This window comes from Triticum aestivum, chromosome 1D (assembly GCF_018294505.1).
Source record: "Triticum aestivum cultivar Chinese Spring chromosome 1D, IWGSC CS RefSeq v2.1, whole genome shotgun sequence".
Classification (NCBI taxonomy): Eukaryota; Viridiplantae; Streptophyta; class Magnoliopsida; order Poales; family Poaceae; genus Triticum; species Triticum aestivum.
The window spans coordinates 267,580,770-267,652,858 of record NC_057796.1 but is presented as its reverse complement, the minus strand read 5'-3'; the positions used below and the strand labels follow the sequence as shown (position 1 = coordinate 267,652,858).

The 72,089-nt window shown below is 45.3% G+C and overlaps 1 pseudogene; it reads right to left on the bottom strand.

Annotated features, from left to right (window-relative positions):
* Window positions 1-37,861: 37,861 nt before the first annotated feature.
* On the bottom strand, window positions 37,862-41,464 carry LOC123168269 (replication protein A 70 kDa DNA-binding subunit B-like; annotated as a pseudogene).
* Between the last annotated feature and the right edge of the window lie 30,625 nt (window positions 41,465-72,089).

Sequence of the window (72,089 nt, the reverse complement as noted above, 5' to 3'; positions counted from 1 at the left end):
TTCATCATGATGATATTGCAAAAAAAAATTGAAGACAAAATTTTGATTGACTCAGATGTGATGATCTAAGTTGTTCTTTCGGTGGATTTTGCAGGCTTTGTGGTGTCGCATTTCATCGGAGTGACCGTTGTCCGACGCGTTGGTCCCCCTGAGCATCCCTCTGCTATTCGACTACTTCCTCTACAGCCGAGGGTGAGCTACAAGTCCATCTCCTCCCTTTTTTCATATCACTAGATTTCATTCTCAAGTCACCTGGCGTAACCTAGGTCTCCCGTCCGAAAGGGTTGCATCGATAAATATGCATTCAATTGCATATTTATCACCGCAGCTCTTTCGGATTGTCCAGCGTTTTCCACGGACAGCCCGAGGATGTGTAGATTGATTATGTTCTCCATGTTCTACCCTGTTTCGAGACAGGATTTCGGCGGCGCCTCCCCATTGTTCTCCGGAGCACATTCTCTCGGCTATTTGCCGAGACGTGTATCTGGAGAACAGCGTGGAGGTGCTGCCGAAATTTTGTCTCGGAACGGGGTAGAATGGAGAACGTACTCAATCTACACATCCTCGGGTGGGATTAGGACCCATCTTTACCTATTAGAGCTGTAGGTGGATTCAACGTGGTAGAAACTGAAATTTTGATGTGATTAATTTAAGTGAATCCTTAATTATGTTGTGTGGCTTGCAAAAAAGCAGAGGATGGCAGATAATCAGTGGATGTACAGTGGTTTTATCCGTCGGAATTGAGTAACATCAGAGTGGATCGCGAAAACCGATGTGTATTTGAAGGAGATATTTTGTCGTCCAATGAGAATTATCCCACCATGCCCCTGTGCGAGATGTGCCAGACGTCACCGTAGAAATCAGACGGACATGAGTGAGCACCTTCGCACGCACGGATACATGCCAAACTTTGACATGCCGCCGATAAACATAGCCGAGCAGAACCATGGTAGAGAGGAGGTGATGCGACAACGCATCGATGGATATGAGGACGACGGGGTTAGGGACATGCTAGATGATGTCATTGTTGCAGAAACGGGAAATGCGACACCTTCAGAGAATGAACCGGAGGAGCCGGAGGCAACCGCAAAGGCCTTCTTGGAGGTCTTGGCCTCGTCGAAGAAACCTCTTTATGCGGGTGCGAAAATATCTCAGCTGGATGCCATCTCGCAACTGATTGTAGTCAAGGCTGAGTACGGCTGTAGCCAGAAATGCTTCGAAGCATTCTTGGGAGTATGGGCTAACAGCCTCCCTGAGGGTCATGAACTGTCGAAAAGCATGTACAATACAAAGAAAATCATGAAGGCACTCTCTATGGATTATGAGAAAATAGATGTTTGCCCGAAGAATTGCCTTTTGTTTAGGCACGAGTATGCGGATGACAAGTACTGTAGGCAGTGCGGTTCGTCTCGGTACATTGTGGTGGTCGGTGAGGATGGTGAGAAAAAGCAGCTAACCATCCCCATTAAGGTCCTTTGGTATCTTGATTTTATAAAAAGACTGCAGCGCCTTTTCATCACGGAGTCTGCCAAAATGATGAAGTGGCACAAGGAATGTATAAGGTACAATCCAAAAAAAATCGTACATCCATCGGAAGGGGAAGCATGGAAGTCGTTCAATGAAGAATACCCCGAGGAAGCGGCCGAGGCTGGGAATGTCAGAATAGCCATATCAGGTGATGGGTTGAATCCATATGGTATGTCGTTCAATCCATACAGCTGCTGGCCCGTGTTTGTAATTCCGCTCAATCTTCCTCCCGGTGCCCTAATGCAATGCAAGACCATGTTCTTGTCGCTCATCATTCCGGGGCCTGATTATCCGGGGAAGCAATTGGGTGTGTTTATGCAGCCGCTGGTGGATGCTTTGCACCATTCTTGGTACTTTCCGACGTTGACATACGACCGGGATCTATAGAGAAATTTCTTGATGAAAGTTTGGTTGCACTATTGCATGCATGACTTTCCCGGCTATGCTCTATTCTGCGGATGGTGTACAAGTGGGAAGATGCCATGCCCAGTGTGCATGCAGGCTCTGAGAATGATTTGGCTGAGTAAGGGTGGCAAGTATGTAGCCTTTGACCTGCATCGACAGTTCCTCCCTCCAGACCATCCAGACAAGGAAGACAAGAAGAACTTCACGAAAGGCCGGGTTGTTCATGAAGTAACCGAGATTCCAACATTTTCGGGGGCAGATGTTTTTGCTCAGCTAAAAGCTCTCTAGCCTAAAGTCAATGGCAAAGGCAAAGCCAAAGCCAAAGGCTTCAAGGGATATGGTGAGACGCACAACTGGACTCACATTACCCCCTTCTCACAGCTTCCCTATTTCAAGGACCTCAAACTTCCTTACAATATCGATGTGATGCACACCGAAAAGAATGTGGCAGAGTCCCTTTTCCACACGATCCTCAATATTCCTGATAAGACGAAGGATAACATTAAAGCTAGAGCCGATCAACAGAGAATTTGTGATAGACCACGTCTAAACATGAAGCCTCCCATAGGCGGTCGAAAAAACTGGTTCAAGCCAGATGCTGAATTTGTCCTTAAACCGCCAAAAAAAGGAAGTACTTATCTGGCTGAAACACATTTTGAAGTTCACCGATGGTTATGCATCGAATATAAGTAAGGGAGTCAATCTTTCAACGGGCAAAGTGACCGGCCTGAAGAGTCATGACTACCATGTATGGATTGAGCGGATAATGCCGGTGATGGTTCGAGGCTATGTCCCCGAGCATGTCTGGTGAGTGCTTGCCGAGCTAAGCCATTTCTTCCGCACGCTCTGTGCTAAAGAAGTAAGTAAAGACATGATTGAAAAATTGCATAAGAAGGCACCGGAGTTGAGAGTCAAGCTAGAGAAGATCTTTCCGCCAGGCTTCTTTACACCGATGACACATCTCATTCTGCACCTCGCGAACGAGGTATTGTTGGGGGGGCCTGTGCAGAATCGCTGGCAGTACGGCCCTGAGAGACAGAACAAGCATCTCTGACAGAAATGTGGAAACAAAGCTAAGATTGAAGCTTCCATAGCTGAGGCAGTTATCCTAGAGGAGGTGTCAGACCTCAGGACATCATACTATCCAGACCACGTTCCCCATCTGCATAACAAGGTGCCTCGATACAATATAGAAGAGCCGAAGTATCAACCCAAGCTCCATCTATTCAACGCGCAAGGTGGGAGGGCTGGGGCCTCGAAACCTTATAACATGCCACGACAAGAGTGGGAGGACCTCATGTTCTATATCTTGCACAACATCAGGGAAGTTGAGGAAGTGTGGATGAGGTAATACCACTACACCATTCCTTTATGTCTTCCACATCATCATGTTTTATGTTCACTTAGTCCTGGTCTAACACCGGTTTTCTTTTTTTAGTGATTTCGTTCAAGAGGAATGGACGGGAATGTAGGCCACTCTTTCACTGTGAGGATCTTCTTTTAGTCTGTAGCCACCCCTTGCCCTACTAAGGCGGAGGCACTTACTCTTCTTCGTCATGGAAACCCTGGACGTAAAAATTTTGTTGCTTGGTTCATGGAGAAAGTAATTTTCCACACTCCCCTATTAAATACCTAGTTCAACATTTATTAGTTAACTAATGCATGCAACAATTTCAATTATACTTGTAGGGAAAAGATCCGAACATATCTATGGATGATGAATTGAGATGGGTTTCCATGGGTTTTGACCCTGCCGTCATGACATGTAAAAAGTATGATGTGAATGGGTATCGCTTCCATACAGAGGAGCACCAGGCCGGCCTGATCCCAAAACTATAAATACCGGAGTGTACACCCCTGGTCAAAATTCAGTAGACTACTACGGAAGGGTACAAAATATATACGAGATTAAATTCCACCAGGGGCGCGAGACCCTAAGTCTGCCTGTGTTCAAATGTCGATGGTTCGATCCGCGGGAGGGGGTAAAACACACGCCTTCCATTGGTTTGGTCGAAGTTAAACCATCAACCGTCTATGCCGGAGCCGATCTCTTCATTGCGGCTACCCAAGCTACACAAGTATATTATCTGCCTTACCCATGCCAGAAAGAGTACCTAAAGGGTTGGGAAGTTGTGTTCAAGGTGTCGCCACATGGTAAGCTACCGAACCCGAATGAAGGCGATTACTACAACATTAACCCCATGACATACGAGGGAGTGTTCTATCAAGAGCAACCTGATGATGATGATGTGGTTAGAAACGATGACGCTAGACCATTGGGTGATGATGATGTGGATCCAAACGACGACGAAGCACGGAATGATGGTGAGACCATTGTCAATGAAAATGACATACTTATGCTAGAAAAGTTAAACGAAGACGCTGACGACGAGGAAGAGCCTCCACCTCCGTCAGACAACGAAGATGATATGATTGATAGTGATGATGAGACGGGCCGAGAAAGAGGTTACAACAGTGATGATTCATATGGTTTCTAGTAGATGTACGTGTCAAGTCTTTTTTTCTATAGTTTAGGAATATGCCTTTTATGCATTTTTATTAATGTGTTTATTATCATGCCTTTTCCTTCATTTCATTAATTTACTAATTGCTCATTCTCTTTTCAATGCAGGTTCGTGGAACATGGGCAAGGGGAAGGCCGACGGCGTGGGTTTCCTACGCAAGGTCGTTGGCCTGCCTAGTCGGAGTGGTCGAGCACGTAATCCTCCCCCCGGCTACTTGACGATGACTCCTCACAGGGAGGTCGAGGGAGAGGTGCCCCTACAGGAGGAGGGGCGGGGGGAGAGCCCCTAGAGGGCGAGGTGGTGGGGGAGAGCCACTACAGGGGGTCGCGGCCAGAAAGAGCGCACCCTCACCGACTTAGGGGTGTTGTCTTCGAGGCCATCCTCTAGTGAGGTACCCTCCTCTAGTGAGGTACCCTCCTCTAGTGAGGTACCCTCCTCTGGTGAGGAGGAGGAGGAGGATGAGGCAGGCGAGGAGGAGGAGGTTCGGGATGGGGCCGAGGAGGAGGTGGAGGAGGAGGACGAGGAGGAGGAGGATGAGGAGGAGGAGGTTGGGGAGGGGGAGGCAGGCGAGGAGGAGGGTGATGGCGGGGATGATGGTGCTGGCGGGGAGGGGGTTGACAACAAGGGGTGGCTGCGTGGTAACGCAAAGCTACCAAAGCAAGTTCCTGCTACTGAGGAGCAGAAGTGGCTCATTGAGCCCACGGGGAAAGAGTAAGTGCCACTTTATAATAATTTCATTATTTTGCTTGTCACATGCTCATTCCGGTTGTTATTTATTTTGCTTGTCACATGCTAATAGTTCATTCTTTTGCAGCAACTGGATATATTCTAAAGGGGTCCGTATTACCAACGGCCTCATCACTGTCTTGCTGAAGTTACACTGGCCGGGATTGTACTGTCCGGATCCAGTCAGGCACATGAACCATCGGGTCTTGGCCACGAGCTGGGAGCACTGGGAAGCGGCCCTCCACGCGGACCATGGGACCCATGCCAAGGCCATGATCACCACTTTCTGGGTGAGTTCTCTTCAGAAGCACAAGTCCATTCTAGTTTCATGAATGATTTAACTCATGGCTTCTTCCATTCTTGTTTCGTGCATGATTGTAGAAATTCTATCGAGTTCTCCCGGAGCATAGGGCCAGAGCGGACCAGGTCGTGTTGCGCCAATGCAAGAAGAAGGCCCGCCAAATGCAATACGAGGTGCGATATGTGGCCATCTCAACATACCATCACGACTATCTTGGTGTGAAGATGACCAAGGAAGACGCGCGGAGGATGGGCATTACCTTGGAGAGGGACGAGTTCTTGAAGGTAAGTATAAAAGATTTTTCATTATGCTTTCATTACCTTGTGGTACATTTCACCGTTTCGTGTTGACATGCCATTATGCTTTCATTATGTAGGTGTTACCAAATTGGTGTTATGGAAAAGACGAGTCCTGGGCGGCATTGGTGGATCTTTGGTGTGATGAGGCTGGAGCCTGGGCGGCTATGAGAGTCAAAAACAAGGCTAACCGAGGGAAGGAGGGAGTACATGCTCAGGGAAACCGAAACCACTATCTCCACAAGGCAGTTAATGTATGACTAACCCCATTAAACATTCTTCTTCTTCTATTTACCATTACTTTCTTATGTATGACTAACCTCTGTTTGGTGGTGCAGGAGGAGAAACTGAAGCGGCCGCTCTCACACATGCAGGCGTGGGAGATCGCCCATACGCGGAAGGACCCCAAGCCTGGCGAGCCCAAGTACTACGGCAAGAAGACCGCGCATAGGAAGAAGGCCTACTCCGATGGGTATCTGGCGTTACATCCTGACACACCTGACCCCATTGCGGCGGATCTGGACGAAAGGGTGGTGGTGGGCATGGGGCCGAAGGAGCACGGTCGGGAGGCGGTTCTCGATGCTGTGATCACTCCTACTATCTCCTACACACAGCTCCGTCGGATCGACCCGACCCTGAGCCAGCGCACGAGCACGCCCATGAGCAGTGCACCGTCACTGTCCCTCTTTCAGGAGCAGCAAACTGTAAGTATTTTCCCTTTTATCTTCATTGCTCCCTTTATTTTCCGCATTTAGTAGTTTTATGAGTTTCATCATGTCATACTGTAGGCCTACATGGAGTACACACGCCAGGAGACCATGGCGTGGCACGACCGCCTTCATGCATACCATCAGCAGAGGGATCGCCAGATGCAGCACGCTTTTCAGGAAATGGCGGCCGGCAGGTGTCCTCAATGGCCATCAGCAGAGGGTCCTCGAGCACAACCAACGTTGCTGACCTTTGAGGAGTTTGTGGCACAGAACGCTGGCCCCTCGCCGGTTAGTTCATCCCCAATCTATTCACTCAAAGCATATCATGCCTTTCAACACAGTCATATATCCCGTTAATATGTCTTTTCAACATCCAGGGAACCGGTGGATCAACCGTTGGCGGTGGTCTTCGCAGCACTCCCGAGTCACGGAGCCCGACCACTCCGATCCATGGAGGCGGAGGCGGAGGTGGAGGCGGTCTTGGCGGTAGCGCTGCCGCTAGCACTGACGACCTGGGCTTATGCGGTCTTGGCGGTGACGACCTCCGCGGTGCTCGACGTCCTGGCGCTTAAGCCTTTTGGTTACTTGTGTGCTTATGCTTATGTATCTTTAGATGACTTGTGTGTGGTGATGATGAGAAACTTGTGGTCTTTGATGGTCCTTTAGATGACTTGCGTGCTTCTTTATATGCTTATGCTTATCTTTATGTTGATTATGATGATGCTTATGCATATATTGTTGTGATGGTGACGGATGATACTTAGATGTGTTCCATATGTCTATTTCCATCATATATATCTGCTGATATGTGCATGTATATCTGAATTGAATTGATTTGAAAACAAACAGAAAAAAGAAAAAAAATCAAATACAAACTATGCCGACGGCTAGGCCGTCGGCATAGGGTTGGCCTGAGCGCCCAGTTGCTGACGCGTGGCATCTATGCCGTCGGCCTAGCCGTCGGCATAGATTTAAACTAAGCCGACGGCTAGGCCGTCGGCATAGATGCCACGTGTCAGCAACTGGGAGCTCCTCGGGCAAGTCTATGCCGACGGCCTGGCCGTCGGCATAGATTTAAACTAAGCCGACGGCCAGGCCGTCAGCATAGCCTTGCCCCAGGAGAGCCCAGTTGCTGCCATGTGGCAGGCCTATGCCGACGGCCTGGCCGTCGGCTTAGTTTAAATCTATGCCGACGGCTATAGGCTTGCCACGTGGCGAGCAGGCGTTGGTCAGCACTTGACGGCGGCCGTCGTCAGGAGGTAACGTTGCCGATGGCCAGGGCCGTCGGCATAGATGTACGGACACCGTCGGGATAGGGCCTATACCGACGGCCTTTCTATGCCGACGGCCTCCCGGGCTACGCCGACGGATATGTTGCCGACGGCCCTATGCCGACGGGGGCCGTCGGCATAGGCCTGTCCCGACGGCCAATCAGGGCTATGCCGACGGCCAGGGCCGTCGGCATTGGGTGCGATTCCGGTAGTGATTCCCTAATCCCTGAGTTTCTTAATTGATCTTTGATCATTGATATCTAATGTCGTCATATTTTTTTGATTCTATAAAAGATCTCAAGCAGGAATGCATAGCATGATTTAGATGGAACCATTTTGAGGCTTCAATTCCTATTACATGTGTGGTGGAGGTTCTAACCTATTACGGTTTACATTGTCAGAATTCTTCAAGACCCTCTGTCAATCCTCACTATCTTTGAAGCAATCTGATTTCCGTGTCATTGCTAAACATATTTATATATTTGGTGTGCTGGATTTTCTGATGGAGATGCTATATAAGAGGAAGCTATACGACAATCCTGCTCAAATTGGTACGGATAAGATCGATTTTATTTAGTAAATATTTATGCTTGACAGATACAAGCCTCCCTCTTCGGCCTTTCTTTTATCCATCCTCCGCAGGTCGCCAGCACTGGTCAATCGTTGCTGCCTTGACTTGCCGCCGACGTCACCAGTTGGGCCGAAGGGTACAATTTCATCATGTGGCCCGATGCATGGGCACCGAGTATGCTTGATTACCATGTCGAAGGCGATGATCCAAGAGCTTGCTGGCATGTGTGTATGTTGTTTTTTCTCCCGTTGCAATGCACCGATCGAGTTAGTCATGCATTCATTGATTTACTCTGATTTTTTTCAGTCGTCAAACATTTACTAGATTGGTTCGTGGATATGCAGTGTGACAAGGGTGTGAGATGAAGGTGGTGAACTGTCTCAATGTGAAACCAAGTATGTGGTGGATTTGCCATGGTTGATGGTAGACCGGTAAGGGTAAAAGTTTGAGCTATCAAATTTTGTATGATCAATCTCCTGGATGGTCAAACCTGAAAAGTTCAGTGAAGATTCAGATTACATACGGATGCCTTTTCTGCCTACAATGCTATAATCATGCCAATTATGCGTATGGAGTACCACATATGATACAAAAATTGCTTGCAGATAGGTAGCTGGGTGCATGCAGAGCCGTCGAGGCCGAAGCCAGCGCTATTCTGGATGTACTAAAGGAATTGTTTAACGTATTCCGAGGTTCCCTCGTGGTTGAGATCGACTTTGAAGTGGGGAAAGGGGTACAGGCTGATTCTGTAAGTAGATCATTTTCATACCCAATTATAGTTGATATTAAATCTGCGCTGAGAATGTTTAGGCATATCAGGACAGTCAGAAGGACAAACAATGTTTATACATGGACATGCATGTTGTAGGTCTGTTGATTTTAATTTTGGAATACTGAGATTTGTACAGATGCTTTCCTTACTATTATGTCTAAAAAATCCAGCAGATAGTGACTGAAGTTTGTTGGTTTTACTCAACTTGGTGGTGCTTGATGGGTACTAAATCAAGATAAGGGTGACATGATAGCTGGTGTTGAGTATAGGTATATTAATTGAATTTTCCATTGTGCCAAATTTAACACATTGGATTCTTTCAATTTGCTGCTACCATTTTTCAAAGAACACGATGATGCAAATGAATCTCACTATGTAGACATATGTAATCTTAATTTTTTACTATGTAAACTATGACAGGAGTAGGACACATATAAATGTGTATCCATTTTTGCTTTCTATTGATCTTTATGACAAAGGGGATGTGCTGGACTGAGTGGTCGTTCTGTTGAAACAAAGGGGTGAAACTTGCAATATCTGAATCAATAGAGGTTATCTTTCATATGGATTTTATTATTAGGTACTTGCAGACTTGTGTCACTTCCTTAGATCATGTTTGATCTTAAAATTTTAGATGTTTCATATATAACCATCAATCATATTTATGCAACTGGCAGTCCCTATACATTCTTCTTTTTTATCTGCTCTAAAGCATATTCCGGTTCATAAGTATCATACATGGCAGTATATAAGTAATATTATGAGTTGATCCAGTGCTGAAAACACATCAGTTGAACATGTTTGTTCTACTCCCACCGTTCCAAAATAGCTGACCCAACTTTGTACTAACTTTAGTACAAAGTTAGTACAAAGTTGGGTTGTCTATTTTGGAACAGAGGGAGTAGCAGTTTTAGGCAACAATTCATGTGTGTATGAAGTATTAGTTGAGAAATGGCTGGGACATCTATTGTTGTTTGTATAATCTTACATTCTAAAATAGAAAGCATGTTAAGCAGGGCGCAAGTTTTGTTTATACGTAATTTCAGAAGTACTATTAATTTTTTGGCTGATTTCTCGAACTAAATAATGGCTAAAGTTTTTTGAACAAATTATTTGTGAGCTATGGAGGAGAACAAATATGATCCACGGTATATTGTAATTATAAGAAAGAAGAGTGATTTAACATGTTAAAAAATAACATGATGAGTTCCACCACTACAATATCTATGTCACTAAGCCTGATTCTCGCACCTTGGATCCTCCCGTTGCAACGCACGGGCATTTTTGCTAGTAATTTATATAAATATAAAATCCAAATAATTGTCCACGCATAAAAATCGATGGAATTTAAAATCTTGTAATGAAAAAAATTGAAACTAATTCCAGGTTTGATGTGTTATAAAAATGTACAGCCCATTTCTGGGCAAACCGAATGAAACTCTCCTCGTCTTTAAAGATTTGCAGCCCAGCAGGGCCAATAAAGCAAGTAGGCCTCATTTGGGTATTTCTTAAAAAAAAGAACTGGGCTAGCCATTTTCAGCAAGAAAAAAACACAACTGGGCTCATGATGTGGTAAACATAAATAAAACCCTGGCTAGACGGGCCACAACCCCCGCACAGCCCCGTTGTTACCCTGATCCGTCGCTAAAACTACTATAAATAACAACTACTTGTTCCTCCAAAAAAATGCGCGACCTGTTGTGTCCCTGGTGTCAGCCGCTCGTAGTGTAATTCTCTCGTTTATTGACTACGTTGACAATGGCGTGAGCCCCAGATGTCCAACCATTAGGAGGAACCATTTTTTGGGCTTGTAATAACAAGTAACTTGCTTGCGTACTGCCATGATGCTGGTGGGTCCCTACTGTCATCCTCTCCACGTATAGTCATCTCCTTGTTCCTCTCGGTTGTTGACGATGTTGACAACGCAAGAGGGCAGCGCACCGCGCACGGCGAGCGAACCAAGACGGAGGACGACGGCGAGGCCTCGGACGGAACGAACAGGAGCCGTGGAAGATGCGCCAGTCCAGTCACAGGCGGAGAGGAGTACGAGGGTTCACTGGTTCGGGTGCGGGTGCGTGTTGGGGATGACGCCGCCAGAGAATAACAGGACGTGTGGGGGAATAGAGGGAGGGACTAGCCAACGTTGGAGGGTACGGTAGGGCGGCGGAGGTGCAGCCAGCCATGGGAGGTGGGAGCAGGCGGAGCCGACGGGGTGGTTTGGTTTGGGCGGCTGGAGGAAGAAGAAGACAAGAGATAGAAGATACACGACAGACGTTGGATGTTGATCCAACGGCTAGTAGGCAGAATCGTTTGTTGACTGGCTAGTAAGTCGAGACCACCTTGGATAGGCTATTTCCTCGCGGGTCCCAAATGTCAGAATTCAAATCTGTCATGGTCATGCAGCCTTTCCTATGAAAATTTACAGCCCATTTGATGTGCTAGTTCGAAATAAGTTTGTGGGTGCTTGTGGGGGTTAATCACTTGGCTTGTGTAATGCACAATGAGATCAAGCAGCCGGCGAGAGTGATGTTATTTCCCTTGGTTGGGATTTGTTACAATATTTCACTCTAAATTAAACAAATGGCAAGCCATTTGCCTTGTTTCAAAGAAAATATGACAGTCACAGCCGAGTTGAAAAGGGCAAGAATATCTAACTCCAGCTTACAAACTGTACAAAAGCACGAGGGTTAATTGTTTATCAAGTTTACACAAAACCCAGGTTGAAAAGGGCAACAACATCTAACTCCAGCACTGTTTTCGGCAGTCACAGCCAAATGGGTCGGTCAGGTCCATAGAATGATCATCCCGGGTCGTAAAATTTACTGGATTATGACCACAATATGTTGTAAATAGAAGCCCGACACGTTCAGAAGCTCTTTTGACCACCTGAAACTCCTTTTTTGCTCTTCGACATACCCATCCGTCAAAACCATGATGCTGATAAACTTAAGCCTGATGGACAATAGTAACCTCGCATTCAGCAGGAAGAATGTGACAAATCTGGTGTTTGCACGGTTGGCTACATATCGTTCTAGCGTTATTGTCTTCAATCGAATCTCATGAGAAGTGAGAAAATCTCGGTGCTTACGAATCCACCGATTGGTTATAACTTTCTTACCCCGTCCTGTTGCCTAAATAGACATGAAGATTGAAAACAGTTAAGGTCTAAAAAAAGAGTGTCGAAAGAGCAACAGCTGAACGGTTAATTCTAGTACACTATATGCGGACTTCCAATGTGCGTGAAATTATCACCTTTATATACAACTTCTCCAGACATGGAAAGCATTGCAGCAAGCCAATAATCTTGTTCAGATCAAAACTATTCATTTGGATATATAAGATCTTGACAGAATCCAGCACCATTGATAGGCCATCCATGGAGAAACTCTTCACTGAGCATAGAACATAATATTAGTACAAAATGTGTACTCCAAGATGATATATAACTTATGCGCAGAAATTTAAAATGCAGCTTATGGTTACAAGTGTAGATGATAATATAAAGTACCTGAAGCACTGTGGAGCCAAACACCATATTGAAATGAGCACAGAGATCATGTATTACACCCAAGGTCTCCAGTTTAGGCGCAGAGAGCACGGTTATTTGCAACGGTGAATAACTAGAATCAAGGATCAACCTTTGAAGTGAAGGGGCATCTTGGATGATGAGCTGCCTTCCGTCAAAAGAAATTCCAATTCTTACAAGGTTAGAGCATCTCCAGCCGTTCAGCCCCCCAGGGCGCCGAAAAATAGCGGCCTGGGGGCGAACCGGCGCTAGATTGGCCCCTGGGGGCGACCTAGCTCCCAGCCACTCCCCCAGGCGCCGCCCCCCAGCCGCGGCAAATTTAAACATAGTCTCATTCCCGCTCACAAAATAGATGCCACAAATCCGGTGACCGTTCGGTGATCGAATGAAAAGTTCGGCGTACAAAAAACAGAAAGGACGCGTGTGCGCATCAGACGGCGAGGTCGGCCTCCGGTGTCGGCGGAGTCGGCGTGCGCGGGCTTGGCGGGGTCTCTGTGCTGGGCAGCGTCGACGTGGCTTCTGTGCTGCGTGGAGTCTTGGCGGCATCATCGCTCGGGCTTGGCGGCGGCCTCGGCGTGGGCGGCTTCGTCGAGGGAAGGTGGTTCAGGATGAGGCCACGCTCCGCCAAGTACCACGCCTTGACCGCCTCGTCATTGCTCTGGAGCATGTCCGCCCCGCCCAGCAGGAAATCCAGGTCGGTGTTTCTCTTCTTCACGGCGACGTTCGTCCGGAGTAGGTCGAGCTTGACGGCGCTGCTCGACATCAACGCCGACCACCGCGCCTCGGTCTTCTCTTCACGAAGGACGGCCCGGGCCTGTGCGTCGGCGAGGCAGTGCTCGATGGACTCCTGCACTCGAGCGGTGGCCGCGTCGGCGTGTTTCCCCTTCTTGGCACCTTTGTTGTCGTCCGGCCGCCCTTTTGACGCGCCCGGAGTCGGCGTGTCCGGCTTGTAGGTCTCCTTGGCCTTGTCGAGGGTGTGCCGGACTTCCGCCCACTTCTCGCACTTGTCAATGCGCTTGTAAATGTGGAGGTACTTGAATTCGGCGTCGCTGTTGCCTTGTCGATACATGGCGAACATGCGCAGCAACTGCGCGGAGGAACAAATAGTTGGCGGGCACACACGGCGAAGAGAGGCGGGAGACCGGCGTGCCATACCTGATCCTCAACGCTGGCGCCGCTCTCCGGGCGAGCCGCGACCTCCTCGACGATCCCATGCCATTTGTTGCACGACCCCTGGATACGCCCCCAATGGTTCGCCATCACCTTCGCCCCGCGCTGCATGTAGACGCCTTTAAAGTAGGGGTCGCCGAGCTTGCGCTCATTGAACTCGGCCTTGATGTGCTCCCAGTACTTCTCGATGCTCTGGTTCATGCCGGTGGTCGGGTCGAGGCAGACGACTTTCCATGCTTTGGCGAGGCATTCCTCCTCCTTGGACGCCCACTTAACGCGCGGCTCGCTGGACCTGGCCACCCGCTTCTTCTTCTTGCGCCTCCTCGCCGGAACAGACATCGGCTCCTCCTCCTCCTCCTCTTCGTCCTCCTCCGCCTGCTCCTCCTGCTCCTCCTCGCCATAGACGTAGCCGAGCTCGTCGTCCATGCCGCCGCTGAGATCCACCGTGCCGTCCGGGGTGACGAACCCGGGAGACGCGGCAGCCGCGCACGAGCCTGTTGCAATGATGTCGTCCATGTCGGCCTCGGTCTCGTCAGTGTCGCCGAGGTGCGAGAAGGGCAGCGCGCCACGGCGGAGTGGGGGCGCGGGGAGGACGCGTAGGCGGGCAGCGAGTAGTTGTATGGAGGGTACTGCACGCCGGCGAAGGCGGGCGAGGGCGTGCGCTGGGTCGGGTGTCCATGGGGGAAGGTGACGTTGGGATTGAAACCACCGTGCGCATCCCCGTCGGCGACTTTATTTGGAGACAACCGATTCTAACTGTGACAACAAGCACCAAGCACTCCAGGGCAGGGCAATTGGAGTGGATGATGCTGTGCAACGAGGCCTCCGATATATGAACCCGCACAAGTGAAAGTTTCTTGAGAAATGGGAGTCGAACGTTTAGTACCAGATTGTCTGGTAGGTAGCACGGCGCAAACGTGGCGGTGTGGAGAGAGGAGGAAAACCGCGAGATGGACATCGGTGCTGAGGGCACAAGTACATGGCGTTCGGTATGTGGTAGGTGATTTCCAGGGCAATAGTAGAACTCAAGTAGCTGTATTTCTGTGAATTTAGGGGATTGTAGCGAGGCGTCCACCGTGCAGGGCATGGTATGCTTGCTCAGGTAGCATGACAAGATGCAGAGGCTTTGAACGGAGCCCTGGTGGGAGGAGATGATGGCTCTAGGGATTTCAAAATCATTGAAGAGAGATAGCCGATGACAGTCGAGATTAAGGGGCACGGCGCACCATATAGGGCGCCACCGAATTGAGAGGACTTGGGTGTGGCAGCAATCCTTGGTGGGGAGAAGCGAGATGATCTCCCCAAGGACGGCGTCTGGGAGATCGCTGATGCGGTCCACCCAAGATTCTATGGGTTCCTGGGATCCGGTTGGGGCGGGGTCGCCGCTTCTCCCCGCGCTGCTGGGTGTGGGATCTACAACAGGCGTCGCCGCTGGCGGGAGCCTCATCTTCTTGGCGCTGGGGTCAGCCGACTCCATTTTCCTCGAGGGCGCCGTGTCGCGCTCACGGATTTGAGCAGAGTAATGAATGACGAGCCTAGTTGTAGTGCGAGTGAAGAAGAAGGGGAGCTGGGGTTTTTCTGTAGTAGTGAGGAAGAAGGGGAGCTGGGGTTTTCTGTAGGAGTGAGGTGAGGAATTTGGGGGTACGAGTGGAGCGAGCTGACGTGAGGTGGGTGGGAGTGAGGAGGAAGAAGAGCACCCAGGTTTTTTTGGGGGGTGGTGTGCTGGGTGTGGGTAGAGCCTCTCATTCAGTAAATATATGGGATTTTGAATTGATTTTACTATTTACTAGGGTGGATGGGCTATTTTGTCTTGGGCCCAGAGAAACAATTACTACTAGTACATTGGAGACACTCTACAGCTACCCAGAAAATAATTACTACTAGGATACTGGATACACCACCGCTTCTGGCTCCTCCTAGGTCATCGAAACGTCTCCCTCTACTGAATGCCGTTATACTTTTGTTCACCAACATGCGGGCCATGCAGCACGCGGGCCCAAATGCCATCCACCAAATTATAAGGCATTATGCAGGCGGAGAGTCACCCCGGTCATAGCGTGACAGTAACGAGCCGTCGTATCACAAAACCCCACCTCCCCGCAGTCTAAGTTTGACGGACGAAGCAACCATCATTTCACTCTTCGTTGAATCCCCTTCTCCCTCACCTTCTTCAACAAAGGCAACACTCGCATCTGCCACTGTTCTTCTCTCCCAACGAAGGGAAGGTAAGCGGATCCGTGATGTTGGTATATTTTCGTTCAGAGAAAAAAAGAACTTTTGCAAAGCAGTAACCGATCCTCACTCTCTTTTTTGTTTCATTGTCATTGCGATTGTGTTTTCCTTTCAATGGTCTCCTAGTATTCGTCAGTTTCATGATGGACCAAGGAGAACCAGGCAAAGATCTGCCGATATTGGAACAGACGCAGGAGGCTGATCCCCACGAGAAAGAGAGCTCCAAGAAGATGGAGGCAGCCACCGAGCCGACCCCAGATACGCTCACGGCCACTACTGAGATGGTCAATGCCCCATTTGAGGTTACAGCCCCCGTGGCACTGCAGGAGCAATTTTCCCCCTTCGAGGATGTGCCCCCCCCTGTTGAGTTGCCCAAAGTGATTTTCTTCTTTGCCGATCTCAATTGTGGTTTTTTATCTAAGTATGTGGTGATGAATAATGCAAAATTTTATTAGCTTCGATGCCATGCTATACATAGTGGTTTAAATAACTTGTGTTTCTTATACTGGAAAATAATTCAGAATTTAATTCTGTCTCAATTAGAGCCCTGATCCAGACAAGGATTGTGTGGTTGTACATGTCACTCTCTATGAGGCGGATGACCTGAATATACGCACTGAGAAAACAGAGTTCTTAGGATGTTGGATCCTGGAAGCCATTTGCGCTTATACCAATGTCGAGTTGTATTCCAGCCTCACTGTTGTCAGGCGTGTTGTCTAGGGTGTACTGAAGCACAAGAAGTTCAAAGCTACTCCTTCGTTTGTGAGGCATACTGTTCTTGTCAAGCTTACGCAGGAAGATGACGTGGCATGCCTCCACAAACAAGTTTATGAGTGGCAAGGCCACAAGGTTGTCTTCATGAAGGTTCACAGGATTCAGCTGCTGCCGGACGTCCTCGATGATGTTCATGGCAAGGTCTATCTTGTGTCCAGCCCAAATTAGATTGAGGCATGAAATAGTTGCCCCAGCTAGTGTTTAATAGTAGTTTGGATTGTGTCTAATTATCCGAACCTTGCCTGTTATCGAGCCCTTTGGGGCTAGTACTTTGTTTCAATCTGTCTATGGGAACTGCTGCTACTTTTGTGTGCCCGTGAATCATGTGAGAACCATCGTAATTGTTGCCGAAACAGATGCGTCCTTGCTAGTTTTTTCATGAATATGGCATGGTAAGACATAAGTTGTCACGATTTATCATACGAGCAGTGTGTGTTTGATGAAATAGAGTACTCGTTCTAGAATTGTGCGCCGACTTATACATACGTACTTGTAAACACTGTTGGTGCTACCCCACTTGTAAGAAGTTGTGCAAAACACGGCACATTGGCTCAGCTCGCTTCAACACTAGGCTATCGACCAACTAACAATCAACAATCTGTTGTCTGACATATAAGCAACTATTTATCTTGTTACAGTGGTTCATGCAGTTAACTGAGGCCACAATGTAAATTCCAAACGTTCACACGCTAGTCCAGCGTTCATGTGGAACACTCACATTAAACTCGGCTTCATAAAAAACTTGAAAAGCACAAGTTAAGCAATTTTATACATCTCAATGATTCATAGAACATAACAAACATATACTAGTTCACAGCAAAAGACAAAGTTGTGAGAAGGTTTACAAATCAGGAAAAAACAAGCAAGGCTTCTCTAAGCAAAGGGCCTCCCGGCAGGCTTAAATTTCCTAGAGTTCACTCTGGTTTTTTCTTGTTGCCACCATCCAGGGTTAGGTTCTCTCATTCCCGAATAACCAATTATAATTGTGGTCTCAGCTGGAATGCGGAACTAAACCATGCAATGTACTAACCAGCTGAAATTCTTGTGCATTCCACTAAATTTAAGCACCGCTATTTGCAGAAATAAGCAGACCACAATGCCTCTTGTCCGTGCACCTGTCCAAAAAGCCGCCGTGCAGCCGTGCCAGCTAGTCCTCGGTCCATGGATGAATAGGTAGAAAGTGCATTCCGGACTAGGATGCGGTTGTTTTCGCTCGTCCCTGCACTGCAATCAGGAAGTAAGATGTATGAATCAGCTTCTTATAGATTGCGTTGGTCATTCTACCGAGTTACTACCAATGTAGGAATACCTGGAACACTGGTGGTTAGAGGACGACAGCTAGGAATAGCCATCTCATTTTGTGGAGTTGTACTAAAACTGAGGTGTGTACTTTTGATTGCGCATATAAGAAACGATATGGAGACAGACATCCCAGTTTGCGCAATTACGAAATACGGTTATTTAAACAATGACAGATATTTGTAGTGGCGTATGATTAACAACAGCATCTATTGTGTTATAATTGGCACTAGATTGACATTAGGAAAGTGCCCTTAAGTAAGTAGCATCACATCACATCAACACTGCCACTAGATTAACATGCAGAACAATAGCATTAGTATTATTGTCATGAGAGTAGCACATGGTCAGTAAATGTGCAATCAAATTTGTGCAGTTCCACTGGGATGAAGCAATGTTAGCGGTGTGAGATTTAAGTGTAACTGCAAAAACACAATTCATGGGAAATAAGGCAAGACGGAAGCACTTCATAAAATGGTGGTGGCATTGGTTCAATTTATTGACAGCACTAGACCATTACTTATAGTGACATTAGGTGGAGCCTTTTGCCGTCCACTCCCAGGAAGCACAGTTGGCTGCCACGTGGCTTCTTTGCCGTCCGCGGCAGATGGCAAAGAGGCCGTTGCCGTCTGTGGCAGACGGCAAAGAGCCTGCATATTGGGTTTTTTTTCTGTTTTTTATTAAATCCCACAATTTTCACAGAAAATATATATGACATATAGATATATTTCACAGGCATTCATAAGCAAGTCCATAAGCAAGTTCATGTATTTCACAGGCATTCATAAGCAAGTCCATAAGCAAGTTCCATCCGTACATATTACATAAGCAAGTTCCATCCATCATTTCATACATAAACAAGTTCCATCCATACATAAACAAGCACTCCATAGCTAAGGTGACTAGAATGAGAAGACAAGAACAAGAAGAGTAGAACAAGCACTCCATCCAGCACATAATGAAATCTGCAAAATGGCAAAATAAGAAAGTTAGAAATGGATCGTTTTTAGCTCACTTAGGTGAAATGGATCGTTTTTGAGGTAACTAAGGTGAAATGGATCGTTTTTTAGCTCACTTAGGTCAAATGGATCGTTTTTTAGCTAACTTAGTTGAAATGGATCTTTTTGAGCTAACTTTGTTGAAATGGATCATTTTTGAGCTAATTTAGTTGAAATGGATCGTTTTTTAGCTAACTTAGGTGAAATGGATCATTTATGAGCTAATTTAGTTGAAATGGATCTTTTTGAGCTAACTTAGGTGAAATGGATCATTTAAGAGCTAATTTAGGTGAAATGGATCGTTTTTAGCTCACTTAGGTCAAATGGATCGTTTATGAGCTAAATTAGTTGAAATGGATCGTTTATGAGATAACCTAGGTAAGATGGGTCGTTTTGGAGTTAACCTAGGTGAAATGGGCCATTTTAAAGCTAACGTAGGTAAAATGGATCATTTAGGAGCTAATCTAGGTAAAATGGGTCATTTTTGAGCTAACTTGGATGAACTGCATCATTTATAAGCTAACCTAGGTAAAATGGGTCATTTTGGAGGAAAAGAAGCTAACTCTAGGTCATTATGGTAAGCATATTGGAGGAAATAAAGCTAAGTCTAGGTCTTTATGCATTTGTTAAGCAAAACACTAGAGAAACTTACCGTGATCAGGGAGGTGTAGGAGCGGGGTGGCTAGTGCCGCTACCTGGAGAAGGATCGTGCGATGCGTTTCTGGAGTTAAGCTGCACCAAAGATCATTTCCAATGTCTCGTTAGCATTACGACACTCAAATGTTAAGACTAGCCGGAGTTAAGCTGCACCAAAGATCATTTCCAACTGTGCTTCAATTTACCGTAGCCTTCTTTGCCGGAGCCTTTTGCCATCCGCGGCTGACGGCAAAGGTCTTTGCCGTCCGCCGTTCGAGCCTTTGCCGTCCGCCGTGGCAGACGGCAAAGTAGCTGTTTCCTGTAGTGCGTACAGTACTAGTAAGCATGCTTCACCTCATCATGCGAGCCACCGCGCCCGTGGGCAGGGGAGACGGCGTACTAAGCAAGCTTCTCCTCGTTCTGCGAGTTGACGGGACACATCAAAAGTACTCAAGTGTATAGAGCATTGCCTCTAAGGTAGGTCCCACATGGTTTGCCTCTTTTTTAACATAACGCGTCAAGTCGCAATTTGTTTGTTCACCCGTGGTAGAAGATACTCCCTCCATCAAGTGGACAACTAGTACACGTGTCAAATTACCACGTGGGCTGCCTATTCGTACAGAAATGAGCTCCACCGTGTACCCGCGCAGGTGTGGTTGGGAAAGAGACGGGAGTACATGCGTCGTGCGTGCACCTCTTCTCTTCGTGCATGTCCCCCACCTATGTGGGTGTGTGTGAGAGAGATACAAACCTAGACATAATGCGCCGTCCATCCCCATGCCTCCGCCCAGTCCGACCACCAGTCACCACCATGCCCCACTCCTCCTCACCTTGTCTCTCATCTTTCTCCCTTCATTTTTATATACAAGGCCACTATCAAAATTACAATTTGCAGATATACCAGGCCACTAACACTAATCGATGCAATATTAATGGTTTTTTCCTCATAGTACTAGCAAAGGAGGACATTAATTATCCCTTGCATGCATGCGGGAGTGTGAGCATTGGCTTGATGTGCATGAAAGAGAAGAATAAACATTAATTTACACGGCAAACAAGGAAACAAGGTGGCTTGCAACATTGACTTAGAAGACATTAATTTTTGCCTTGGTACCTGTAATATGGGTTTGTGGCCTTGTATACAAAAATGGAGTCCGATAAAATTCTCGAGATACCATTTTTCCGATAAAATTCTCGACATATCATTAGTTTTTACAAATGGGATTACTCCTGCATGGGTCAATCACAACTGGTGTTTTGTAAAAAATGCATCTTGATGTTCCGTGCAATGCACGGGCATCTTGCTAGTCCATGAAAACAACACATGGCAAAATTCCACGGCGAACGAGGGATTTGAATCTCCTGGGAGGGGCTATTTGGATCTTGCCCTGGGTAGCCAAAATATTGGCGACCCTTTTGTCCACCGGTGCCTTTGTCACCGATGAACGAGGAATGGCTCGGGTGCTGATGCATCCTCCAGCCACACACATTGTGACAGCAACTCAACCAACCGGAAGAAATTCATGCAAACACAGCGATATTTCATATAAACAATGACGGAAATCATATAATATACCGGATTTTCATACAAACATGACGGATTTCATTACATTCAAATGAACTACGCGGTGCTAGTTCTGGACAGCATAGGTATATAATACCTGGCCAAAATGGTCGCCCGCCGATCCATTTGTGTTCCTCATGTCCGGCAGCACGATCACCGGACTACCGGGAGCCCCGGAGGTATATGCTTCAGCGCAAAGGACGGCTCACTTCCCCACTGCCCAACTGATATCATTGGCTGATGCCGAAGATGATGGTGGAAGGGGGCTTCCCCGCTTCCGTGGAGCCCATGCGGGGTCAACGAAGGTCCTCGCAACAAAAGGATCTGGCAAGACACCTGCTGTGTACGCCGGCGTCACCTCCGCGGTGGCCTTCATGGGACCCAAGCGGCGGCGGCCTCCCGTGTTCTACTTCTCCTCGATGATGGCGGCGGATGCGGAGCCGCTGGCCACCGACTCGTCGCTCTTCGTGCACCCGGCTTCTGTCGCTGCTTGCATGGCATGGCCGCTGGCATGGGAGTCTCGCCCACAGAAACGGGAGACGCAGTCGCAGACACGGGAGGCGCGGTACAAGGCGGCGGCGTGGACGACAGCAACGACGCCCGTGTGCTGCTCCTCATCGAGCTGGCCTGGAGCGGCGAGTTGCTGAACCGCACGCCGGCTTGGGGCCAACTGGCTCCGTTGGGCGAGGGGCGGGAGGTGGATTAGCGAGCTACATAGCTCGTATCTGGCGGGCTCGGCGGGCCACCCAGCCGGCTTGGATGCGGGATAACTACTCTTCGTAAGCCATTGTAAGAGTGGACAAAATGGTAAAGGAGGAGATAGATGAGCGGTGGAGGTGTGAGATTCTTGGCCGGCGTTTGGCCTCGTTTAAATAGGAGATTAAATACACGGCTGATGGGAGGAGCACGGTCAGCGTTGCGTTTAATGCCGGCCCGGTCATGAACGGACGTGTGTCCAGAGTGGGTTTCTCGGCTTCCACACGAGCGGGTTTCATGGAGGCGTTTGAATGCAGCAAGGAGGCGTGTTCAGCCAGGCGTGCAGCGAGTGGCGCTCTCGACTCTGACGTACGACACCGCGTCATTCTTCCACTAACGTATGGGCTCTTTGGGTACATGGCCTGCATGTCAGTGACCCAACACAGGGAGCGCATAGGAGAGAGGAACTTTTGGTGGGCCAGGGCGGTCAGAATTGGGCATTTCTTAAACCGATGATTGTTCATCGAGTGTGACGTCATCTATTTCATGTAGATAAGCCTACTATGTTGATAGCCCATTCGATACGTTGTGATTCATAGAGACCGCTGCAAACATCAATATTCTGCTTATCACAGATAAGATTGATTAATACCCGTAACAAACCATGTCCTTAACAAAGGGTGCATGCACGTATAGGTTGAGCGTGTGTTTTGAGTCGTGTGCTGTGTGCATGCAGGCGTGCGTGCAAGGGTACGTTTCAGTGTTGCATGCATGTGTGTGTACGTGCGTGTGTTCGTGAGTGCATGTGTACGTGTCAGTGTTGCACGCCTGCATGCGTGCGTGTGTTCGTTATGTGTGCGTGTCAGTGTTGCACGCCTGCATGCATGCGTGTGTTGCGTGCGTGCATGCGTACGTGCGGGGTGAGGCTACACGTCAGTCGACTGACTTCTCCACCTCTGTTCATTACATTTTCCAGCCGTTAGATACGAAATCAAGGGCCTACAGTTTATCTTCAAACTCCACCCCCCTGAGCTGCCAGCCACCACCGGCCGAACCGCCAGCCCCCGCCGCCCATAGCTGAACCGCGCCGCCACGCGCCCTGCCCGCCCCGAAACCACTCCCCACCGCCGGTCCGCCACCGCACCGGCCATCCCTCTAGCCCCCCCCCCCGCCGCGCCGAGCTTTTTCTCCGGCGATCCCCACGCCACCGCCAAATCACCTCCCCCTCCCCCCACCGCCGGCGACTGCCAACCAGAGGTCTCACGACTTCGAATACCCACCGACCACTAATTTATTACCATTTATGTCCTTCATATACGCGCTGACGAGTGGGCCCTATGGTAATGTGCGCTGCTGGATGTGGACCGTTTGACTGGTCAATTGATTGTGTCATCAACAAATTACGGAGCTGTATGGTGAGCCAGTGACCGTATGATCACCCTAAAATGTATTTTATTAACATAGTACAGACTCAAACGACCATTTCTTTCTTTCATATACGGGCTGACAGGTGGGCCCCACGGTTATGCGCCCCGATGGTGCAACACTAGTTGTGCCACGTGGAACGTTTGACTGGTCAATTGATTGTGTCATCAACAAAATACGGAGTTGTACGGGTGAGCCAGTGACCGTATAATCATGACATGTATTTTTTTAACATGGTACAGATGCAAGGGCTCATATATACGCACAAGCACTCACCGCTATAAGCGCGCACACGCAGACCCTACCCCTATGAGCACCTTCGAGAGAGTGAGCCAGCATATGATCTTTAGATTTTACGAAGTCACCATAGGTGCCTCGTAGTCGAGTGGAACGTCTCCTCCCACTGAACGCACATCGCCAGAAAATACTGAAATTAACCCAAGATAAATGTGAGCACCGGGACTTTAACCCTGGTGGGCTCGAGAAACCACTATCCTCCTAACCATTCAACCACATGTTGGTTAGCACGACAAAATGTATGTGGTGACCATGATGAGCTTATTCTAAAGTCTAGTGACCATATCGTGCTTTCCCTTCAAATACAATGACCGTAAGTGTCGTCAACAAAATACGGAGCACGCATCAAATGCAAAGTCCGTCAGTGTCATCAAGAAAATACGGAGACGTATCGTGAGCTAGATATCGTATGATCACCACGAGAATGTATACGGTGACCGTAATGAGCATATTCTGAAGTCCAGTGACCGTATAGTGCTTTAGCTTGAAATACAGTGACCGTCACGCATGAATGTGTCGTGGGCATGCATACTTTTAGAGGGCCAAGAGATAGTTTGTGTGCGTACGTGAAAGTGGTGTAGAAAGAGGGGGTGTCCGGTGGAGACAAGGAGAGATATGCCCTTCGTTTCTCTTTCCCGTGACTAATATTTTAGGAGAATATATAAACATTCACAATGCAGAACAAATATTTTTGGATGCACCATGCAATTAACTTTCATGTATAACATTGTACTATTGTATATGCTTATTTTCTTAGTGGCCGATTGCGTGTGTGGTGTGGTGGGCACATCATTTCTAGTTGTGGTGGGTCAACATGAGGACTCATGGGTCGGTTCCATCCTGCGCCACATAGGTTGGACCGAGACGCGTTATACGAAGACCCATGTGGAGGACTCGGCGTACAACACGAAGCCACCAGAGTCGCGGAGGACTCTATCCCCACTGGTGATAAGCCGACTATATATGATTTGTAACCCTAGGCCCCAGTATGTTATAGAAGCTTGGGGGCTAGTTCGTCGATAGTATACACACACGCACAATGCCTGGTATTCATGTGTACTTTGTACACACCCCTATCACTAATATACAGTACCAAGAGTAGGCTCTTTCTTCAACTGCAAGGGTCCGAACTAGGGTAAAACTTTGCCTCGTATTGCCATCCAGCCTAACAGTCAGGGATATCCTACGAATGATATGATGGAATCATATCTGCCAACTACTAAGAGAGAGGTGTGTCTTGGGGGGGGGGGCAATGTGTGCGAGAGAGGCCTAAAGATAATGTGCGTGCGGGAGACACGTAGGCACATATATGTGCATATAGAGGGCGAGTAGAGACCGTGCGTGTGTATATATGCATGTGAGAGAAATAGTGTTTTCGAATTGAGATTAGTGAAAAGAGTGGTACATAGTAGTTAGAAAGAGAGAGAGATATATATAGAGAGCATGTGCTGAGATACCCCGACACCCCGGGAGAGATTGTGAGCATGTGTGAAAGAGAAATGTTGATGCATATAAAGTGTGTGCACTTATGTGTTAGATAGAGAGATATATAGCGCATTTGTGAGAACGGGCCGAGGCATAGTGCATATAAGTGTAAAAGGCGGTTCCACGCATTAAATTAAAATATAAATGGCATTATTATTTTTGGATGAGATCATGAATTTTGCAAATTGCGTATGGACGAAAATCGGTCTATCAGACACCCATACTCTATTGAATTCTAGCATGTGCATGCGGTTTGAAATACAGGCAATGGATTGCTTTTGCAATTCATATATAAACATTAATTAGTGCACTCCATGTTGTTAGTGTGAAGCACTTTATACATTTGTCACTTGCATGGATACATTCCAAATTGCTAGCTACAAAATAGAATACATGTTGAATTCAACATAAAGGGGGTTTCGAAGATTCGAATTCATAGGAAGTGCATTCATCTATTTGAACCCGAGATAATTACATTTGTAAATCAGATCTAAAAGGGGGCATCAATCTTTGTTGCGCGTTTGAACATGCTATCTATTCATACGCATGTCTAACTTTTTTTGCAACCAAGGAGATTATATCTGGAACCATGCATGAACTGAGGTAAGTTGCATATTTTTTAATATATACTCATGTACAATGTATATTCAAATGTACCCCCTCCATTCCAAAATAATCGTAGATTTAGGATTTTCAAGAGTAAAGATTTGTGAAGTTTGACAAATCCTGAAAGTTCAATTCAAGAGAACCGAAAATGTTAATGCTTGTGCTCCCAAATATTGAACGAAGCGCCAAATAAGCCTCTGGTCAACCGAAACCGCGCGAGACTAATGTTTGGTAGTAGGAAATTATTGTCCTGACTCTGGCCCGTGTAGCCTATCGGCCCGATGTCCAAAGGTCTAAACCGGGGTAGGTTTGTAACTTCACCAAGACGCTAATCTCAACCACCTCCGAGAAGCATTCATACACCATGGGTGCCTAAACACCCATGCACTCGGCCGAAATCTATCCCGCCCACATTTGGGACACCTGAGATTACTGTCCTACCCCCAACAAGCAATATGTCCGAAATTTTAGATGTGGGCAAAGTTTGTAACTTTCCCCAAATTTCAAACAAGCGCGTCCCAAACTGAAACATTGTTCCCCCTTAGTTCCCCCTCCCTCCGCATTCATACTCTGTGGGCGCCAAAATGCCCTCTCCACCAGCCGCAAAACCCCAGCCTCCTCCGTCCTCCACCCCATAGCGCCCAATCCAACGCCGTCCTCCTCGATCACGCCGGAGCCAGTACCCCGACGTCGTCGTCCAATGCAACCACAACCGCAACGCCCTCAAGGACTTAGTAGCTGAAGCCGAGGCAGAGCTGCCTCCACGACGCCGACGCCAACGTGCGCCGTACTAGAACCACTTCAACCACGCCATCCTGCGCCTCACTGCTGCCGCGCCACTTTCACAACCGTCCACCGCACCGAAGTTGTTCCCGCTACGCCGTCGTTCGCCGCCTCGGATCTGGTTCCCCGCTGCTGACAGACGGCCACCGCACCACACTCAACAACTTGGCCATGGGTTCGTCCAAGGCTCCATCGTCCTCCACAACTTCTCGTTTCAAGCGAAACATAAGAATATCATTGGAAAAACAGAAGGAGGATACAACACTGCCAGCAGAAAGAGGTACTCCTCTTCCCTTATTTGTGCAAATCTTACATCTCTGCTCACACCGTATTCATCCCACGAAAGAAATTTGTTGAGCGCTTCTTACTTCATCTTCTTCATGATACTAAATGCACAAGGTTTCCTCCCTTTACTGTTTCACCTTTGCTAGAGGTCAGTAGCCCGCCTGGATTTCAATTCAGGGTCTGTCGAACCGCAATTAAAAGAAGCAACACCCGCTTAGGCGCGCGGAGCACCTAGTCCGCCTGTTCGCCGGGGAAGCGGCGCATCGGTGTCTATCATAGGGGTGTGGGGCGCAGGAGCTGCTTGCTCCCGGTCTGGAGGTCAGCGGGGCTTGAATGGATTTCCAGGGGGCGGTGCCAAGCATGGCGGTGCAGTGAGGTCAAGGGGAGGGCGGAGGCAGGGGACTGGGCCGGTGGTCGCTAGCGTTTCGAGGAAGATCGTCAACACTGACTGGTTGGAGGTAGATGAAGGCGATCTGCCCGTTCTTTGTACATCGGACGGTGCAGAAAAAATGGACTGACCTATTTGTTTTCAGTTGACTGTTATTTTCATAGAATCCTGTAGTAATTTAGTGTGCCATGCATGTTGTAGAGCTATCATATGTCTCCCGTCATTTTTTCTCACCGACCTGCTATCTGCTACCTTTACACTGTACTAATTGTGCACACACTTCACCCATACTCACACTATTATTTTTTTATGCATATGTATTTCAGACTCTGATGCGGTGTTGATGAATGCAGAAAAGAAAAGACAGAAGCCGCTCCAGTGTAATTCGAAGATAAGCACTAAGCATTTCAGCACTCTAAAGGGTGCAGTGTCAGTAGTTGGAGACAGTAAACGTAGCTCTGTAGTTGATGATCTCAATTGCCACACACAACCATCTCAGGTGCTTGCTTTAACTTCGCGTTGTCAAATGTGGTTGCATGTTGCATATGGTGTCTAGCTTGTATTGCTTCCAATTTGGTTAAATTGCATCTGCTTACTTTACACATTATACCTTTGATAATGACATGCCTCATCAATCACTTCTGACGATACACCTTCAAGTTGACAGTGTAAAATTGGTTGCATCTTGCATTTCATTTCAAACATGTATTGCCTCTAATTTGTTGAAGTGCCACTTATAATGAGACACATCTAACTTGGTAGAGTGATTTTGGTTGGATCTTTCATATGGTGTCTAGATTGCATTGCTTCCAATTTGTTGAAATGCCTTCTGCTTAGCATTTTTCATACATATTCCATCCTCCTACAATGTGGTTACCAAACATAAAAGTTGTATTCGTCAGTATCATGCATCAACGAAGTTGGAAGTGCGAATTTCAGAAAGTCTGAAAGAACGAAGGCACAAAATGATGGTGGTCCTCCGGAGCAACTAAAACAGATGATCTCTGCAGATTCTCCTGCTACTCCTACTGCAGTGCAAGTTCCAAATCTCATCTCCCCTACTCCACAACCCAAGGTGCTTTCTCTAACATGGCAGTGTGATATCTGGTTGCATGTTGCATATGGTGCCTAGCTTGTATTGCTCCTAATTTGTTAAATTGCATCTCCTTAGCTTACACATTATACATGTGAATATGACACGCCTTCGTGTTTTTGGTACATACTACATCTGCCTATCACACCATGATCTTACATCAAACTACTGTTCTTGTGCATCCTGCATCTATCATTTATGATGATACAATCACGCCCGTTTGTTAGTATGAGACGTGCTAGCTATTTAGTTCTTGTGCCATAGTTGCATGTCTTGGAAAAAAGCTACTAGTGGGTTGTACTAGCTATTTAGGAATATAACATGTATACATGGAAGTTGTAGGGAAAGAGATGACATGGAGTATCTCCATTCCTATGAGTAGGGATTGGAAAAGAGATTTCATTTGGTTGACATCATAGGAACTTTTCTATTGAATCTAGAGATGACATGTATCTCAATTCCTATGAGGAGGGATTAGAAAAGAGATGTAATTTGGTTCATATCATAGGAACTTTTCTATTGAATATACGCTAATGTTTATTTTCCTTTGAAATTATGGGAGTATAGGAATCCATTCATATGAACCAAGTGGCTCTAAAGCTATAGAAATGATATCATGTTTATTTCCTTTGAAATGTGGAGTATATGAATCTATTCCTATGAACCAATTTTCTCTAAAGGAAAAATCATATAAAAATCATATCATATAGAGTTCCTATGATATTCCTCCACACCAAAGGATGGTTGAAATTGCTGCAGGTGATACAATGGTCTTTCTTTGTAGACTCCTCCCCCATATTTATAGTTACCTCTCGAAGATGAATGAAATGATATATACAGGGTATTCTACATGTGCAATTTGGTACATGAAAACTCGGTAAAAGTTTGCGAGGTTCGAATTTTCAATAAAGCTATATGCACTGCATTTTGGAACGGATGGAGCATACGGCAGTTGCTAACACTCACGTGGAAGATTTGTGTGTAGGAGGAGTGGCTGTTCTGTTAAATGACATGGCAAAACTGACACTGTCGGATGCCGATCTAACGGTTCTTACGGTGTTCGTCAGGAAAAGGCTTGTGGCGAACATTTGTCGGATAATGATTTACGGACACATGCATTGCATTGATACGTGTCCCCCTCTCTCTCATGCACACGCACCCTCCCGAGTCCTCTCGCACCCACCGTCTATCTGAAGGTATACACCACACACATATGTGCTCTTCACACCCTACCCTCAGAACTTCTAAAAAACAAAAGACGTCGCGCACATTTTATTTTAGCTCACACGTCACACACTTATACTATTACTCTTGTCGCGAACGTTCTTTGGTCATAGTATATTCTACTCTCACAAAGAGAAGCGGTGCACGCACGCACTAGTTCTCTCACACCCACTCACGGGTACACGTAGGAGCGCATTTTTTTGAAGCTGGTACAACAAAATCACTCCACTACATATATATAAGCAGGAGCCTTAGTGCTTGCTTTACTAGGGTTACTCTCATTCACTCTCTCATGCTCTCTAGATCTAAGCAAGACATAGGTGGACACACTCTCTCTCTCAGCTCACGGCTGGTCACAAATCTGGCCGGACAACCTCGACCGGGGCAGGGGTGTAGGTGCATCGTTCACGCTGTCGTCGGCGGCGAGGGAGGAGACCAACGGCTGCCCGCGCGTCCCGATCGGCGGCCGTGCCGTTCTCTCCGAGAGAGCGCCGGCTCCGAAGGGCCTCCGACCCCTTCTTCCTCCCTGCAGTATTGTGGCCAAGATGCGGCCTCCCGACGCCGTCTTTGCCATATGTCGACGACCCTAGGGTATATATTCCTTCGAAACCTGCCTTGCTCTACTGCCCCAGCTCCCCACTTGGCTTCGTGTGGATCTTTTTCTACTTCCGTCCGCTATTCCAAAGCCACGTAGACTTTTAGTATTATTAGAGGTAAAGCTAGTTCATACAGTCGACTCTAAGAGTTGGTTCAAACAGGGAAGAAAGTGGGAAAGCTGTAGCATGAATCTAGGACTTGGTTCTAAGAGGAGACGGGGGAAAGTAGTGGATACTGGCTACCCAACCGGTCTCTTGGTTGAAAGACGAAGAAAGCATGGTGGATGGTGAAGGGTGGGGAGAAGTGGACCTATCTCTTGGTTGAAAAAGGAAAGAAAGTGACCAGTGTTGGGGGACAACGCAAATGAGAATGAGCAGGTCTAGATTTCCTGTGCTCACATAGGAAAATTTCGCCTAGGAGATAAAAAATGTGACAAATGCAGACATGCTGCCTGAGTGTTTGCCGCTCTCGGCAACCACATCTGCCTCACCACTTTATGCCTCTGCTGTCCCTACGCCCATATCTCTACCGTTAATGCAAAATCACATGAAGCATTAAGCAATGCCACCTAATGTCACTATAAGTAATGGTCTAGTGCCGTCGATAAATTGAAGCAATGCCACCACCATTTTATGAAGTGCTTCCGTCTTGCTTTATTTCCCATGAATTGTGTTTTTGCAGTTACACTTAAATCTCACACCGCTAACATTGCTTCATCCCAGTGGAACTGCATAAATTTGATTGCACATTTACTGACCATGTGCTACTCTCATGATAGTAATACTAATGCTATTGTTCTGCATGTTAATCTAGTGGCAGTGTTGATGTGATGTGATGCTACTTACTTAAGGACACTTTCATACTGTCAATCTAGTGCCAATTATAACACAATAGATGTTGTTGTTAATCATACGCCACTGCAAATATCTATCACTGTTCAAATAACCGTATTTTGTATTTGCGCAAACAGGGATGTCTGTCTCCATATCGTTTCGGGATGTCTATCTCCGTATCGTTTCTATCCGCGCAATCAAAAGCACACACCTTAGTTTTAGTAGAACTGTGCGAAATGAGATGGCTATCCCTCGTTGCCGTTGTCTAACCAGCCGTCTTCCAGGTATTCCTACATTGGTAGTTACTAGGTAGAATGACCAACGCAATCTAAAAGAAGCTGATTCATACATTTTACTTCCTGATTGCAGTGCAGGGACGAGCGAAAACATCTGCATCCTAGTCCGGAATGCACTTTCCTCCAGTTCATCCATGGACCGAGGACAAGCTGGCATGGCTGCACGGAGGTTTTTGGGACAGCTGTGCGGACAAGAGGCATTGTGGTCTGCTTATTTCTGCAAATAGCAACGCTTAAATTTAGTGGAATGCACAAGACTTTCAGCTGGTCAGTACACTGCATGGTTTAGTTCAGCATTCCAGCTGAGAACACAATTATAATAGGTTATTCTGGAATGAAAGAACCTAACCCTGGATGGTGGCAACAAGAAAAAACCAGAGTGAACTCCAGGAAATTTAAGCCTGCCGGGAGGCCCTTTGCTCAGAGAAGCCTTGCTTGTTTTTTCCTGATTTGTAAACCTTCTCACAACTTTGTCTTTTGCTATTAACTAGTATATGTTTGTTATGTTCTATGAATCATTGAGATGTATAAAATTGCTTAACTTATGCTTTTCAAGTTTTTTATGAAGCCGAGTTTAATGTGAGTGTTCCACATGAACGCTGGACTAGCGTGTGAACGTTTGGAATTTACATTGTGGCCTCAGTTAACTGCATGAACCACTGTAACAAGATACATAGTTGCTTATATGTCAGACAGCAGATTGTTGATTGTTAGCTGGTCGATAGCCTAGTGTTGAAGCGAGCTGAGCCAATGTGTCGTGTTTTGCACAACTGCTTACAAGTGGGGTAGCACCAACAGTGTTTACAAGTACTTATGTATACGTCAGCGCACAGTTCTCGAACGAGTACTCTATTTCATCAAAACACACACTGCTCATATGATAAAACTACTGAGGACGCATCTGTTTCGGCAACAATTACGATGATTCACGGGCACACAAAAGTAGCAGCATTTCCCATAGACGGATTCAAACAGAGTACTAGCCCCAGAGGGCTCGATAACAGGCAAGGTTTGGATAATTAGACAGAATCCAAACTACTATTAAACACTAGCCGGGGTAAGTATTTCATGCCTATATCTAATTTGGGCTGGACACAAGATGGACCTTGCCATGAACATCATCGAGGACATCCGGCAGCAGCTCAATCCTGTGAACCTTCATGAAGAAAACCTTGTGGCCTTGCCACTCATAAACTTGTTTGTGGAGGCATGCCACGTCATCTTCCTGCGTAAGCTTGACAAGAACAGTATGCCTCACAAACGAAGGAGTAGCTTTGAACTTCTTGTGCTTCAGTACACCCTGGACAACACGCCTGACAACAGTGAGGCTGGAATACAACTCTTCATTGGTATAAGCGCAAATGGCTTCCAGGATCCAACAGCCTAAAAACTCTGTTTTCCCAGTGCGTATATTCAGGTCATTCACCTCATAGCGAGTGACATGTACAACCACACAATCCTTGTCTGCATCTGGGCTCTAATTGAAACAGAAACAAATTCTGAATTACTTTCCAACATAAGAAACACAAGTTATTTGAACCACTATGTATAGCATGGCATTGAAGCTAATAAAATTTTGCATTATTCATCACCACATACTTAGATGAAAAACCACAATCGAGATCGGCAAAGAAGAAAATCACCTTGGGCAGCTCAGCAAGGGGGGGGTACATCCTCGAACGGGGAAAACTGCTCCTGCAGTGCCACAGGGGCTGTAACCTCAAACGGGGCGTTGACCATCTCAGTAGTGGCCATGAGCGTATCTGGGGTCGGCTCGGTGGCCGCCTCCATCTTCTTGGAGCTCTCTGTCTCGTGGGGATCAGCCTCCCGCGTCTGCTCCAATATTGGCAGATCTTTGCCTGGTTATCCTTGGTCCATCATGAAACTGGTGAATACTAGGAGACCACTGAAAGGAAAACACAATCGCAATGACAATGAAACAAAAAAGAGAGTGAGGATCGGTTACTGCTTTGCAAAAGTTTTTTTTCTCTGAACGAAAATATACCAACATCACGGATCCGCTTACCTTCCGTTCATTGGGAGAGAAGAACAGTGGCATATGCGAGTGTTGCCTTTCCTGAAGACGGTGAGGGAGAAGGGGATTCAGCGAAGAGTGAAATGATGGTTGCTTCGTCCGTCAAACTTAGACTGCGGGGAGGTGGAGTTTTGTGATACGACGGCCCGTTATTGCTGTCGGTGTCAAAACCGGCGGATCTCGGGTAGGGGGTCCCGAACTGTGCGTCTAAGGCGGGTGGTAACAGGAGGCGGGGGACACGATGTTTACCCAGGTTCGGGCCCTCTCGATGGAGGTAATACCCTACTTCCTGCTTGATTAATCTTGATGATATGAGTATTACAAGAGTTGATCTACCACGAGATCATAGAGGCTAAACCTTAGAAGCTAGCCTATGGTATGATTGTTGTTGTCCTACGGACTAAACCCTCCAGTTTATATAGACACTGGAGGGGGCTAGGGTTACACAGAGTCGGTTACAAGGGAGGAGATCTACATATCCATATTGCCAAGCTTGCCTTCCACGCAAAGGAGAGTCCCATCCGGACACGGGTCGAAGTCTTCAATCTTGTATCTTCATAGTCCAACAGTCCGGCCAAAGGATATAGTCCGGCTGTTCGAGGACCCCCTAATCCAGGACTCCCTCAGTAGCCCCCGAACCAGGCTTCAATGGCGACGAGTCCGGCGCGCAGATTGTATTCGGCATTGCAAGGCGGGCCTCCGAACCAGGCTTCTACGGCCTCCAGCTGCATAATTTTACTCCTGCCTCCATACTACACATCGCTGGCTATGTCGCCCTTTGCGAGCTGTTTCTGGGCTGCGAAGCTCATTTCGAGCTATGGAAGAGGCTATTCTGCCTCGTACCCCGTACACAGGAGGGGTCAATATACCAAGTGGGCGGAGCCGAAATATGGCGCATCGCCGGGACCGGATACCTGTCCGGTACTCCGAAGAAGACATCCGAGGACTGGCCTTCGGAGTGGTTTTATACGGAGGACGTCCCCCTTCCGGACCCTATTCGGATGGGCCTTCCTGAGTTCGACAATACTCCCTTGAAGAAACGCCGCAGCTGGCGCCCTCGGAGCCCTCAGGAGGAAGATAACGGGGAAGTCCTTTACCTGATGAGTCGGATACAGACGCTGGCCCAGTCAGGATTGACAATAATTGAGGTTATGTCAATATGTATAATGTGGGGGGTACAGCCACTTCAATATCGGGGGCAACCCATGTGGCACTTCAACGGAGAAGACGATGCCACCCGCTGCGGTCGTAAGGGACCGGACTCAGTTGCTGCTCTAGCAAAAATCCTGTCCGATTTGTACAAAGGAGAGGAAGAGGAGTTCATCCGCATTAAGCCACGGGATGGATTCTCCATGTACAACCCTCCAAGCTGGGTGAGCTGCCACTTTTTACTCCAGACCTTCCTGCTTTCTTTGTCATAAATATTTACCTTGCTGTTTCAAAGTAGGAGCTGCGAAAAGCTGTGAGGGAGGTCCACAGCCCGCCTCCACAACCAGAGGACCCTGATCGGGCCCTCGATCCCGGACTCAAAGAGGATCTGGACATATTTGTCCAACTTGTTCAGTTCGTGTATCTCCATTTTCTATTGCATCATGCAGTCCTCTGTACAGTTCTGTCCTCAACTTACCTTGGTTTGTCCTGTACCAATTTAGTCTCCACTGTTCAATGCACGTTGCTGCATCAACTAAGAACTGCAGGAACAAACGTCCACTCATTTGCAATGTTGAAGCTTGGTTCAGACGTTGTTGTATGCGATACGCATAAAACTCCAGCATTGTTACATACTTTCTTCTACCTTTGCTGCCTCTTTTATTTTCATACTCTATTTCTGGTCTGAAACCATCTTCTCCATATGGAAAAAGCAAGGGGTACTGCATTGACATATAGCTTGGGTGCAACTCTGAAATCCTCTACAACATTCTGTCTTTGGTCTCAACTATTATATCAAAATTATTTTCTCCATCTTGTTCCCCAATAATTAGTGCTGCGACTTCTGAGGCAGATGGTAGGTTGTATTGCCGTCCATCTTTCGACCTTTTGTTGATCAATCTTAGTCTTACATCTTTAATACGTCGGTTTTGGAATCTGTCCCTTGCCATACGAAATGATTTGACTAAAACATTGTGCTCATCAAGCATCTCCAGTAGTCCTTTGACAATGTTTTCATCTGGTTGTGTCTTACTCTCCGTTGAAGCAGATGCATTAATCCTATTCCACACTTCATTTTCTGTGTCATGTATGTACAATTGGGCAAATTTTGGTTTCGTTACGTCATCCTTAGGAAGTAAAGTGCCAATCTGATGGTAATTCTTGCCATTCAAACGGAAAACATACGGTCTAGATGCCTGCTTATTAATTTCATAGTCAACCTTTCCTCCCATTGGAGTGAATGCGAACATCGAGTTGTACAACCTGATGTTCTGGCGAAAATTTGATGATTCTCCTTTTTCATTGTAACATAGTAGCTGTCGGCGATACAGCGGAGCTTGCTTCAGTGGTGGTAATTTAACTTTCCCTTCCTTGCAGCAGAGACCAAATTTTGGAACTGTGATGTTACCTGTGCTTGTGCTTCTCTCTCCATGCCACATAATGGCATTGCAAAATTCACAAACACAATTTGGTTTTCCCAGATATGAAACTTGAGTGACATCCTTCGCTACATTAGATACTTCACAATCATTGCCCTTTTCTGTCCTTAGTCATTTGCTTGCCTTTTTCAGCTGGAGGATTCTTTCGTTTTCCGCCTAGCTTCCTTTGCTGCTGCTCTAATGATGTCTGATTGACTATCATTAGATTCGAGTGTTGCTAGTTTAGAGGCTGCTTGCTCAGGTATTTGGATTCCTTGATGACGCCACATATTCCTACATTTTATTTTGTTATCATTTTAATAATCCAGGTAAATTAATATTTATATAATTATTTTTGGTACTGTGGTAATGAATACCTTTCGTTGTTTTGATTTGCTCTAGTGCGTGTTCGACGCATGTTGACTGCGGCTAGTGAATCCTGAAATAAATGAGGTAAAAAGTGTAACTGATTTTATTCTGAGATATAAGTGAGGGCATCTTATACGTAACTGATTTTATTTGTTCAGAAATTCAGAATTGCTGATGATAAATTTAATGTAAACATGTCAGGGACCACATTGTTTGCAAGGATGCTGAAGGTATTTGTATGGAACAGATAGTTTCCTGATAAGATTCTTTTTCGTATGGATTGTTTTCCAACAAAGGCTTTTAAATCGTCTAAAATCATTATTCTATTGTGAAAGAAGGATACTTGTGTTGTCACCTTCCAATGAGAGGACATATATGCTCTGTAATTGGTGATCTGAATCTCAAGTTTATCGCCACTTTCTCTGTGTAATTCAAGTTAATACAAAGCATGTGTAATGAGAACGGAGAGTTGATGTATATATTAATCATTGCAGGAGACATGCATATATTATTTGTGGAAGGAGATAATGAACATTGGCTGCAAGTACTGCCACACAACCTGTCTGCTCCTTGCTGCTTGCGAGAGGACGGCAATGTCTTGCCGTGATGTGCACGCTCTGTAATTAGTGATCTGAATCCCAAGTTTATCGGCGCTTTCTCTCTGTAATTCAAGTTAATACAAAGCATGTGTAATGAGATCGGAGAGTTAATGCATATATTAATCATTGCAAGGAGACATGCATGTATTATTTGTGGAAGGAGATAATGAACATTACCTGCAAGTACTGCCACACAACCTGTCTGCTTCTTATTGCTGGCGAGAGGACTAATTATTGCATGTATGTGATGAAGGATGAGATCAGGGGCGATGTCTTGCCTGGATGTGCACGAATTGAGTCGATATAGAATTCTTATTTGTAAAGAAGCGTAGTTAAGGCTAGAGTTTGTAGGTTAGAGTTTGTCATCTGTACGTTTTAAACCTATACAATATCTGAGCCGTTATTATTTTGTGTCACCAGATAGATGGCTCCTACTTGAAGTCAGTTTCCATGTATACTAAAATATATGCACGTCTCTGTTTCTTACACGTCTTGTCTACCCATTGTTTTTCTTCAGAGAATTGTATGTTACACACACGACTCCTTATCTCGACAGAATTGTTTTTCTTTAAAGAATTATAATATTTAACCTATTTCATTCCAATTAAAATCTGAGTCATGGCTGGTCACACATGATATGTCTAGATGGCAAGATGGAATGACCTATTGATTGGCAATGCAGATTACTAAGTGGTGCACTTCAGTTTTAGTGGTCGTTAGTTCCACGCATGATGGGCTCTTGGCGAGAACAGATGATGATGTGCACATCGTTGATTGTTTGGCTGTCATATGCTTTCTCTGTAGTGTCTCAACATGTGAAAATTTGTATGTCGTCGAGAGGCCTATTCTATAGCGGATGAACATGTCAAAATCGCTAATATGTGTACGATAAATGACAATTTTTTTTGTAAAACTGATGTACCACCACATGTGGCTGTTTTTCACTAATGACTTTACTAACACGAAGGTACGCATTTACATTTATTAAAACCAATCTTAAACAATGATGTTCATATAAAGTACAAATCTGATGCTCCTATATGTTCTATTACATGCTAAATAACTGGATTTCCACTAATCAATGATTTGACTTTTGAGTTCTTGATACACCACACTTCTGAATGTCTTTGTTCATCAATTCTTTATTGGCACAACTACGCCTTGTCCTAGGCCTTGAATCATTGTGCTCCTGAGTACCTGCCTGTTCTGATTCTTCTTCATGGTGATTGTTTACTTGTTTGCTATCAATACCAGCACATTTGTGAGTTACGGCGCGTTTCCTCTTGGGGCCTGCTTCCATAGATTTTGATTTCATTATTTCCTGACTACCTTCAGTTTTTGGTTCTTCATCAAGGTGTACAACATGAGTTGTGCTACTTCTCCTACCCCTTTTAGTCCGGTTAATAGTGGGTTCATCATCCTCTGGTTCTTGCTTTATAGTTTTCATAACTGATAACTTGTCCGCTTGCTCTTGCCAAAACATTTGGAACAATTAGTGACTTGCAGAACTATGAAAGAATAAACAAATGCAGCAAAAAACTTACATGGCTATCTTTTTGAATTCCCTTTTTCTTAGATTTCTTATCAACAACAGATATAGATTCATCTTTCTCTTGACTATCCAGATTTTCCGATTCTTCATCAGAATGTACATGACGTGTGTTCCTAGTCCTCCTAGTCTTTTTAGTGTCTATTAGAATGGGTTTATCATCCTCCATCTGCCCATTCAAGACATTGGGTGTGTCAATAAGAGGCTTGTACCAAAACATTTCAATTTGGGTAAAGTGCCATCAACATTCATCATTACAAAATATGGCATGCAGATACAAAATAATATAGAGCATTGTAGTAGAAATAGATGATACCTGCTCAACATTTGAATGATGTACTGATGTATCTTTTTCAGAATCTATGAAAAAGATTCTATGAACAGTGTATTCTTGATAACCGTACTTCAAATTATAGTCATTCAATCTGAATTGAAAAATCAATCTCTGCCCACACATTTTCTGGATTTCTTTTGTCTACTCATGGATATCACAATCATCCCTCTCTATCAAAAAACTTGCAGATTACTTAATCAATTTTTTTGCTTCTGCCTCAAACATGGTGCAAGTTGTTGTTGCACTCAGATCAAATATCTCTAGTTTCAGTTTGTACCTAGTAATAAAATGGAACATGTGGTTAGTGCAGGATAAATTACTAACTAAAGAATGAGATAGTATGAAATTCACCTTGGACATATCTTCTCAGGTTCTTTTTGACATTTCGGACAGTAGAAGTGGTTCCCTTGTTTCTGTACTTTTTTGTTGCATTTGCAGCATCCTATGTAGTACCACTCATCTGATGTATTAATTGACTTAATCATTGCTTCGGTAGTATAGAACTTTTCCTGTCCATTACAGGTTAAATTAGCACATAAAATTTATGAGAAAAGAATATAATACTAACTATAAATACCTGTTTTTCAGATTCATATGTAATTTCAGTTATTTCTTTTAGGGTTCTTCTGTTATAGAGCATCTGTTCTTGAATTGTGCCTTGCAAGTGGGCTTCCGGCTCTATTTCTTCTACCATATCATCTTGCAAGCAATACCTGTTTTGCATGAGATAAGTATCCATGTATGTAGTAGAACATGTTTTTCATATTACTGCAGAAAATCTGTTTCACCTCGTTTGAAGCTCATTTGTTTCAGGGATATCCAAATCGATATATACTCTGGTCGCACCTGTAGATGACAGCGAGTACTCTGCATGCACTTTGATATATTAGATTATGTGTATAAAAAAGACACGCCTAGAAATACTTGCCCATTGTTAATACGAATACAAACCTTTCAGTTTTCTAACAGTAGTTGATGTTACTATGACCACACGCCCCAAAGAATCTTCATCAATTTGACTAACCTTATTACCCCATAGTCTAATATTAATTTTTTGATCCCTGTATATTCCAAGAGAAATACCTATTAGCACCCACGATAATTGTACTTGTCTAATTGTTTTTAGTGTACTCACTCAATTCGAAGCACAATATCTCGAATCTTTGAAATCCCGTGGGTTGTCTGTGTTTCTTCAATATGTCCTATGTAACTTGCTATGCCAATGACATCTGCTAATAAAGTGGTATTAATATGCATAATACATGGAAGTTAATAATTGAAACAAATATAATCATACCAGATAAGTAAATCTTTTGGCTGTCTCTTGTGGAAAGAACTTCAACAGTACAAAACGTGAAGCTTTGTTCTGCTATTTTGATATTTTTTTGACCTTTTATCTCTTGAATTTTTGTCGTGTGCAAGAAATTTAGAACCTTTTCGCTTTCAACTGGACGGAAATTCATTGCAGACATAACCTTAAAATTTGCTATCATGTAGACTAAACCTTCTTGGATCAATGGTCTAAACTTGTTAAACATATGCTTCATTACCTTGCCATGTATCATAGTACCCTGAAAGATTACAATGCAGCGAGAAGATGCATCAATATTATAGTAACTACTACAACTCACAATAGTGTATTTATGTTGGAAATTCATAAAGTTTCATCATTAAGCTAACCTCTTCATCAAGTAGTATCATGTCAAGGCTAATTAGTTCATTGTTGTTGAGATTAATGGCATCCCATAGCCTAATTATTCTGACCTTGACTTTCCAGGAATCCTTCTGATTGCTAATCTCATGGAGCATATCGTATGCCATTGTTTTGAAGGTAAACAAAAGGAGTTGACCTATAAAAACACAATTTCCAGAAGATTACATATTGGTGGCCATGCAATTTGCATGTAGTATGAAGTCCAGAGCCTAACAATTTGATTGAACCAACGAAAGAAATAATCTCTCTCAGAACTGGGCTAGAAAGCAACAAAAAGTAATTTGAATTGTAAGCAAGCATAATTTTGTTGCTTAGTAATTTCTTAGTCTCTGGCAAATCCAAGGCTTCAGTTGCGAAGAAAGATTTCCTCTTGCCCATTGTGAAGTTCATAAGCAATATGAAGTAAATAGACTAAAATTTTGAATTAACCAACGAAACAAACAATCTCTGAAAAACTGGGCAACGACGAAGCTTACGTACCAAACAGGAGAAGGTTCACCAGCGACGATGTTCACGACCGACAGGAGCCTCCTTTATGTGTAGATATTTTGTTTCAGGCTGCAGTTAATTATAAGATGGCGGCATGGGCTTGGTTCTGCACCATCGCGATCTCCACGAAGTGCCCAAAGAGCGTATGTCAGCAAACCTAGGATTGAATCCTAGGACTGTCAAAGGACGCAATAGAAAACATGAATCCTAATGCAATTGAAAAGATAAGTTCAATTCAAATGTTAAATCAGGAAAAAAATCAAAAAATGACGAACCTGGTCTATTCCCCAACTTGGTTGCTCCAATTTGAGAGAGATTTGTTTGTTTTTTCCATGGGAGGAGGAGGAGAGATTCCATGGCGTGAGCGCACCAGATCAATTTCCTAATTTCCTTGCTCCAATTTGAGAGATATGATTGATTTCCTTTCTCTGGGGAGGAGGAGACCATGGGGAGGAGAGAACGTGAGGAGGAGACCGTGGGGAGGAGGAGAGACTATGGCGCACGATTGGGATTTTTTTACAGGGAGAGTAAGAGACGTGGAGAAGATAAACTTTTTTGAGGGATTTTGAGGGCATTTTTTTTTCACAATTTTGAGGGCTATATACGGAGTAGATATATCGTGCAATCATGATAGCATGCGGTTGGGATTTCTAATAGATTTATATGGTTGATGTACCACTAAAAAAATGGTTGATCTATATCTTAAAAAAAATATGGTTGATCTGCACCGTAATAACACGGTCCCACCAGATTAACGGTTCCTAATTACTGATTAACATGGTAATTTCTTGGGAGTCGCTAATTAGTATAGGTATAGATAGATAGATAGATTGTTTCTCTGGGCCCAAGACAAAACAGTCCATCCACACTAGTAAATAGTAAAATCAATTCAAAAGTCCATATATTTACTGAATGAGAGGCGCTACCCACACCCAGCACACCGCCCCCCAAAAAACCTGGGTGTTCTTCTTCCTCCTCACTCCCACCCACCTCACGTCAGCTCGCTCCACTCGTACCCCCAAATTCCTCACCTCACTTCTACAGAAAACCCCAGCTCCCCTTCTTCCTCACTACTACAGAAAAAACCCAGCTCCCCTTCTTCTTCACCCGCACTACAACTAGGCTCGTCATTTGTTACTCTGCTCAAATCCATGAGCGCGACGCGACGCCCTCGAGGAAAATGGAGTCGGCTGACCCCAGCGCCAAGAAGATGAGGCTCCCGCCAGCGGCGACGCCTGTTGTAGATTCCGCACCCGGCAGCGCGGGGAGAAGCGGCGACCCCGCCCCCACCGGATCCCAGGAACCCGTAGAATCTCGGGTGGACCGCATCACGATCTCCCGGACGCCGTCCTTGGGGAGATCATCTTGCTTCTCCCCACCAAGGATTGCTGCCGCACCCAAGTCCTCTCAATTCGGTGGCGCCCTCTATGGCGCGCCGTTCCCCTTAATCTCTGTCGTCAGCTATCTCTCTTCAATGATTTTGAAATCCCTAGAGCGATCATCTCCTCCCACCAGGGCTCCATTCAAAGCCTCTGCATCCCGTCATGCTGCCTGAGCAAGCATACCATGCCCCGCACGGTGGACGCCTGGCTGAAATCCCTTGAATTCACAGAACTACAGCTGCTTGAGTTCTACTATTCCCCTGGAAATCACCTACCAGATACCATACGCCATCTACATGTGCCCTCAGCACCGATGTCCATCTCGCGGTTTTCCTCCTCTCTCCACACTGCCACCTTTGTGCTGTGTGACCTACCAGACAATCTGGTACTAAACCTTCGACTCCCATTCCTGAAGAAACTTTCACTTGTGCGGGTTCGTATATCGGAGGCCTCATTGCACAACATCATCCACTCCAGTTGCCCTGCCCTGGAGTGCTTGGTGCTTGTTTTCACAGTTAGAATCGGTTGTCTCCAAATAAAGTCGCCTAACCTTGTAAGAATTGGAATTTGTTTTGACGGAAGGCAGCTCATCATCCAAGATGCCCCTTCACTTCAAAGGTTGATCATTGATTCTAGTTATTCACTGTTGCAAATAACCGTCCTCTCCGCGCCTAAACTGGAGACCTTGGGTGTAATACATGATCTCTGTGCTCATTTCAATATGGTGTTTGGCTCCACAGTTCTTCAGGTACTTTACATTATCATCTACACTTGTAACCATAAGCTGCATTTTAAATTTCTGCGCATAGGTTATATGTCATCTTGGAGTACACATTTTGTACTAATATTATGTTATATGCTCAATGAAGAGTTTCTCCATGGATGGCCTATCAATGATGCTGGATTCTGTCAAGATCTTATATATCCAAATGAATAGTTTTGATCTGAACAAGATTATTGGCTTCCTGCAATGCTTTCCATGTCTGGAGAAGTTGTATATAAAGGTGACAATTTCACGCACATTGGAAGCCCGCATATAGTGTACTAGAATTAACCATTCAGCTGTTGCTCTTTTGACACTCTTTTTTTAGACCTTAACTGTTTTCAATCTTCATGTCTATTTAGGCAACAGGATGGGGTAAAAAAGTTATAACCAATCGGTGGATTCGTAAGCATCGGGATTTTCTCACTTCTCATGAGATTCGATTCAAGACAATAACGATAGAACGATATGTAGCCACCCGTGCAAACACTAGATTTGTGACATTCTTCCTGCTGAATGCGAGGTTACTATTGCCCATCAGGCTTAAGTTTATCAGCAGCATGGTTTTGACGGATGGGTATGTGGAAGAGCAAAAAAAGGAGTTTCAGGTAAGCAAAAGAGCTTCTGAACGTGTCGCGCTTCTATTTACAACATGTTCTGGTCATAATCCAGTAAATTTTACGACCCAGGATGTTCATTCATGGACCTGACCGATCCATTTGACCGTGACTGCGAAAAACAGTGTTGGAGTTAGATGTTGTTGCCCTTTTCAACCTGGTTTTTTTGTAAACCTGATGAACAATTAACCCTCGTGCTTTTGTACAGTTTGTAAGCTGGAGTTAGATGTTCTTGCCCTTTTCAACTCGGCTGTGACTGTCATATTTTCTTTGAAGCAAGCCAAATGGCTTGCCAGTCATTTAATTTAGAGTGAAATATAGTAACAACTAACAAATCCCAACCAGTTATTTATACTAGTTTTAGCGACGGATCAGGGTAACAACGGGGCTGTGCAGGGGTTGTGGCCCGTCTAGCCAGGGTTTTATTTATGTTTACCACATCATGAGCCCAGTTGTTTTTTTTCTTGCTGAAAATGGCTAGCCCAGTTCTATTTTTCAAAAGAAATACCCAAACGAGGCCTACTTGCTTTATCAGCCCTGCTGGGCTGCAAATCTTTCAAGACGAGAGAGTTTCATTCGGTTTGCCCAGAAATGGGCTGTACATTTTTAAAACACATCAAACCGGGAATTAGTTTCAATTTTTTCATTACAAGATTTTAAATTCCATTGATTTTTATGCGTGGACAATTATTTGGATTTTATATTTATATAAATTATTTTTCAAAATAGTTTGAATGTGAATCGATATTTCGGGATTAAAAACAGTTGACTGCACCGAAATATGCAAAAGATTCGTATACTTTTTAACCGTGGCCACAATATGGGGTGTAATGCTAACAAAAAGAAGATGGGATCCAAAAAAATTCTTAAGAATTAGCAAATGGGCTGTACATTATTAGAAATAATGCACACGAGAGCAGTGACTGTTGGATGTCCATCCAACGGCTGTCGTGCTTCTTCAATCTCTGCTTTTCCTACTCCAGCCGCTCAAACAAGCGCCGGCGGGACTGCCTGCTCCCTCCTCCCGCGGCCGGCTATGCTGCCGCGCAGGCCTCACCACCCCACCGTACTCCCATCGCTGGCCTAGCCATCCCTCTACTCACCCACACCTGCTATTATTCTCCGGGGACGGCAGACGAGTCTTCCCTGGCTCCGTGTCGTTCCCTTCCTAGGCCTCGCCGTCGTCCACCGCCCTGGTGCTCTCGGCGCGGCCTGGTCAACGTGGTCAATGAACGACATCCATCGGAAGTGGACTGTACGTGGAGAGGCTGACAGCTGGGTCCATGGCCGCACACAAGGAAATGCCTCCTTATTACGCGCAAAATAATGATTCCTCCACCTCACAGCTAGGACCCATGGGAAGGGCTTCTGTATTTCGTGAAAAAAACGTTCCCCCCGCTGACAGGTCGGACCCACCAGCTATATCTTCGCACGCAAGGAAGTGCCTCCTTATGATGCACAAAAAAATGAATACCCCCTGCTAGCTGGGACCCACCATGGTGGGTGGCTGACTTGTGGGCCTACTAAGTTGACGGGGACAGAGGGCTTTGTCAACTTAGTCAATATGAACGATTCTAGCTCCAGTGACCGTACGATGTCCATCCAACGGCCATAGTGCTTCTTCAACCTCTGGTCTTCTTGCTCCAGCCGCCCAAAGCAGCGCCGGTCGTGCCGCCTACTCCTGCCTCCCGTGGCAGGCTGTGATGCCGCGGAGGCCTCACCGCCCCCATACTACTCCCACCGTTGGCCAGGCCATCCCTCCACTCACCCACACCCCTATTCTGCGGCGACGGCAGCCACACACCGCAGCCGAACCAGTGAACCCTCGTACTCCTCTCCGCATGGGCATCCACTGCCGCGTCTTCCCCGGCTCCGCGTCGTCCCCTTCCTAGGCCTCGCCGTCGTCCACCGCCTTGGTGCTCTCGGCGCGGCGTGGTCAATGTGGTCAACGACCGACTTCCATCGGAAGAGTACTGTACGTGGAGAGGCTGACAGCCGGGTCCACGGCCACAGCCTAGTTTTTTTGTGATTTGCCAAGTAAGTCGCTTTGTCAAGCCTGTTGGGCTGCAAATCTTTCAAGACGAGGAGAGATTTATTCGCCTGGCCGAGAAAATGGCCTATAAGTAATGAGAAATGGGTTGTACATTTTTAAAACACATCAAACCGGCAATTAGTTTCAAATTTCTTTTTTTCATTTCGAGATTTTAAATTGCATTGATTTTTTTGCGTGGACAATTTGTTGGATTTTATATTGATATACATTTATTTTTAAAATTAGTTTGAATGTGACTCGAAATTTCAGGATTAAAAACAGTTCGGACCGCACCGAAATATGCAAAATTTCGTATAATTTTTTAACCGTGGCCACAATATGGGCTGTAATGCTAACAAAAAGAATATGGGCTCCAAAAAAAACCTTAAGAATTAGCAAATGGGCTGTAAATTATTAGAAATAATGGCAGATGGGCTGCATGATGTTTTCCACAGATTCGAGGCTTTCCTAAAAAAAGGTTGACGCACAAGCAGTGACTGTTGGATGTCCATCCAACGGCCGTCGTGCTTCTTCAATCTCTGCTCTTCCTGCTCCAGCCACTCAAACAAGCGCCGGCGGGACTGCCTGCTCCCTCCTCCCCGCGGCCGGCTGTGCTGCCGCGCAGGCCTCACCGCCCCATGTACTCCCATCGCTGGCCTAGCCATCCCTCTATTCACCCACACCTGCTGTTATTCTCATGCGATGGCAGACGAATCAGTAAACCCTCGTACAGTCGTACTCCGCTCCGCGTGGGAAACAGCTGCCGAGTCTTCCCTTGCTCCATGTCGTTCCCTTCCTAGGCCTCGCCGTCGTCCACCGTCCTGGGGCTCTCGGCGCGGCCTGGTCAACGTGGTCAACGACCGACATGCATCTGAAGTGGACTGTACGTGGAGAGGCTGACAGCTGGGTCCACGGCCGCACGCAAGGAAATGCCTCCTTATTATGCGCAAAATAATGATCCCTCCACCTGACATCTGGGACCCACCGAAAGGGCCTCTGTATTTCACGAAAAAACATTACCATCGCTGACAGCTTGGACCCACCAGCTATATCTTCGCACGCAAGGAAGTGCCTCCTTATTACGCACAAAAAACTGGATACTCCCCCTGCTAGCTGGGACCCAGTACAGTGGCAGGCTGACTTGTGGGCCTACTAAGTTGACGGGGACGGAGGGCTTTGTCAACTTAGTCAATATGCAAGATTCTAGCTCCAGTGACCGTACGATGTCCATCCAACGGCCGTAGTGCTTCTTCAACCTCTCGTCTTCTTGCTCCAGCCGCCCAAAGCAGCGTCGGTCGTGCCTCGTGCTCCTACCTCCCGTGGCCGGCTGCGATGCGGCGGAGGCCTCACTGCCCCCTACTATTCCCACCGCTGGCCAGGCCATCCCTCTACTCACCCACACCCCCTGTTATTCTGCGGCGACGGCAGCCTCATACCGCAGCGAACCAGTGAACCCTCATACTCTACGTGTGGGCATCCACTGTAGCGTCTTCCCCGGTTCCGCGTCGTCCCCTTCCTAGGCCTCGCCGTCGTCCATCGCCCTGGTGCTCTCGGTGCGGCGTGGTCAACGTGGTCAAGGAACGGCTTTCATCGGACGTGGACTATACGTGGAGAGGCTGACAGCTGGGTCCATGGCCGCAGCAAGGAAGTGCCTCCTTATTACGCGCAAAAGAATTATTCCTCCACCTGACAGCGGGGACCCACCGGACGGGCCACCGTATTTCGCGAAAAACGTTTCCCCCTGACTGCTGGGACCCACCAGCTACATCTTCGCACGCAAGGAAGTGCCTGACAGTCGGGACCCACCTGGTCGAAGCGTACGTAGTGTTGTCATTCTGGTCGCGAACGTGTACGTACATACTGGTCGATGTAGAGGCGCGCACATGTCGTAGTAGAGGCGTGCACGTAGCATGTACACGTACGTACAGCGGCCAGGGTGCAATAAAGTAAATATGACCACGTACGTACATACGGGCGGGGTCTCGGACGCCTACTCGCGCGTACGTACGGCCAGGGCTCGTGTACATGGCTGGGTCGGAACGGAGAAAAAACATCGTCGTCGTGTTCATGGGGAGGCAACGGAATGCGTCATGTTCACCGGGAGGAAACGGAACGCGTGGGAGCCAACCGGCTTGGACGGAACAGCCGATGGAAACGAGGCCTGGCGTACCGCAGAACGGAGGAAACGGCCTTGTGTTCGACCGGCCACGTTCGAAACGGGATCCTGTTCATCGGGAGGGGTCTGGCGTACCGCAAAACGGAGGAAACGGACCACCTACGGTCGAAACGGGGGTCTTGTTGATCGAGAGGGGTGTGGTGTACCGCAAAACGGAGGAAACAGACTTGTGTTGGAGCGCTACGGTCGAAACGGGGGTCCTGTTCATCGGGAGGGGTGTGGCGTACCGCAAAACGGGACTCAACGGGATACTGTTCATCTCCACCGTCGACCCCCTCCAGCCTCCACGGGCTAATGTTCATCCACCGTCGACCTCCTCCAGCCTCCACCTGTGACTGTTCATCCACGGGCTCCTGTTCATCTAGCCTCCACCGCGCGCTACTCCACCGGCTACTGTTCAACCAGCCCTCTCCACGGGCTCCTTTTCAACCACCCCTCCACGGGCTACTGTTCATCCAGCCCTCCACCGTCTACTGTTCATCCTGCCCTCCACGGGGTGGTCCTGTTCATCCTGCCCTCCACGGGGTCCTGTTCATCCAGCCCCAACCGGCTCGAACGATCGGGGTCCTGTTCATCCAGAGGCAACACCATGGGGTCCTGTTCATCCACCCCCACCGGGAACTGTTCATCCAACCCCCCCCCCCGCAATGCTCACTGTTCATCCAGAGGCAGCATCGATCGACTTCAGTTAGCAGCAGTAGCGAAGGAATCGCTCGATCGGGTTCAGTTAACAGCCATCGATCGATCGCTCTGGTTCAGTAACGCGTAGCCTGCAGTGCAATCGCTCGGGTTCAGTTAGAGCCCAGCGCCTCGCTCGGGTTCAGTTAGAGCCCAACGCCTCGCACACGCGCGCGTACGTACGAGAGAAACGCGCATCGCTCGTCCCCCGGCCACCCACCGTAACCGGGGACTCCCTGATATTTTCCGCGCCCTCGCTTCTACCACGGTTTTTCCGTCATGGATGGCCCAAAGAATGTCATGCAGCTGCGTCTCCGGCCCGCCCAGGACGAAAAGCCCATTTTCTGTCATGATTTTTTGTCATAGAAGTAGGACCCCACCACATCTATGATGATACCGGGTTTTGTCACAATTATCGTCATAGGAGTGTCATAAGTATGACAGAAAGATTTTCGTTCGGCCCAAAATGTCACGGATGTGTCTTTTTTTTGTAGTGCATCTTGTGGTTGATTACTATATGGTTTATTTGGTGGAAGATTATATGTTCAGATCCATTATGCTATTCAATACCCCTCTAATCTTGAGCATGTTTATCATTTATGAGTAGTCACTTTCGTTCTTGAGGTCACGGGAGAAATCATGTTGCAAGTAATCATGTGAATTTGATATGTGTTCGATATTTTGATGATATGTATGTTGCCATTCTCTTAGTGGTGTCATGTGAACGCCGACTACATGACACTTCACCATATTTGGGCCTAAGGGAATGCATTGTGGAGTAGTTATTAGATGGTGGGTTGCGAGAGTGACAGAAGCTTAAACCCGAGTTTATGCGCTATTCCGTAAGGGACCGATTGGATCCAAAAGTTTAATGCTATGGTTAGAATTTATTCTTAATACTTTTCTCGTAGTTACGGATGCTTGCGAGAGGGTTAATCATAAGTAGGAGGTTTGTTCAAGTAAGAACGGCACCTAAGCACCGGTCCACCCACATATCAAATTATCAAAGTACCGAACACGAATTACGCCAACATGATGAAAGTGACTAGATGAAATTCCCGTGTAACCTCATGAACACTTTGCCTCAAAAGGATTGGGCTACCTGGCTGCACTTTTGCTACTACTATTGTTACTTGCTCGTTACAAATTATCTTGCTATCAAACTACTCCGCTACTTACAATTTTAGCACTTGCAGACATTACCTTGCTAAAAACAACTTGTCATTTCCTTCTGCTCCTCGTTGGGTTCGACACTCTTACTTATCAAAAAGGCTAAAATTGACCCCATATACTTGTGGGTCATCAAGGCTATTTTCTGGTGCCGTTGCCGGGGAGTGAAGCGCTCTTGGTAAGTGGAAATCGGTAAGGAAACATTATTACTACGTGCTGAAATTTATTGCCACTTGCTACTATGGAAAACAATCCTTTGAGGGGTTTGTTCGGGGTATCTTCACCTTGACCGGAACCACAATTAGTTATCCCTCAACCTACTTCACCTACTGAAAATATTGAATATGAAATTCGTTCGGGTATGTTAGAACAACTGCTAGCTAATCCTTATGTAGGATTTGGAACCGAACATCATGATATGCACTTGATATATGTGGATGAAATTTGTGGGTTATTTAAGCTTGCAGGTTTGCCCGGAGATGAAGCTAAGAAGAAGGTTTTCCCTTTATCTTTGAAGGGAAAAGATTGACATGGTATAGGCTATGCGATGATATTGGATCTTGGAACTGCAACCGTTTGAAATTGGAATTTCATCAGAAATTTTATCCTATGCATCTAGTTCATCATGATCGGAATTATCTATATAATTTTTTGCCTCGTGAAGGAGAAAGTATCGCTCTAGCTTGGGGGAGGCTTAAGTCAATGTTATATTCATGCCACAATCATGATCTCTCGAGAGAAATTATTAACCGGAACTTTCATGCTCGGCTTTCTCGTAATGATCAAACCATGCTCGATACTTCTTGTACTGGCTCTTTTATGAAGAAGACTATTGAATTCCGGTGGGATATTTTAGAAAGAATTAAACGAAACTCTGAAGATTGGGAACTCGAGAAGGTAAAGAGTCAGGTATTGAACCTAGGTTTGATTGTGTTCAAACTTTTATGAATACCGATGCCTTTCAAAAGTTTAGCACTAAATATGGACTTGACTCTGAGATAATAGCTTCCTTTTGTGAATCTTTTGCTACTCATGTTGATCTCCCTAAGGAGAAGTGGTTTAAGTACCACCCACCAATTAAAGAAGAAATTAAACAACAGGTAAAAGCTAAAGAAGAAACTATTATTTACAATGTTGATCCAGTTGTTCCCACTACTTATATTGAAAAACCACCTTTTCCTGTTAGGATGAAGGAACATGCTAAAGCTTCAACTGTGGTTAACAAAAGTTATGTTAGAACATTCAAACCTTCTGAACAAATCAAAGTTGAACCTAGTGTTGCTATGGTTAAAGATCTCTTAGTTGATAATATTGATGGCCATGTTATTTACTTCTGTGATGAAGCTTCTAGAATTGCTAAACCTGAAGGAAAAGATAAACATAGACCAGTTGTTGGCATGCCTGTTGTCTCAGTTAAGATAGGAGATCACTGTTATCATGGGTGTGACGTAGGTGCTAGTGTGAGTGCTATTCCCTTCTCCTTATATGAAGAAATTAGAGATGAAATAGCACCTGCTGAAATAGAAGACATAGATGTTACTATTAAACTTGCTAATAGAGATACTATATCACCAATTGGGATTCTTGTGTGGGAAGGTAAAATACCCTACCGATTTTCTTGTTCTTACTACCCCACAAGATGAATTTTGTCCCATTATATTTGGTAGACCTTTCTTGAACACCGTCGATGCTAAAATAGAATGTAAGAAACAAATTGTCGATGTTAGCTTTGGTGATGAATCTCATGAGTTTAATTTTTCCAAGTTTAGTAAACAACCTCATAAGAAAGATTTGCCTAGTAAGAATGAAATTATTTGTCTTGCTTCTATTGTTGTGCCTCCTACTGATCCTTTGGAACAATATTTGCTAGACCATGAAAATGATTTGCATATGCGTGAAACAAATGAAATAGATAGAATCTTTTTCGAACAACAACCTCTGCTTAAACACAATTTGCCTATTGAAACTCTAGGAGGCCCTCCTCCACCTAAAGGTGATCCTGTGTTCGAATTAAAACAATTGCCAGACACCTTGAAATATGCCTATATTGATGAAAAGAAGATATATCCTGTATTATTAGTGCTAACCTTTCAGAACATGAAGAAGAAAGATTATTGAAAGTTCTAAGGAAGCACATGGCTGCTATTGGATATACTCTTGATGATCTCAAGGGCATTAGTCCCACTGTATGTCAGCACAAGATTAATATTGAACCTAATGCTAAACCCGTTGTTGATCACCAGCGTCGGTTAAATCCGAAAATGAAAGAAGTGGTAAGAACGGAAATATTGAAACTTCTGGAAGCAGGTATAATCTATCCTATAACTGATAGTAGATGGGTAAGTCCTGTTCATTGTGTCCCTAAGAAGGGAGGTATTACTGTTGTTCCTAATGATAAGAATGAGCTTATTCCACAAAGAATTGTCATGGGCTATAGAATGGTAATTGATTATAGAAAATTAAATAAAGCTACTAGAAAAGATCTTTACCCTCTGCCTTTTATTGATCAAATGTTAGAAACACTATCTAAGCACACACATTTTGGCTTCCTTGATGGATACTTTGGTTTTTCACAAATACCTGTTTTACAATCTGATCAAGAAAAGACCACTTTTACTTGTCCTTTTGGAACATTTGCTTATAGACGCATGCCTTTCGGTTTGTGTAATGCACCTGCTACCTTTCAAAGATGTATGACTGCTATATTCTCTGATTTTGGTGAAAAGATTGTTGCGGTTTTCCTGGATGACTTTTCTGTTTATGGGAAGTCTTTTGATGATTGTTTAAGCAATCTTGATCGAGTTTTGCAGAGATGTGAATAAACAATCTTGTCTTGAATTAGGAGAAGTGCCACTTTATGGTCAATGAAGGTATTGTCTTGGGCCACAAAATTTCTGAAAGAGGCATTGAGGTGGACAAAGCCAAGGTTGATGCAATTGAGAAAATGCCATGTCCTAAAGATATCAAAGGTATTCGTAGTTTCCTTGATCATGCTGGTTTCTATAGAAGGTTTATCAAAGACTTTTCTAAAATTTCTATGCCTCTTGCTAATCTTTTGCAAAAGGATATTCCCTTTGTGTTTGGTGATGCTTGTATCGAAGCCTTCGAAACACTAAAGAAAGCTTTAATTACCGCACCTGTTGTTCAACCACCTGATTGGAACTTGCCTTTTGAGATTATGTGTGATGCTAGTGATTATGTCATTGGTGTTGTTCTAGTAGAAAGAGTTGATAAGAAACTAAATTTTATTCATTATGCTAGTAAAACCCTAGACAGTGCTCACCGAAACTATGCTACTACTGAAAAAGAATTCTTAGCAATCGTGTTTGCTTGTGATAAATTCAAACCTTACATTGTTTAGTCTAAAGTAATTGTTCACACCAATCATGCTGCTATAAAATATCTTATGGAAAATAAATATGCTAAACCTAGACTCATTAGGTGGGTTCTTCTGCTACAAGAATTTGATTTGCATATTACTAATAGGAAAGGAGCAGAGAACCTCGTAGCTAATAAGTTGTCTAGACTTGAAAATATTCCTGATGACCCACAACCTATTAATGATAGCTTCCCTGATGAACAACTAGCCGCAATAAATGTTTCTCATAGTACACCATGGTATGCTGACTAGGCTAATTATATTGTTGCTAAATACATACCACCTAGCTTCACATACCAACAAAAGAAAAAAAATTCTTCTATGACTTAAGACATTACTTTTGGGATGACCCACATCTTTATAAAGAAGGAGTAGATGGTTTTATTAGATGTTGTGTACCTGAGCATGAACAGGAACAAATCCTACGGAAATGTCACTCCGAAGCTTATGGAGGACATCACGCGGGAGACAGAACTACTCAAAAGGTATTACAATCTGGTTTTTATTGGCCTACTCTCTTCAAGGATGCCCGTAAGTTTGTCTTGTTTTGTGATGAACGCCAAAGAATAGGTAATATCGGTAAGCGTCAAGAAATGCCTATGAATTATTCACTTGCCATTGAACCATTTGATGTTTGGGGATTTGACTTTATGGGACCTTTTCCTTCCTCTAATGGGTATAGGCATATTTTGGTTGATGTTGATTATGTTACTAAATGGGTAGAAGCTATTCCAACTAGTAGTGCTGATCACAACACCTCTATTAAAATGCTTAAGGAAGTTATTGTTCCAAGGTTTGGAGTCCCTAGATATTTAATGACTGATGGTGGTTCACATTTTATTCATTGTGCTTTCCGTAAGATGCTTGCTAAGTATGATGTTAATCATAGCATTGCGTCACCTTATCACCCTCAGTCTAGTGGTCAAGTTGAACTTAGCAATAGAGATTTAAAATTAATCTTACAAAAGACTGTTAATAGGTCCCGGAAGAATTGGTCTAAGAAATTAGATGATGCACTTTGGGCTTATAGAACAGCCTACAAAAATCCTATGGGTATGTCTCCATATAAAATGGTATATAGAAAATCTTGTCATTTACCTAAAGCATTTTGGGAAAAAAGAACTCAATTATGATTTCAAACTTGCCGGGGAAAAGTGGTTATTTAACATTAGCTCATTAGATGAATGGAGAACACAGGCTTATGAAAATGCTGAGCTATTTAAAGAAAAAGTTAAAATATGGCATGACAAAATAATCCAAAAGCGTGAGTTCAAAGTAGGAGAATATGTTCTTTTGTACAACTCTCGTTTCAGGTTCTTTGCAGGAAAACTCCTCACCATATGGGAAGGACCCTATGTCATCGAGGAGGTCTATCGATCCGGAGCTATCAAAATAAATAACACCGAAGGGACTAACCCGAAGGTTGTCAATGAGCAATGAATAAAACACTATATCTCAGGTACGCCCATTAATGTAGAAAGCAATGTTATTCAAACTTTGACACCGGAAGAACACATAAAAGAGTCCTTCTGGAACACTCCAGAATCGTGAAAACAAGGAGGTACATGATACGGTAGGTAAACGGACTCCGAAAAATTCTTAAATATATTTTTGGTCAATTTTGGAATATTTAGAAAATTAGAAAAATAAGAAACTTTCAGGAAAGTGACCCTGGTGGGCACGATACACCAGGGCGCGCCAGGCTTGCCTGGCGCGCCTAGGTGTGTTGTGCCCACCTCGGGTACTTTCTGATCTCCGTTTTTCTTCCGTTCTGCTTGTTCCCCAAGATAAAAAATCTATATATACCTCCCAAACCTATTAACCTCTGTATCGCAGAGAAATCTCCTATTTTATTTTCTTGTTGTTTCTGTCAGATATCTTGAGCCAGGCATTATGTCTTCTCCCCCCTCTGATCGTATGGAAGAAGATTCTTGGTTGATGAAGATCAAGCTGAAGAGAGAAGACCCCGTTGGAGCAGCTAAGGAGGACAAGAGTAAGGTGGCACCCGGAGATCAAGTGCCGATGGACGAGCAAGCATTGCCCGCCGATGAGTAAGAAGAAGATATCCTTGAACCCTATTATGCTCATCTTACCCCCATTGTGATTGCAGCTTTCAGGATCATCAATACGGTTTGTATACAAAATAAGTATCTCAATCGTGAAAATATTTTGCACATGGAGCACATCGCTTCCCTGTGGAGAGTCATCCAAAGATTGGAGAGCCTCTTGATCCTCAAAGACCGGATTGCATCTACTTCATCACCACCATCTTCCTCATCACCACCAAAGGAAAACTGAGTATTGGGTATGGGCACTCCCCTTGGCTTCCGTCAAGCTTGGGGGAGGTGCCCCGGTATCGTATCAATCTCCACTATCTTTTGCCTTTATTTTATTAGTTCGATCAATGGTTATCTTTTGCTATTAGATGAATAAAAGTTTAGTTCGGTCATTTCTTTTTGTGAGTTTGCTTAGTGATCAATGCTTATAATCGTGTGCAAGATATAATAAAGTTTATTTTGAGTTTTGCCTTCTTTAATTTCTTGCTGCAATAAAAAGAAAAGAAATAAAAAGAAAGATCATATGCTAACCTTATGGTAAGTGATGACATTACATAAGGAAAAGTATAAGTAGAAAATTTTATTGTAGATTGACAAACATAGCATTGGTCAGTGATGCAACACATGAAAAAATTAATAAGGGACGCGAAGATTCACATATAAATATACTATCATGGAAATCTTTTGTGATTGTGAGCACCCATCAAAATATTATATGCCAAAATTGTTGACGTTGGAAAAGGAAGACAACTTAATGATTTATGTTTGTTCATATTCACATAGAAGTCATATTGTCATATATCCTTCAACACGTGGTGCTTGCCCCTATCTTTGCTAGCCAAAAATTCCGCACTAAGTAGAGATAGTACTTGTGCATCCAAAACCCTTAAACCCTATCTTGTTTGAGAGACCACCATACCTACCTATGGATCGAGTAAGATCCTTCAAATAAGTTGTCATCGGTGCAAAAAGGGCAATAAAAATTGCGTATAAAAATGTGAGATCATTTAGTGTAAGGGAAAATTGAGCGTTGTGCGAACTTGTGATGGTGAAGACAGACTACATAATAAAGGTTGCCATCACAAGGGGCAATATAACCTGATGTTCTCTTGCACTAAGGGTTGAGCATACAAACAAAAAGCACATGGCAACCTCTGCTTCCCTCTGCGAAGGGCCTATATTTTGCTTTCATGTATTTACTTTTATGCAAGAGTCAAAGTTTTTCTCTCTATTCCTTTTATTTTCTCCTTTGGCAAGCATCATGTGGTGAGGAAAGATCTAGGCACATATGTCCAGTTGAATATGGGTGGCATAAGTTGACATCACCCTTGAGGTGAGTGCGTTGGGAGGCGAAACTATAAGCCCCTATCTTTCTTTGTGTCCGGTTGAAACGTTTTGCTCATGTGTACGCGGTCAATGTTAGCAATCATAGAAGACTAAATGATGGTTGGGTATGTGGACTTGCCTAAAGGCTCTGATACGTGACACTTCCTGAAAAGATGATGAATTGTAGTTGCAAAGTTGACTGAGAACATAGTTTGTTAGTTTACAATAGAGTTTATGCTTTATACTTCAGTGTTGTGATGAATTGTCACTTGTTCATGAGAAGTCTATGATAAAAGTTCTATAATAAAAGTTTTATATTGAAGTTTGTTGCTATTATAATAAGTCACATGATGCTGCTATGTCCGTATATTTGTTTTTATCGACACCTCTCTCTCTAAGCATGTGGACATGTTTTTCGATTTTGGTTTTCGCTTGAGAACAAGCGAGGTCTAAGCTTGGGGGAGTTGATACGTCCATTTTGCATCATGTTTTCCTACTGTTATTTATGTTGTTTTATTGTATAATAATGCTTTTTTGAGTAATTCTAATGCATTTTCTCTCATAATATGCAAGGTATGCACCAAGGGGGAGAATTCTGGCAGCTGGAAATCTGGACCTGAAAAAGCTACGTCAAGCTACCTATTCTGCACAACTCTAAATGAGCTGAAACTCCCCTAGGATTTTTTATAGAATATTTAAGGAATATTGGAGAAAATAAGTACCAGAGGAGGGTCACCAGGTGGGCACAACCCACCTGGGCGCGCCAGGAGGCCCAGGCGCGCCCTGGTGGGTGCTGCCCTCCTCGGCCCACCTCTGGTGCCCATCTTCTGGTATATAAGTCATTTTGACCTAGAAAAAATAAGGGGAGGACATTCGGGACGAAGCGCCCCCGCCTCGAGGCGGAACTTGGGCAGGAGCACTTTTGCCCTCCGACGGAGCGATTCCGCCGGGGGAACTTCCCTCCCGGAGGGGGAAATCATCGTCATCATTATCACCAACAACTCTCCCATCTTGGGGAGGCCTATCTTCATTAACATCTTCACAGCACCAACTCCTCTCAAACCCTAGTTCATCTCTTGCGTTCAATCTTTGTACCAAAACTATAGATCGGTGCTCGTGGGTGACTAGTAGTGTTGATTACATCTTGTAGTTGATTACTATATGGTTTATTTGGTGGAAGATTATATGTTCAGATCCATTATGCTATTCAATACCCCTCTGATCTTTAGCATGTTTATCATTTGTGAGTAGTCAGTTCCATTCTTGAGGTCACGGGAGAAATCATGTTGCAAGAAATCATGTGAACTTGATATGTGTTTGATATTTTGATGATATGTATGTTGCCATTCTCTTAGTGGTGTCATGTGAACGTCGACTACATGACACTTCACAATATTTGGGCCTAAGGGAATGCATTGTGGAGTAGTTATGAGATGGCGGGTTGCGAGAGTGACAGAAGCTTAACCCCAATTTATGCGCTATTCTGTAAGGGACCGATTGGATCCAAAAGTTTAATGCTATGGTTAGAATTTATTCTTAATACTTTTCTCGTAGTTGCGGATGCTTGCGAGAGGGTTAATCATAAGTAGTAGGTTTGTTCAAGTAAGAACAACACCTAAGCACCGGTCCACCCACATACCAAATTATCAAAGTGCCGAACGCGAATTAAGCCAACATGATGATAGTGACTAGATGAAATTCCCGTGTACCCTCAGGAACACTTCTGCTCATCATAAGAAACCGTTTTGGCCTCTCCTTTGACTCAAAAGGATTGGGCTACCTTGCTGCACTTTTTCTACTACTGTTGTTACTTGCTCGTTACAAATTATCTTGCTATCAAACTACTCCGCTACTTAGAATTTTAGCACTTGCAGACATTACCTTGCTGAAAACCACTTGTCATTTCCTTCTGCTCCTCGTTGGGTTCGACACTCTTACTTATCGAAAAGGCTACAATTGACCCCATATACTTGTGGGTCATCGGCGATGGCTGCAACCCGTGGGCTCCGTCTAGGCGACGCGAGCCACCCGGCGCTCGGCACGCATGCGGCAAGCGTTAGCCATGGAGTTGGTGAAGCAAAAGTCGAAGCAGAGCGGCGCACCCCTACTTGGCGCGCCAAATGTCGGAATAAGGGCTCCGGGGATCCTGAGGTTCAAACCCTGGGTGCGCTTGTTCTTGACGCCCTATGCTTTCCTACATTGACCCACGATGAAGCTACGGCGAGCGCGAGCTAGCGGGGGCGGCTGGAGACACGGCAGTTACCTAGGTTCGGGCCACCTTGCAGTGTAAAATCCTACTCCTGCTTGGTTTGTGGATTTCTATGGTGGAGAAGACCGAGTACAAGCGCTCAAGAGCTAGAATGGCCGACCTCTTCGACAGCAGCTCCCTGCCCCACTTTTATACTTGCCTTGGTCCTCTTTCCCTGAAAACCTTGGCGGGGAGGGTTGCCACACAACGACAATTTAAAGGGGGACAGGGGTGCATTCTATCGTGACATAAGATGGTCTTCGCCTACAAAGCTTCCGTCCATGACACGCCGGTGGGCTTGGTGATGACCTTTGTGCTGCGCGCCCGTCATCTTTGTCCTCTTGCACTGATGAGGCAACCTTTGGGGGTTGCTTTGGGAACTGGTGGCTGGCCTTGCTCCTGTAGCACGGAAGAGGAAAGCCTCCTCATCCGCGCCAGCTGGAGCGGCCTCTGGCACTGTTCATCGTCTCGCGCGTCACCCACGTGAAGATGTAGGGCCGCGTGACCGGGCTTGAGCAGCCCCTGGCTTGCTTGCCTCAAGAGAGGGGCCTCGAGAGGCAGCCTCGCGAGGCTCCTGGTGACACCTCCAATCCGCCTGGGGCGCCTGCTGACGTATGCCTCGAGAGGCGAGGGCCTCGTGGGGCGTCTTGCTCATGAAACTTGGTGGGACATCTGCTGGGTCCTCAATATGCGCTGCACACTAGGACGCAAGCAAACGGGCCTGGATACCCCCGTTCCCACGGCCCCGACAAATTTGAATTTGTAAAATCCAGTAATTCCATAGAAGGATTAAAATTTAGAAAATTAATAGAAAATAAACCATAGCTCGGATGAAAATAAATTATATATGAAAAATGATCAGAAAAATAAGAAAAATCCGAATATACTATCCACATACCTGTCACATGCCTCCAACACTACAAACAGGGAACCTTTGTTGGGGAATGCAACATGCAATTTCAGAAAATTTCCTACGCTCACGCAAGATCTATCTAGGAGATGCATAGCAACAAGAACGGGAGAGTGTGTCTACGTACCCTCATAGACCGAAAGCTGAAGCGTTTGACAACGCGGTTGATGTAGTTGAACTTCTTCTAGCTCCGACCGATCAAGTACCAAACGTACGGCACCTCTGAGTTCTATACACGTTCAAATCGATGACGTCCCTCGTCCTCTTGATACAGCAAAGGTGTCGAGGAAGTAGATGAGTTCCATCAGCACGACGCCATGGTGATGGTGGTGGCACTACAAAAAAATATACACTTCCGATACGTGTTTGTCACAGTAGGTCACGTTTTCTGTCATGCATGGACATCCATGATGATTTTATGACAGAATCAAGATAGTAATACATGTGCTGTCGTAGAAGTGTTCCATGACATTACCAAAATTACCATCAAGGAAGTGTCCACTTCCATGACGATAAATCGTGCGTCATAGAAGTGCTTTCGTCAAGGGTGACCGACACGTGGCATCCACCATAACGGGACGCCGTTAAGCTATCGGGTCCGGTTTTGGATTCGATAACCCGCTAACAGCCACGACCAATGCCGATTTTCCACATGTAAAATTCTCATTGGCCGACGGAACCACGTGTCAGCTCCGCGTTGGCATAGGTGTCACTCATCCAATGGGCGGGATGCGCCTATGATATGTTGACACATGGACCGGCCCAAAAGTGGCCCATAAAGATTAAATGGGCCGGCCCAACTAAAGGCCCACAAGATTTTGCGGACCATAATTGGCCGGCCCAGCTAAAGGCCCATGAGATTTTGCGGACCATAATGAGCCGGCCAAGCTAAAGGCCCACAAGATTTTGCGAACCATAATGGGCCGGCCCAGCTAAAGGCCCACGAGATTTTGCGGACCATAATGGGCCGGCCCAGCTAAAGGCCCACAAGATTTTGGGGACCATAATGGGCCAGCCTAGCTAAAGGCCCACGAGATTTCGCCGACCATAATGGGCCGGCCCAGCTGAAGGCCTACAAGATTTTGAGGACACTAGTGGGCTGGCCCATTAACAGGCTGCCATGTTTTGGGCCAAATGCCGGCCCATATTTGATCCGGTCCATTAACAGCCTGCCACGTTCCGGGCCTAATAAAGGCCCATATGAGATTCGGCCCGTTAAAAGCCTACCACGTTCTGGGCCAAATTACGGCCCAGATCAGGTCCAGCCCTATAAGAGGCTTTGGGCTAAATTATGGCCCATATCAGATTCGACCCGTCAACTGGACGCTATGCTTTTGGGCCCACTTGCTAAAGGCCCATTTAGTAATTCGACCTGATACTAGTTTCGTCCTGTTAAAGGCCCGTTTAATAATTTGGCCCTATAGTTATTTTGGCCTGTTAAAAGCCCATCATATAGTTGGGCCTAACTACGGCCCGGTTTGCATCCGGCCTGCTCACAACCGATAATCTGATTGGGCCAAACAAGGACCGAGACAATTTTGGCCTGTTAACGGCCCGTGATGTGATTGGCACAATCATGGGTCGGGGTCTATTTCGGCCTGCTGCCGGCCCGTGAGCTATTCAGCACGTTTTAGGCCCAACCTACTTTTCAGCCTCCTAAAAGCCCATTGAGTTTTCTTACAAAAATAGGGTCGGCGGTATACTCGACCTATTAAAGGCCCGAATCTACTAGTGGGCCAGTTTACATTTAGGCCTGTTAACGGACCAAGATGACGGGGCCCATAATGCGGATCATACATAGTGATTTGCATGACGACACGATTATGTACCGTAATTTTATGGTTTGGCCGGTTTACTGTGAAGACATGATATATATACAGTAAAATAACGGTAGCATCATGAATAAGAAAAAACCTAGACTATACAATAAAGAAATTATGGCATATTACATCCACTGGGCATCAAAGTTCGCCACTATGATAATAAAGCACAAGCAGACATCAGATTACATACACTGGGCATCAAAGATCGCCACCAGTGCAAATAAACACGCCGAAAAAATAATATACAAAACCGACAACACTTCAATAGAGTTCAAGAAAGGCTAGCCCTGCTCGGGAGCTGCAGCGCAAGCAGCTGAGCAAGCTGATGAGACTGCACTTGTTTGACACTTATATCCTCCTCACTCTGAAAGATAAACAAGCAGACAGATGACATGTTTTGCACATATAAGTATCAGTGCTGACAATTCATCACATTTCTTACTGACGAATAAAGTGACACAGTTTAAAATAGCATTAACACAATATGTTGTTCAGGTCAAGACATGGCAGGAAATGACATTGTGAAGGAGTTGGCAGCTTCACGACACCACTCGATTACAGATCAAGAACTCATAAGTATCAATGGTTAGTGTGATGTCAATTTATCCCATTTCAGATTGGCAAATAAGAGACGGTTTAAATAATAGTAGAATGATATGACATTTTTCATAGTTAAGACACTGCAGAATATGACATTGTCCTGTAGTGGGTATGTTCACCACACCACTGGATTACGGATCAAGAACAGAAGCATACATGGAGTGCAAAAGAAGATCACTTGCTCTGTATAGTTTAATTTACATGGTATGAAAAAGGAACTTGGTTGTACAACTGAAAACTTAAATTGAGAAGGACAAACTTTTGTTTATGAACTACACAATAAACTTTAAACATGCAATTTGATGCAAACACCAAAAATAAATAGTTGTTGCAGTCATGCCTAACCAAATATACACAACAAAGTTTGAAGGTTTGAGAAGGACAAACTTACATTATTGGTGAAGACAGGCTCTATAAAGCCCTTGTCCATGCTGATGGGGGGGGGGGGCAATTCAAGAAGTTTACCATAGAATCTTCTTCATAAGCATTGCCTTTATTCTACATTTTGTTAAGAGTAAATATAGATGTGATAATATAAGAAAAAATGGAGAATATTTAAGATAAGATGAAGATTGATGCTACATAACCAAGTAGCTATAAATGTAAGTACAGCGATACAGGCAAAAGGTATAGCCAAGAGCAATGCAGAGCTAAACTTCTTCAGTACCATCGGTGTTATCCAACCTTATGGTAAGAGTAAATATAGATCTGATGTGTAGAAAATGGAGGGCAAAAGAAAATAAGCTGCAGAGTGATGGTACATGAACAACTACCTGTCAATATAAGTACACTAATAAAGGACAAGGGTACTTACAAGAACAATGCAGAGCTAAAACTTTTCATTGGCATTGGATATATTCTACACTAATGTAACCATTCATACAGATCAGATAATTTGGAGCGAACAATTGGTAAGCAAGCTATCATGCATACTGCTGTCACATAATGAACCAGGTATGTATGCAAGTACAGTGATACAGGACAATAGGTACTAACAAGAGCAAAGCAGCGGGCAGCATATTTGCGGTATCCTGTCGTTCTTTTCAAACAAGAATTCTTCTTCGAGCAGATTTCCTGCAAAAAAGATCCGTAAGGAACATGCGGAAAAGTAGAAGTTCAAATTGTCATGTGATATCATAGACAGTACCTCATCCTGGGAATGAGACCAGTGCATAACAAGGTTTTTCCATTCACTGTCTTCTAAATTTAGCACAAGAGACTTCACCGGAAATTCGTTTATAGAATTGACATCAAAGTATGATTTCCTCAGGTAACACCGATACTGCTGCAATGCTTCCTTGAAAAGCGCAAGCAAGCTTTGCTCGTCATGACTATCCAGATTGACCCTCGCCTACTTACAACAATGTAATGTAAATCATTGATGTGTTCAATAAGCAGAAAACAGGAAAATAATCACCATGAATAATGGCACTTACATGTAAGTGGGACAGGAAGATGTGAAAATGGTGTTTGTCTTCACTATAATCTTCTCATGATGGGAATATATGCACGTAGTCCCTAACAACATTGAAAGCATTGTCTTTTAAACCGGGAATAACTGGATTGGGGTTCCAATCTGCAGGAATTGGTCGTTTCTGCAGTTGGGATAGGTCTTCGGCCGGTGGACTTGCTGTACTTTTTGCTGGAGTGGGTTTTTTCTGTGGTATAGCTGGTGCTATGGCATCTGAAATCGGCATACCTTTTGCTGGAGTGCAGGTCTTGTGTGGTGGGGCTAGTGGTGTGGCCAGTGAAGTATGGGTAGTCTGCTGGAGTCGGTCCTACGTTTTGTGTCACTGGTTGTACAACCAATATAAGTGGGGTGATGTCTGATTTCTCCGGCACCACCACGTTTTTCAAGGACTTTGCTGGTGCTCCTTCAGGTTGGGCAATCACCCTCCTCCTTTTTGATGTCTGATGCACAAGAACAACATCTGAGTGGAAAACATGGTATTGATGACAGATGGAATATGTATTGATAATGGATGGGCATGGCCTCTCGACATATATGATGAGTAAACTAAGCAGATGGCGGTGCAACAAAGTAGAAGAAATGCAAGACAACATATGCAAGATACGCGCAATCAATAAAACCTAGCCAAATTAGAACAGGCACCTTGATGGGTGAACAGGACAGGCCATCTGCCTTTGACTCCTCGAGGTTAGAATAGTCATTAGGATCATATTCTGAACAAGAATCTACAGGTGGGGAGCGTATGATTTTCATTGCATCCAGAATGGCACTCAATGCCTTGGTGCCAATTTTGTAAGTCATTGTAGTGTTCCACAATGTTCTTCTGATGCACGGATTCTGATATTCACTGTAATTACATATAATATCTGAGAACCATGCAAACATGAATAGTAGTGAGATTATCTTTGTAATGCAGAGGATATTCTAAAATAGGGGCGCCCCTGTAAACCCTTGTGTGCTATCACTAGATTCTGATGAGAGAGCTCATGTGTGCTGTAATATGGTGCCTGCATTAATATAATCGGGAAAATACGGTGTTGTATTGCTGCTAGTAATTGAAAGCCTATCGATCACGTATAGGCTAGCTCTATCAGCTGTTGACTGCAGATGTCCCTGCTCCCCTTCCTGACAAGGAACATACTGTACGTACTAAATACAGAATAACAAAAGAGGAACATGTTAAAGAACAGAAGAGGAAGCATATTCTTGAGGTTCCGCTTCATTGCATACAATGTTGGTTGCCCACTCATGATGAATCACAACGCCCAAAGAAATGCAATTACATGTTGTCTCTCTATATGTGGCCACATGCATTTGGAAAATCAAGTGGGAGCATTACCTGACCAATTGAATGTGTGTCTGTTAACTAATATCAGTATCATATCACAATTCGTATTTGAAGAAGTAAGCTTTGGACTTATGATTGGTGTGTTTATCTTCAAGAGTGGACTGCTGCTAGTGCGACACAAAGCAGCTACACGGATCATAGTGTAGATATAGCGGGGAAACCGTAAGCATTGGAGTAAAATTAGCAAAGTGGAACTTGCTGGAATATATGTGCTAGTATTGCCAGTACGGCTAGAAAGGCTTCGGGTACCAGCCTTCTTCAACTGAAGGTGCGGTACTGTTAATATCAGTGTAACTCTCAAAGGTGACACAGCTCCCCGCATTTCCTTGCTATTCTTATAGGATTCAAGTGGGCAGGCCACTACAAATCATATTCCTATGTTTACAAAATCCTATGAATCAAAGAGGCCCGAAGAGTTCAAAGTGTCCATCAAAACCGACCGTATAGACCTCTACACTGCAAATGTCCCTGCTCATCTTCACTACAAGGAACATACTGTACTACTATCATACTCCCTCCATTCCAAAATATAAGTCTTTGTAGAGATTTCCACTATGGATCACATACAGATGTATACAGATACATTTTAGAGTGTAGATTCACTCATTTTGCTCCATATGTAGTCCATGGTGGAATCTATACAAAGACTTGTATTTAGGAACAGAGAGAGTACTTATTAAAGAAGAACGGAAGAGGAACATGCTAAAGAAGAGCAAGCAGATTTTGGATAATAAAATGTTCGTTGCGCAGTGCCCACACATGATGAACTAGAGCGCATTAAGAATGCAACTCCCTGGTGTCTATCTATATGTGGTGCACGTGCTTTTCGAAAGTAAAGTAGGAACGTTAGCTGACCAATTAAACGTTATCTGTTTTAGTAATATCAGCATCATATCAGATTCGTATTTGAGCAACAAGTTTGGAATTATGAGTGGCACGTTGTTTAGCTTGATGGATTCAGGAGCAGTGCTAAGCAGGTATGATGATGGTACTGAATATAAAGGCATGTCTGCATGCAAGTCGTGTGACTTTTGTCATTTGGGTCAGTCGACCATTTCAGGCGGTTAGATGAAGATCCTACGTCTCCTAACCCTTATTCTTCCTCGTCTCTGATTCTTCCCATACAGAACACCGCACGGGCCGCCGGCCGAACCACTGGCCCCCATCGCCTGTGTTCCTCCATCACCCCCACCCCCCACCCCCGCCCCCACCCACGTCGAGTTTCCTTCGTTCGGCGAGGCCCCACCACCGCCCCCACAACCACCGTCCCCACCCGAGCCCTTCCTTCACACCGGCGAACTCCGGCGAGCTCTGAAAAATTGACTAACCCAATTTTGAAATTTAGTCTACTGTCATTTAACTAGTGTGGAATATAAAAGGGGAAAACCATAAGCATTGCAAGTATAGTGTTGAGCGTGCCATGGCGGATCTGAAGGTGCAAACCGGACAAAGGCAACTTCGCAACCAATGTTTGCTTTCAACTAGCAAGTAAGTGATGGACAAGAAATCAGAGTAAAGCAGTGGCGATCTATTTTCTTGCTACGATAAATAAGTTGAGCAGATACGAAAGAGTACCGCCTCTGGTGCGGCGCCATGTATGCATCTGCTGAGAATTTGGCGATGCTGTGGTAGCGATGGCTGTCGGCGGCGTGGAAGCAGATTTAGGAGGGTAGATGGTGGCGGCGTGGCGCGGTGGATGAGATGGTCGTAGGAGTGGCGCCGACAAGGTGGATGACAGCGGGGATGAAGTGAGAGGACGGGATGCAAGGATCCTGGTCCGAAGCCGTGAATGAGAGAGGTCGATCTCTTGTAATCGACGACGGTGTTAGGGTATCAGCTCCGGCATGGTGGAGGAGGACGGCGGTGGATGGGGTGGCGGACGGAGGAGGCTGGGGTGGAGAGGGTGTTTTGGCGCCCATGCAGTACGAATGGGGAAATGGAGGGAGAGAGAAGGGGGGAACCATGTCTTCAGGGCGCGCTTGTCTCAAATGCGAGGAAATTTACAAACTTAGCCCCCGTTTCAAATTTCCTACATCACAGCAATGTTAGTCGGTTGTGGATAGGACGGTAATCTCGCATACACCGAATATTTGCCGACGAGAGTTTGTTTTTGGCGCCCACCGTGTAAGAATCGCGGAGGGAGTCAATTTCGGCCGAGGAGACACTGTGGTTTGGCTCCCACCGTGTATGAATCCGGGTGAGAGGCGGTTATGTCACGTTTGAGTGAAATTACAAACGTACCCCTATCGAAACCTATCGAAATCGAGCCGACAGGCTTTGCGTGTTAGGGATAGGCAGTAATTTCCTTCTCGCAGATTTTGGTTTCGAGCGGTTACTGCGACGTTCCCCACTTCGTTCAAATTTTTGCCGAGCAAGAGTGCACGTTTACCGTGCCAAATCAATTCGAATCCAGTTTGTATTCTATTTTTTTCGGGCAGGATCCATTTTCGATTGGAATAAAATTCTATATACATCATTTTTTACATATACTTTCAAAAGCACAACAAAGAATTCTGCTCCTTTATATGTATAATATGATTTAAAAATACAATTGTCTCAAAATCATAAGGTTGAATTCAAAAAATTTAAACCAAATTATGATCTACTAAAATGTATGGATTAGTAATATCTATATATTAAATAACATAGATGCGCGTGAATTCATATGAGTATGCATGTTTGATAGATCAATTTTGTTTCGAGTATGAATTACATGTATCATCATGTCAAATTCAAATATTTGAATCCCTTTTATGTTGACTCCTTTCACGCCCATCTCTCTCACATGCATGCTCCTTCGTGTAGCTATCACTCTCTTTTCTCTAACTCACCTGCACGCTCACTTCATGTTTCTCCTATCTTCGCAAACATGGTCTCTCAACATCTCCCTTGAGAAGTGTCACACTCTCCCTATCATTATACATTACACGATTTTCATTATCTCTCACGTCTCTACCGTTCTCTGGTATAACTAGGTACCTAAGCTTTCTTTTTCACCACCACACACACAGTCTCACTCGTCTTTCACTTTGTCTTTCTCTCTATGGGATTCTCTCACACACCCTATATGTCTCTAGATATGACTCATACCACTAAAATTACTCTCTCCTGCAGACACAACATTTGTTGCGGTCTCCTTTCCCTCTCCATTCCACTTATAAAACTAACATTATTCATTTGTTTACCGATCAGACAAACTCCCCCCCCCCTCTCTCTCTCTCTGTCACACACACACACATCTCCTGCTTCCACTCCCCTTCCATACTACCGCCTCTCTCTCGCACACACAAAACTCTCGCTTTCGCACCGCCGACTCGTATTTATCTCACAAACATTTATCTACTAGCCTCTAGATAGGTTTATACACCCGCACACTCGTGCTTCCAGTATCGCATACATGTCTCTCTGCCGCTCCTTATATCTATGTAGATTTTTCTTCCCTTCTTGAGACACGCCCTCTTGATCGTGCACACACACACTATCGCCTCATTTTAAGCTGATACCTCTCGCACACACACTCTTTGTGTCTTTGTCACACATGCACTCCGTCCTCCTCCTCTCTCCCTCTCTCTCACACACACATGGGCTTTTTGCAACAACTAGCAACATGCCCATGCGTTGCACGAAACATCAAGATGCATTTGTATGAGTAGTTTATCTTGTGGGAGAAAAGGATGAATGAGGGAAGGCCTTATTTGCAAATGTGGAGAGGGGTGTGGGTATCTTTTTGTGAAATTGCCATAGTTTCCTTCCTATCCGTCAGATATAGATCGGACGGCCTATATTGCAGGATGGCAGGCACACCATGATCACCGACTATGCTTTTTATAAGAGTAGAGATAAAAAATAGAGTTGGTGATGATGGTGTGCCTGCCATCCTACAATATAGGCCGTCCGATTTATATCTGACGGATAGGAAGGAAACTATGGCAATTTACCCGCACTCCTCTCCACATTTGCAGATAAGGCCTTCCCTCGTTCATCCTTTTCTCCCACAAGATGTTGATGTTCCGTGCAACGCACGGGCATCTTGCTAAGAGTAGAAATTAGACATATACCACTTCTCGAATCTTGAAACCAACAACATTCCTCCCTTATCTCATCAAAAACGCCAAAGGAATATATTTTGAGTGAAACATAACATATTCTTAGTGATATACGTATTTCAAAACTAGACTCTTTTTTCTATCAAATCGGTGAATATGTATTAATCTACTTTGATCGTGTGGCAACGCATTGGCACATTGCTAGTAGTTATTACCACTGTATAATTTTTTGGACACCAGACCAATGGTGGAGTACATATATGAAGAGAAGAGGTGCACGCACGCAGTCGGTCTCTCGCTGTCTCGCACACATGTGAGTTACGTAAAGGCACCGTTAACGAATAAAACCTAAAATCCTAGGTGCACGATTGCTGCATGCATGGGTACCGGGTTCGCGGTGGAGCACACCTTTGTAGGAATAGTCAGCTCGCATGATAATTTGATCCGTAGGAGTTGATGGTCGGGACCGCAGGTGAACGACCTGGAGGCGGTGGCTCGCCAGTTACCACAGATCAAGTAGCCATGTTTAAAATATCATTTTTTAGCGGGGTAAGAGTTCCGATTTTCAATGGCGCGTTATAAGTACTAAGTAGTTTTTAGAATGATTGGTATGGAGCGAAAATGGAATTCATAACTACTACCTCCTTGGCGTATGGTTGTATGGGTTTATGTTGCGAGATGTTGAACCTGGTAGTTCTAGGGAAAATACTATGGTTTAGATGTTGGTTTTCAGTAATGAAAATCGGAAGGGGGAAACCCTTCTTTGATCAAAGAAAAACTGCTACCTCCATTCTGGTTTACTAGTCCCCATCATATTTTGGGTCAAAGTTTGTCCACGAATTTTACTTGTAAAATGTGAATGGAAAACAAGATTTTGTTATACCCGAACAAAAAAGGACTGGAGGGACTAATTGCTCTGTCACGGACGCGACCTCTCATAGCGCAGGCATTGAACTGGCGCGCCGGCCAAGAGGGCCCCACTCGCTGCAGGCCCGGCTGAACACGCCTCCTCGCCGCATGCAACCAGCTTCAGACTACCCCGCCTGCCTCCATTGAATCCGCGCGTGTGCCGGCAACACGTCCTTCCGCGAGCCGGCCGACATTTTAGAACACAAAAAATGACCAAAATATAATTAATTACGCATGGTCTTGACTTGTTGTGCTCGCACTGGTAGCAGGAACTAGAGGTTTTTCTTTATTTATAACTCTCCTCACATTATTTGGCTTTGATGTGAATCATGGTTGTGGACATTATCTATGAATGTGCAGATATCTGTGAACATGAGTTTGATGTGGAAGTTGAACTTGGAATGTTGGGCTTGGGCGTGAACTATACCATATCCAATGCTTCGTCTGTTATTGTTTGGAAAGTAATTGCTGTTATTACATGACCCAAAAAAATTTTATTTTGTGCCACATCAGTATATGCACAGACATCACAACAGGCATGCTGACTGGATAAACATTTGAACCTAGCTATTATGTAGGAAATTTTGTATTGACAACAGTTTTAGATAGCAGGAGATGCCTAGCCTGCTCTGCCTCTGCTAGCTTATTTTTGGCTTCTTCCATCTCTTCTTTGGCTTGGGTGAAGAGAGCATCCGGTTGCTCTTTTCGCTTCTTCAGGAACTCAGCTACATTCTCAAGGGCTGCTACACGCTTTCTTTCAGCCTTTACTAGAGCCACGAGGACACGAACAGCTGACGACTCCACCTATCTTGTGTGTAATCCAGCATCATCCGGGAATTTGCACCTTGTGTCTAATCCAGCATCATTAGGGAACTAGCACCTTGTGTGTAATCCAGCCTCATTTTGGAAACATGATCTCGAGGTTGACCATACTTCCCTCCTCGCAAGAACTGCATCCTGACATGAAGTTACTTCTTTTTTAGATCATTACTCAGAGCAACCCAGATCCATTTAGTAGAAGCCAGATAAACAGGACTTGGAGAAGTGAATTCAAAAGGAAAAAAATAAAAATAAACTACAAGGTGAGAACACCCACTTCCTACATCAAGCTAAAAACGAAAGCATTAGGACATCGAAGAACACGAGGCTAAGAGAAACAGAAACTACAACATATACACATCGAAGAACACGAGGCTAAACGGAAGTAATTGAAAGGGTGTTACTTACCAAAGCTCGTTTTACAGGTTCAGTGCAGCTCCTCTTTAACTTGCCACGCTCCTTGAAGATGTCCCCAATATCCCGTGTTTGGTCTTCATTGCTCCTTTGCATGTTCGCACTCGTGGTTTTAAAATCTCAACATGGCAAGAAAAATATACTACTAGTAATAATCACGCATCTTGTGGGCAACATTAAAGCACTCGTCTGCCATGTTAGAGCATCTCCAACAGAAGCGCAACGCGCGGCGCTTTAAAAAAGCGTTTACAGTGCTGAGATTGAGAAGTAGAGATAGAGAGTAGAGACTAGAGAGTAGAGGATAGTTCTCAGCATAGATATAGCATAGATAGATAAAAATAGATAGTTCAACTACTCCTCGTCGTCCGACTCCTCCTCGGTGATGTCCTCCTCCGACGGCTCAATGTAGGTATGAAGATACCGATCGTTGTTGGATTCCCAGGGCGACGCTGCTCCTAGCCTCATGTTGAATTGAGCGTCCGCTTTTCGTGTACACTTGTCCTCGCGATAGGCGGCTCGCTCCGCCCTCCTCTTCTCCCTCTCCACCCCCCTTTGCGCGTAGAACTCACGCTCGTTGATGATGTCCTACAGGAAGCGTTGGCGCCACAGCGTCATGGCTTCCTCGTCCATCTCAGCGATGCCGAGACGGTGCTCCTGCCTCCGGTTGTCGCGACGATCCTCGTCGGTGACAAGCCGCGGCAGAGGCGCGAGCTCCTGCGCCCGCTCCCGCGTCGGCATGTTGGGGAATTTCAATGTTCTATGAGGCCACTGGAGGCACCACGCCGCCGCGTCGTATGCGCGGGCGGCCTCGTTGGCGGTGTCGAAATTGCCGAGGCCAAGGCGCATCCCGCGAAACTGGACCTCGGTGGAGAAGCCCCCGGAGGGGCGCGCGCGGACGTCGTGGTATCCCCAAGTTTCCCGGCGACGCGGTAGCAGTGAGGCGAGAAAGAGCGG